General features: G+C 37.8%; 3 protein-coding genes and 1 long non-coding RNA gene across 5 annotated transcripts; 2 read left to right on the plus strand and 2 right to left on the minus strand.

The window, feature by feature from the left end:
* Positions 1-1255: 1255 nt before the first annotated feature.
* LOC107811822 (uncharacterized) lies at positions 1256-4345 on the minus strand. The gene is made up of 2 exons (XR_001653998.2): positions 4202-4345; positions 1256-1505 (listed from the first exon to the last, which is right to left on the minus strand). It is a non-coding gene; the product is annotated as an uncharacterized LOC107811822 (long non-coding RNA).
* A 6555-nt stretch (positions 4346-10900) lies between these two features.
* Positions 10901-17614, plus strand: LOC107811823 (uncharacterized). Of its 2 annotated transcripts, none has more exons than XM_016636819.2 (8): positions 10901-11138; positions 14682-15445; positions 15575-15763; positions 15899-16007; positions 16085-16143; positions 16229-16421; positions 16517-16849; positions 17323-17614. In XM_016636819.2, the coding sequence occupies exons 1-8, from the start codon at positions 11006-11008 to the stop codon at positions 17424-17426; spliced, it is 1884 nt and encodes a 627-aa protein (XP_016492305.2). In that variant the 5' UTR covers positions 10901-11005; the 3' UTR covers positions 17427-17614. The 2 variants fall into 2 exon arrangements, with proteins under 2 accessions (XP_016492305.2, XP_016492304.2); XM_016636818.2 differs by having other exon boundaries at positions 10904-11138; positions 16502-16849.
* Positions 17615-41343: 23729 nt separating this feature from the next.
* Positions 41344-41751, minus strand: LOC142178460 (uncharacterized). Its single transcript, XM_075248016.1, has one exon. It carries the CDS (start codon positions 41749-41751, stop codon positions 41344-41346), a length of 408 nt encoding a protein of 135 aa, XP_075104117.1.
* Positions 41752-62942: 21191 nt separating this feature from the next.
* Positions 62943-64148, plus strand: LOC107811821 (uncharacterized). Its single transcript, XM_016636817.2, has one exon. The coding sequence runs from the start codon at positions 63036-63038 to the stop codon at positions 63984-63986; it is 951 nt and encodes a 316-aa protein (XP_016492303.1). The 5' UTR covers positions 62943-63035; the 3' UTR covers positions 63987-64148.
* The last annotated feature ends 7941 nt before the right edge of the window (positions 64149-72089 follow it).

The following is a 72089-nucleotide window of genomic DNA, read 5'->3' on the forward strand; positions in this document are numbered from 1 at the left end:
GCAATCTGATAGGCTGAGCTAGTCCCTCAATAAACCTCCTTACCCTCTCTTTCTCTCTCGGTGGGAAGTATAATAAGAGCATGATGGACCAAGGCAATAAATCTGGTCTCGTACTGAGTGACGGTCATAGAACCCTACTGGAAACGCTCAAACTGACTCCGATAGTTCTCCCTCTGAGTGATAGGAAGAAACTTCTCCAGAAATAGCTAAGAGAACTGGTCCTAAGTCAAAGCCGGTGACCCAACTGGTTTAGCCAAACAATAATCTCTCCACCAAGTCTTGGCAGAACCTAATAGACGAAAAACAGCAAAGTCAACCCCATTGGTCTCCACTATCCCTATGTTTTGTAGAACCTCATAACAACTGTCCAAATAGTCCTGGGGATCCTCTGAAGATGTACCGCCATAGGTAGTAGTGAAGAGCTTGGTGAACATGTCTAACCTCCACAAAGCATATGCATACATAGTTGCTCCATCACCGGTCTGAGCTACAACACCCGACTGAACTACCCCAACTGGCTAAGCTACTGGAGTCTGAAACTGAGGAGCCATCTACTCTAGAGTGCGAGTAGCAGGAGTATGTGCTCCTCCCCTAGCCTGAGAGACGGCTGATGCTACAAGAAGTAAGCCTGACCAGGTGACACTCTCCATAAGGCCCACTAGACGGACCAGAGCATCTTGATGAACCCCTCTAGAACCTCAGCTGGCACTACTGGAACGGTCTGGGCTGGAACCTCATCATCAAACTCTACCTGAGGCTCCGCCGCTGGTGATGCTGCTCTGGGCTAAGTCCTGCCCCTGCCTTGGCCTCTAGCACGGCCTTGTCCTCTACCCCTCGTAGGAGCTACCATTGGGGGCTCGGGATGCTGATCAGTGGATAAAGAAGCACGTGTTCTCTCCATTTGTGAAAAAATAGAGTAGAAGTTTAATTAGCATTGAGAAGTCAAATCGCATGACAAAGAAGAATAAATGTGAAGTTATTCCTAAATTCTGTAGCCTCTAGGGGATAAGAACATATGTCTCCGAACCGATCCCTCATATTCTACCTAGCTTGTTCATGAATTGTGAGACCTAGGCAACCTAGTGCTCTGATACCAACTTGTCACGACCCGGATTTTTCACCGTCGGGATCGTGATGGCGCCTACTTGTGAAAGCTAGGCAAACCAACTACTATGAATTTTAACATGTTATCAATTAACCCAAACAGAAATAACTAATAAATAAACTTAAGCAGATATAAAATGCGGAAGTAACGTAACGGTTCAAATACTCCAATACATATCTACCCAATAATCTGGTGTCACAAATTCACGAACATCTACGAATTTCTACAAATACTAGTTTAGAAAGAAAATACAATTGTTCTCGAAATGAAAAGAGACAGTATATCTAAAACATAAGGAATGAGACTCTGGAGTTTGCGAATGCCGACAAATCTACCTCGGGTCTCCTATGGACTGAAGGCAAGCAACCCACGTTCTACTTACGAGATCCAGCACCAAAATCTGCACAGAAAGTGCAGAGTGCAGTATCAGTACAACTGACCCCATGTACTGGTAAGTGTCGAGCCTAACCTCGGCAAAGTAGTGACGAGGCTAGGATGCGACAAACATAAACTTATACAGTTAAATCATATACGAGAAGTAATAATAACAAGAATTTAATAGAATAAGACGGAAAAAGAGGGAGGGGACATGCTGAGGGGGATATCAAGTTATGACAATAATAAAGTAAAGCGACAAAGTAAATATCAAACTTGGAGCAACGGAAATGATAACACAGTAACAAGTGCATGACATCACCCTTCGTGCTTTTACTCTCGTCCTCACCATAGAAATCAACAAAAATGGCACAGCATCACCCTTCGTGCTTTTACTCTCTCGTAATCATGGCACGATATCACCCTTCGTGCTTTTACTTTCAATAATGAGGCACGACATCACCCTTCGTGCTTTTACACTCACAGAATCGGCATGACATCACCCTTCGTGCATTAACACTCACTCATAATATCATGCACGACATCACCCTTCGTGCTTTACACTATTCCTCACCCAAACAATAGAAATAATAACATTCCGGCAAGGGAATCAACAATAGAAACAATACCGTCCCGGCAAGAGAGTCAACAATATAAACAATATCATCCTAGTAAGGGAGTCAATAATAGAAACAATATTATCCCGGCAAGAGCATCAGCTATAACCAATTTAGTTTCAACAGTTACTTCACAAAATAAACCTCAACTTGAGCCAATACGCAAAAATGGTCAATTACCACGAATTTATCATAAGTCTTGTTCCATAGTGATAACCATCAATTTAAGCATGAACATTAAATAATAAAAATCATAACAATACTAGTATAAGACTCACGAGCATACTTGACACCGACGTATAGATGCTCGTCACCTCACCTATACATCGTACTCAACACTAACACATAGCAAATAAGACACAACACCTATTCCCTTAAGTTAAGGTTAGACCAAACACTTACCCCGATTTCACGGCCAAACTCAATCCCCAAATACTGCTTTTCCCTTAATTTTCACTTTCAATCCGCTTATAGCTAGCCAATATTAACTTATTAACATTAATTGAAGACAAAGAAACCAATTCAAATGAAAAATTACACATTTCCCAATATTCTTCCAAAAAGTCAAACTCGACCTCGGGCCCACTTGGTCAAAACTCGAGGTTCGAACTAAAACCCGTTCACCCACTCACCTACGACCCCAAATATACAATTAGTTTCGGAATCCGACCCCAAATCGAGGTCTAAATCTCCAAATTTGTGAAATCCACAATTCTCCTAAAATCCCTAATTTCTACCCTTAAAGAACAAGATTTAGGCCTATAAATCTAACGAGTGATGATGAAAAATGAAAGAAATGAGTTTAAGAACACATACCTATGATTTGGTGATGATATCCCTCTTCAAAAATCGCCCAAGGTTGATTTATATGGAAAAAGATATGAAATTATGACTTTTTGCCGTTTCTACTTCTGTTTTAAGGTTGATTTAAAGGCAAAATTAGCGTTTTCCTCAAATTTTCACATAAAGGCTTTCTGGATATACGCCCGGACTGCTCACGCAAATTGAGGTGAGGCAAAAGAAGTTTTTAAGGCCTCGAAACATAGATTTGACTTTAAAAGAAGAGATGACCTTTTGGGTCATCACACATATCGAGTAAAAAACTTGTCCCACATGCAACTTAAAATAATTGGTAACATACACATTGAAAATCATGTGTAAATCATGCAAGTTATGAAAACACAAATTGCAGTAAGATTATTACTCACAATACTCGTGCCGAAATACCATATATTTCACCTCATGCGATTCATACAAATTCCTCCAATCAATCTATAATTACATAATATCGATCCCATGTTAATTTTCTCATTTAGGCTAAATCCATCACTAATGTAGAATACCCAATCCTCCGAGTTTATATTTCAGCATCAATTTATCAAATGTATTTTAATTAATTAATCCACCTAACCTCGTTATTCTAATCATTATCCATCATCTCATTATTATAAGTTATTGGCTAATCCTTAGTATCTAAATATAAAACCAGTAACAGTAGAGGCAACATGGATTTCTGATGCATTCTTAAGTCCCCAAAAACTTAAATCATTATTACTACCATCATGATGCAAATCATTGGCAATCATTCCATCTTATAAACCAATATTAAGAAGTTTTACCAAAATAACTCTACATAGCAGTAACTTTTAACCCAATATTTTACTATTATTGTTACTTTATACTCCCTCCGTTCCAATTTATGTGAACCTGTTTGAATGAGCACGAAGTTTAAGAAAAAATACAGACTTTTGAAGTCTGTGGTCCTAAACAAATCAAAAAGGGGCCCAGAGTATTTGTGTGGTTATAAAAGCTTCTCATTAAGTGTAGAATTGTAAATTTAAGCTAAATTGTTTTCAAATTTAAAAAGGGGTCATTCTTTTTGGAACGGACCAAAAAGGAAATAGGTTCACATAAACTGAAACGGAGGGAGTAATCATTACCACATCACTAGCTAATTCTTACAAACATCATAATAATTATTAAACTAACATCACATGGCTCATAATTGAGCCATCACTACCCATACCCCTTTTTATTTCAAGAATTTACTTGTTTATACTTATTTTCTAAGTACAATACAATGTTGGACAAATTCAAAATTTACCTGTGAAAGCTCACGCCGATAACTTTGCCCGCCGCCGTTAATGGTCCTGAATGTTTTGTTCTTATTTTGCTCTGTTTCTTCTTCTCTCTTTTCCTTTTTTTTTTCCGCCGTTTGAAGCTTTCTGCTTCTTTTTCCCTAGAAGGGTGTCAGATAACCCTTTTAAATTTTGTATAAGTTGTAATGGGCTTCGGCCCTTTGTTTTACATTCCTTACCTTTTTTTATATTATTATTATTATTATTATTATTATTATTATTATTATTATTATTATTATTATTATTATTATTATTATTATTATTTTGTTATCAAATAACGGACAAATCTTTGTTTCCATATCAAATAGTAGTATCTGGTTTAGTTGCAAAACTGCAATACAAATAAAGAAAACCTACCCAAAAGCTCATATATAATAATATTTTGACCCACTGAACCGGACCGGACCAGAACCGGCAGCTGACCCACAGGTCAACCGGCCCGGACCAGCTCACACACGTTGAAGGAAGAATATAGTACCAGACACTATGAGGCATCTTGTCAAAATAGTCGAATTCCATATGTTTTATACTATTAGTTATAGAAATAGTCGAATTTCATATGTTTCTCAAGTTTTAATGTTAATAAAGTATAATTTTTCTTTCATTTTTATTCTAACTAGCTTCAAGTAAATGTAGTAATTTCAAGTTTGTATATATGTATAAAGTTTGAAATTTTATTATTTTATTAGCTTTTAACTTTTTTTAATTAAATTAAATTCGGCCCATTAAGGTCTAGTTAAGGGATTATTGGTTACGAGTCCGGGTTCGGGTCGAATCATTGATTAATGGGTCAAATCCGGACCATCCCCTATAAAAAAGTGAACCGGCCCGGCCCGATTAAGGACCAACAGGCCAGGAGTCAATGGGTTCGGGCCTAGGTAGGATCGACCCATTTAACAGGTCTAGTCACATCCTACTCATCATATATCCATCCAACCACTCACCGAGCCACCAGTCCCACTCATAGGGATACCGCTGGACATAGAAGTCCAAAATTATATGCTCACACAAACCTCGGCTTAGCTTTAAGTAGTGATCATTTTCCCTCTAAATGGGGGACTTCATACCACAAACCTCGGCTTAGCTTTGAAATGCGTCCCTACACCGGCACATGTAGTTTTATGGTAACGAACTTAAAATTCGAACCAATTTTGGTCATCTCCACTAGTAACTCCCAAAATATTTGAATATCAAAAATAGATTCATAGCATAATTGCCTCAAAGGATCTATTTTTATCAAACCTTGATTTTCATAGCCAATCCAATCCATTTGAACAACATCAAATGAATAACCTTTTTCATGTCAAAACATTTGGTAATTAAACATCAAACTAAAGATACAACAAGTGCTTTCTTTGTTGAAATTTTAAAAAGCAAATCTTTTTTCATGAAAACATATCGTTAACACTCAAACATTTTATACTCTTATCAACAAATAAGTTTTAATAAAACTTATAACGCTTTCCTTAAGTGCATCTTGCAAATAAGTTTTAAAACATAAGTTTTTTATTATCACATGATACTTCAAAATCAACAAACTTAGAAACACATGGTGACATCCTTCCCGCTTATTCCCACAAGTACGGATGCAGATTTATAAGTAATATCATGTATTAACAAATCATGTATTTAGGGAGAATCCCTCAAGAAGAGTAAGCCACAATCAACTTACCTTAACCTTCAAGCTCCAAAAATACTATAATGCTCCAATTGATTAAAAGGCCCAAATATCGTCCATAATTCAATATCTACCACTAGATATATCATCTACATCAAAATAATTCGAAAAGATTCATAAATATCCATTTATGCTTCACAATTTGGAAATAAGCCTTCAACCATCCCAAGTTATACAATAGGTTCACCCATTACCTATTCAATTCCATTCTTATCATTTAATACTCATTTGGAGTCATTAATGATACTACGTTAATTACCCAACATCATCAAGTCACTTTAAATTGTATTCTCCAATAAAACCCTAGGTTCAAGAACATCCATTTCAAAAACTAGTATTATATTTTATCCAAATGACGATTCTCGATTCAATTCGTTCATCTATTAAGTTATCAAGTCTATAGGAATCATTAGATACTCAAGACATATCCATTTATATCAATTCTCCACTATTCATCTTCTTATTTGCCGAAATATCATTTTCAAGATCCACCCTTAGGGTTTATACAATATCTCATTGCAACTTCAAATTAAACTCATAAATATGCTACCCATACTTCAATATATCATATAAGTAAAGCTCAAGTGAAGGGATTACCTCTTCTTAGAAGAATCTCACTTTTCCTCTTTTTGGTGTCCTTGAAGCTTCAATACTCCTATGGAATTTGATCCATGAATGATGTTAAAACTAATATTAAATGGTGTTATGTAGCCACAAATGCATCTTAAACACTTACCTTTAAGTGTATTGACGAGGGATATGCTCCTCCTTCTTTCTAGAATCAAGACCTAACTCAAAAATAAAATTTCATTCTCTCTTCCTGAAATAGCCATTTTTAAACATGTAGCTACTACCTCCTCTAGCGTAGCTACACTCACTTACTCTTTAGATACCCTTCCTTTGACAAGCTTGCTAGAATCAGCTACGCTCAAAGCAACATTGCTACGCATAGCTCACGTAGCTACGTGGCTTCTGTGCTACCTTTTAGTAAAAAGATCATAACTTCTTGTAGGAATATCCAAATGAAGAACGGTTTGAAGCATAGAAAACTAGACTCATAGGCCTTTAATTTGACAGGTCGTACACCAATAGATCTTCATATATTGGGATATATGCTCGTCCAAAATTGAATCTTGTGCAAACACATTTGAAACTTTAGCTCATCATATAATTTCCAACTTCACTTTTGCTTTGGGCTCTTCTTAGACCATAAACCATTATTAATATACCTTGTACACATATTATCATTATCAATTCATATCCTTCATATTATTAGTCATGTTCATACCCGAAATAATATAACTAGCACCCTTCAGTCTTTTTAATGATTTTAAAACACTTCGAAATTTTTCGGGATGTTACATATAATGTATGAATCATTTTATGATATTTGTATTTAAATTATAAATATTTTTTTTTACATAAAATTTTTAATATGTATCAAAATAATATTAAGAGAGAAAATTTTGATTAGAAATTTAGAGAGCAAGAAGAACACGCCAAATACAAAATATATACATATCATACACAAAATACATACAAAAGATATATTATGTAAAACTTGTACGAAAATTGTACTCCTATTTAAGTTGCATGATGTTGTAGATGTATTTAGCTGGGTAAAAATAATGTATGAAAGTTATTGATAAGTTGTATACTATATAATTAGTTGTATGAAATTTATTTTTAGTATGTATGTTGTTGTAAGCATATCAAATTTGTATTAAATTTGTACAAAATTTATTTTTAATTTGTATATTGCTAGAGTTGTTAGAATTTACATACTATAAGTTAAGCCCAAAGAAAATTATGCATTTATGCAAAATGGAAAAGAAAAGAAGATAGAAAGAATCAATATCTCTCTTCCGGGTCCACATAATGTTTCGCTGAAACAAAAACGCTTATTTAGCTCGTCCGCTTTTTCTTTTTTGGAAGTTTTACACCCTATAGAAAACCTTAGTACCCTATTTATTTTAAATAAATACCATTTTAAAATATTACATCCTATAGATACATTTTATACTTTATAGCCAAATATCTAATTATAGTTACATCCTACATTTAAGGCACCATATATGCTAAATAATATTTTTCTCTCCTTTTTAGTCTTTTCTCTCACATAATCACAGTAAAATTGACTAACCACGTTCTCTCTCTCTCTCTTATTGCATACACTTTACTCTTTCTCCCTCAACCCACGATTCATACCTCTTCTCCCACCCAAATTCTCTAGTTCTCCTCCATTATCACTCCATTACAATCACTTAGGGTAAGTTTAATTCGTTGATTTTGATAGACGAAGAGTAATTGGTTCAACTGTAGCGGCTCGATTCTGCTTGGCAGTGGTCGTCGAAGTAGGGTTCACAGCTTTTGCGTAATTCATGGCTTCGTTTGTGGGATTTGAGGGCTGGGGATTGTTTGTAGTTATTGTAGGAGGTTGGGCAGATGTGTTAGGGGGCTGACCAGCTGGAATTAATGGCTGGCCGCCGGCCGGCGAAGCCATAAGGCTGTTTCTCTCTCTAGATCACCCAAATCGCCTATTTGTATTCTGTTGTATTCGAATGTATATTTCAGTTGTATTCATATGTATTCAGTAGCATTCATTTATATATTTTAGATGTATTAAAAATTTATGCGTATTCTCTTGTATTCAGTTTTAATCAGTTGTATTTAACTATTTTATTCAACAGTAGTTAGTTGTATTCAAGTGTTTTATACAACTGTATTCAGTTGTAGTTAGTTATATTCAACTATTTTATTCAGCAGAAGTTAGTTGTATTTTGTTGCACTCAAGAGTTTTATTCAGCTGTATTTAGTTGTATTTTGTTGTATTCAAGTATTTTATTCAGATGAATTAAGTTGTATTTTGTTGTATTCAACTGTATACAGTTCTACTCAACTGTATTATTCATATGCATTTCTCTTTATTCAGCTATAATCTCTATTATGTATCTTTCAAATACAAATTAATGAGGGATCGTTTTAGTTCGTTGAGTTAAATTAGGAGAATATCATGTGATTTGATTTTCTTCCGTTTTTAACCAGTTTAACCTTCCAGATTTTGCGTAGATACGTTACTGTATTTAACGTTAATGCCGCTTGAATACAGCTAAATACATGTCAAACTTAGCTGGAATTCCAGTTTTTACGTCTATTTTTTTTGTTGTATTAATGAATACAACAGCTTAAATACATGAAATACATTGTATAAAAACATAAAAGGTATCTATAACACGTAATATAGCAAAGAGTATCTATAAATGGCTAAATAGACCTAAAAGATGGTGCTTTATGAAAAATTGAATTTATTAACTTTGTTCGGAAACTAAGGAAGACAACAGTAACATTTGTGGATTCAATATGCAAACGTTTTTGAGTGAAAAAAGCTGGCAGAGAATAGGGGAAGAGGAGAGAAAAGAAGGAAAAGGGTGTAAGTGAATCCCCTAATTTTAGACATTAATAATAAATTATATATAAATATAAACAATTCTTATTTAGGACGGGTAATATATAAAATTAGAATAATTTTAGTAAACAAATTTTAAATATTGTATAAGAACGAAAAAATCTCTTAATTTTTAAGGCAAAATTGATAGGAATGACTTTTAACCCAAGAATCTATATTTATATTTATATTCATATTATTATTATAAAAGCACGAATATTAGGAAGCTAAATGTTATGAGACAAAAATATTCTCGAAAAATTGATCGACCTTTTTACCCTTTAAAGTTAATTTTCCTTTATGTAGCAATTTAATGATGGGTATAAATATAATTTTGAGTTAGGACTAAGTAACTTTTTTCTGTTGGGACTCAATTCATTCTAAAATATACAATCTTCCTTCAACGAAACAATTTCATAATTGATTAAAATTATAATATTTAGAATTATAATAATTACTTATATGAGAAAAGTTGGTAAAGAAAAAATCTACGAGCAGGTACAAGACTTGTCATAATATATATATTACATGAGTTTACATGTAGAATTATAGAAGTTTAAAAATTTCATTTCTTGTGTAAAATTTATGTTTCTTATTTGATAAGATTATAAATTCAACTAAAAAATATTTACCAAAAACTAAACCTAATAGATGAACTTCTTTAAAGTTAAGTTAGTCAAGGACTCCTTCATACTCATTTTAATCGGACAATTTGGTTTGGCTTAATCATCTATACACTGCCGTATTTATTTTCTTTTTAAATTTTGACATGAAAATATTTTACTTCAATAAAACTTAATTATAAAAATTAAAGATCAAAACACCATGGAATGTAACTACGTTTATTTAATCCGTTATTGTTCATTTGTTACATTTATTCTTTCTTTCAATCTTCTTATTTTGTACTAATAATGATGGATATATGTGTTTATCCCCAAAATTCAACTTTCACCATAAAAAATGAAGGATATCCTCTTTAATTTGTCCAGAAATAATTGCAGTATGCTTGTGTATTGCAATGACGATAAATAAAACATATAGCCAAATAATTTCAAATGTTGGACTATATTGGTGCAATATATTTTATTACATTGACTATTATATATTGTATTTTTCAAGAGAGATATCAATATCGATAACAAGAGTTCAAATAACAACGCATTTAAAGTATCTACGGGAACAAACATCAAAAACATCATATTTAAAGAAGTATTAGGTAATATATGATTACATTTTTTATTTCTATATTATAAGTACATATATCATTCACATGACGTCGAATTATTTAAATTCAAATATTATGGAAGTGTAGTCACATTTGAAGGTTGTTACTATATTTATTTTCTTGCGCATCAACTGTTGCAGTCATATACATAGTATTCTAAGTAAAATTTAATTTTTGGTTCATTAATTTATGTAAAAATTGATTGAGAATCTATGTAAAAAAGTATGAATATCAAAAAATTTAGTGATCGAACATCAAACTTACAATTATTATAAAAAACTAGTAAACACAAAAAAGAAAGTGTGTTTTATATATTACACGTGTCTTTTGGCATAGCCACCATCCAAAGAGCTCTGTCCCAAATACTTGAATTCGTACACAGCACTCTCTCAAGAACTGGAAAATCGAAAATCGCTTCTTCAATGGCGTCGGCGAAACGTGAATCATGTGTAAGTGACGAGCCTGAAGCCAAGAAAGCAAAGGTTGAAGAAGGGCCATCACAGCTTCCAGTATCCACACCCCGTGTGGTTCTTAACCCCGCCGATTGTGACTTAGGCAAGAACATCACACTCCATTTTCTCTCTTCGTTTTTATTTTATTTTTTGTGACATTAAATTTTGAATTCTCACTTCTTTGTTCATATACTTCTCTTGTTACAAAATTTAGAACCCTGTATGGATGTATCATGTTTGTATTTTTGTTTAACTAGTTTCTATTGGTTATGCGGTACATTAATGCTAGGGTTTGGCATGGTGTGTTTGGTATAATTACATTTTTGGCTAAGTGTGGAAAGATGTTCTCCGGAATCTTTTTTGGCTGAGGTAGGATTTTTACAAGGGGCATTTTCATTTTCATTTTTTTTACCAAGGAAATTCCAAAAAAAACAAAAGGTATCACACGTGAAGAAGCTAGCTAATTCAACATCTAATATATATACATAAAAAAAAAGTAACCTTATATGTAGGCAGTGTAACCCATGGGGTTTAAAGATAGATGCCTTAGGTGTAGTACTTTTGAGTTTAAATAGGTAGGTGATCAGTGGCGGAGTCAGAAATTTCGACTAGCGGATTGAAAAATTTACAAATATGCCACATCTGGAACTTGAACTTGTACTTTTCTTATGTTAAGGGGATTCAAAGATCTGTACAGGTACACTTTTTTTTTTCTCTATTTGCATAGTGTAGTTTTCCAACGTATCCCCTTCATTGCATGTGGTTCCACCACTGTTGATAATTATGTTGGGATCAAACATATGGAGTGAGAGCGGAGACTTCAGTATAGAAAAACAACTTGCTCTCTTATCTAACACTTCGCCCATCCCAAAATATTTGTCATTTTTTCAGGAAATCAGTTTAGCTCTTCATTTTGACAAAAACTTTACGAAAAAAGAATACTAGGATGTGACACATTCGGTTAAAAGAATCTCCTTATAGCCAAGCATTTATTGAGAAAGATTAATAAGCTTAGTGGCTTCCACTACAATGTTATTGCTTCAGTTCAAATTCATATAACGTCTGAATTTTAGACTTTGATGTAGTCTTTTGCTCCATTAAACTAAGGAATTTTAATTTTTCTCTGGTGTTTTCTTTATCAAAGCAAACTTTTTAAATTATTTTTCCCCACTAACACTGATATAATACGTAATCAAATTAACACACTAAACTCTTCCAGTCTAACAATCTCATATAAAATGGGACAAAGGGAGGTACTATATATTTCAACAAAGAAAATGTTATCTATTAACTCAAACAACCTATCACCTGAGATGAATTTTGTCAGTTTAATTTTGTCATACTTGATGTTGTGCACATTTTTCGAACAAAGCTAATTTATGAGGTTTGAAGAGTGAACTTAGAAAAATAACAAGGTATGAAAAGAGAACTAGGAAAGTAACCATTCTTAATATGGCTGAGTGCAAAAAGATAAAGGGTTAAGGTGGAAGTCCGGAGGAAAAACATTAAGGATAAAAAATATATGTCCTTGGACATATTTTTAATATCTTGTGATATGCATCACTAATATTAAAAGAAGAATGTATCTAGAAAATGAGTAAAAAAAGAATGTGTTCTAATGTCAAATGTTGTATCACCTTAATGTATTGCTTATGTCAGTAAGTCATCCAACACAAGTAGTCCCCTGTTTTCAAGTATTTTTAGATGATTTAAATAGTTAAAGCTTAACTTCGGTCTTGTAAATGTCTGCAAATCAGATTTCTGTGAAAAAGTGGTCATAAGAACGGGTGAACTTTCAATTTTGTTTCATCTTGTTGACTAATTTTTGTTGGTATGACAATATCAAATTCTCTGGTGTGGGATAAACATGTTGGATTGTTTCATGGTGTCATAGTCTCCTCTTTGGTTTTCCTGTACTTGGGATTCGATAAATCCCGAATCACAAAATGTCAAAGTTGAAAGATGGAATTTTACCAAAGGTTTGACACAGGTCGCCTTTAAAGGCATGAATTCGGTTGTTTAATGTGGATAAACACTAGTGCTTGAAACTTGGAGAAGTTGTATCATGTTATTAACTTTTAAAGTGTGAGTAATCATAGTCAGTTTTCTTTTTCCTAATGGATGGGGCATATCGGCTGGCAAGGTGCTTAATGGCTGAATGGAAAGATTTCAGTAGTCTGTTTGGACTTTAAATCTGCCACGAAAAGTTACTATCTTGAACTATGTTTATGAAACACTTCCAACAGTTTTTAGTTATGTAGATCTATGCTTATGGAACTCAGCTTTGTCTTAGATAGATTCTACTCGTTGTTGACACAAGTGGCTATATTGGGTATGGGCACTGAATGGTCAGGAAATTTTTTATGAGCAATCTTTTATGGGAACATGAGAGCAGTGTTATCAAAGGGCGAAAAATGCAAAAAAGTTCTAAGGTCCGCAGGAGCTTTACGCGCAAATAAGATGTCGGCTTTAATGAAGAAAGGCGCAAATGGAGAGAAAAATACAAATATGTATGCATAGTCCAAGACTAATAATTAGAAGCATGTATAACAATATAAGGACAAAGAAATTGAAAAAAACAAATAAAATAACGATAAAGTGTAAAGAAATTGAAAAAAATAAATAAAATAACAATAAAGTGATATATCATTTGTTTTGTGTCGCCTCTTCGAGAGTACGCTTATTGGCAAGGAAAGTATGCCTTAGAGCCTTGATGACGACACTGAAGTGACAGCTAAGCGAGACAAAGTGCTCAACATGCTTTGCGCATCACTTCAGGGCTTAAGCGCACTTAAAGCGCGCCTTTGACAACACTGCATGAGAGCTGAAAAGAACACGAGTACGCTATATATATAGTGTACAAATACTACCGGAGGGGAGGGGGAGGGGGAGGGGGAGGGGGTAGGGTAAATGGACTATGCTAGCTTTATCCCAGCTTATGAAAGTTACTTTTTTAAATCTGGATATTTTGTAGCAAACATGTTGTTTATGTTGGGCATGAATATCTGGCTTGGCTGAAGGGTCTTGTCAGTTTTTTCAAAGCTTACTCTGTGTTCTTTTGAGTTAGCTGTTCCTGGAATGGTAGGCAATATTGTTTTCTGGCACTTCCTTGTGACTAATTTTTGGTACCGTCGAACAAATCTCTTATTTTGCTTGTTAGTAGGTATATGAATTGCCCATGTTTAGGTGCTTATATGTTGCTTCTGCCTAATTTTCTTGGATGGTTGTTTCCCTTAGTTATAGTGTTGTTAATATCATTAAATTTGAGAGAGGACTTGGGGATGGGAGAACTAGTACATTTAGAGAGCCGAATATTTCTAGAATTAACATAAATGTTTGCATAATTTATATTTTTTGGTGTAATAGTAGTATGTTATATAGTTTGGATCAGTGTATGGACTTTTTGAGTTTGTTAGGAGGGATCAAATGCTAGTCTGATGTATAGAATGATGTTGGGTCCTGTACTATCCTGTACCGTCTTGGTACTTCATCAATAAAATGTGACTATCAATTTTTTTTTTTAAAAAAGGTCAAGTTAGAGAGCCGATTAGCCAGTGGTCTGTTTGCTGTGACTTTGTTGGTAGGTGTTATTTATTAGTCTATTCCTCAACATATTGTGTTTGATGTGGATAATTCTTTCTTTCAGATTTCAATGTTGAAGGAAATGGATTACAAGGTTCAGCGCTTTATGAGCAAGGATTTGCTTATTGCTGGTCAGGTGCTCGAGCCAATATGGGAATCACTGGAGGAAAGTACTGCTTTGGTTGCAGAATTGTTTCAGATCAGCCCGTAGACATGGAAGATACACCACTAGATCAGCAACATCTCTGTCGTGTTGGCATCTCAAGGGGAGATGATGCAGTAGGAAACCTTGGGGAAACCCTTCACAGTTTTGGGTTTGGGGGTACTGGAAAATTTTCAAGTCATGGACAGTTTTCTGAATATGGTGAAAAATTTGGGGTTGGTGATACCATAATTTGTTGTGTTGACCTTGAGTCTAGCCCTTTGGCTTCCATAGGTTTCTCTAAAAATGGGAAGTGGCTGGGAATAGCAAAGCAATTTAATGCAGGTCCAACTGGCCTTGAAGTGGTGGATTGTCCAATGAAAAATCTACAGTGGCATTCAGCTCTTTTCCCTCATGTCTTGCTTAAAAATGTAGTTGTGCACATGCAGTTTAGCATAGACGACGGATTAGCTCCTGTGGAAGGATATAGACCATGGTCTTGTGCCATGGAAGATGGGAAAGCCATAACAGGCCCTAGCTTTCTGAATCTGTGCGATTGTGAAGTTATAATGATGGTGGGACTGCCTGCTTCCGGCAAGAGTACCTGGGCTGAGAAATGGGCGATGGAACATGCAGAAAAGCGATATCTTTTGCTTGGAACTAATTTGGCTTTGGATCTAATGAAGGTTTCATATCTTACTGCTCCTTTTTTTCTTTTAAAATAGAAGTGGTGCTGGTGTTTCTCATTTATAAAAAAATACGGAGGCTTGTCCGTCAGTTGCTACTTCCATAAAATGTAATTCATCTCCTTACAGGTTCCTGGTTTGCTGCGCAAAAATAACTATGGTGAAAGATTTGAACGTTTAATGGACCGCGCTACTGGTATATTCAACACTCTTTTGTCTAGGGCTTCCCGGATTCCTCGTAATTTCATAATTGATCAGACAAATGTCTACAAAAATGCTCGCAAGCGCAAATTGAAGCCTTTTGCAAACTATAAGAAGGTATAGAAAATTATTCTCTTGGGGAAAAGGACGCACTTTTAGGTTAGCAATAGTCTGTGCTGAGTGCTGACTACTCTCCTAATAGGCCTTTAATGAAGCATCCTCATCTCTCTGTTTGTTTTGCCTCTGAATCAGATTGCTGTTGTGATTGTTCCAACACCTGAAGAGCTCAAGCTCCGTGGTGAGAAGCGATTCAAAGAAATGGGCAAGGAGGTTCCTGCCGAAGCAGTAAATGAAATGTTAGGTACCACAGAGATTGGTTTTTGCTTGTCTTAATATTATTTCCCCTTTTCTATTGTAACCTATAATTTTACCTTGCAGTGAATTTCGTTTTACCTACGAGCAAAGATATGCCTCGAGCAGATGAGTACTTTGATGAGGTGAATGATTTCAAAAGTGCAACACTAAAACCTGTAAACCTTTGTTTTCATATTTCTCATTTATGCCTCGTTTTGCATGTCATAGGTACGATTTGAAGAACTTGGCAGAGCGGAGGCTCAGAGATGCTTGGATGAGATGAAAGCAAACGTGAATTCGAAGAGGGAAATTACCCCTTATTCTCGTGGAAGTTCTGTGCAGTCACTTAACAGCCCATCAATGCAGCGCCATTGCCAATCATACAGTGGTTCCTCATTGCTGAGTCACAGAAATTTATCAGGTCTTTTACTACTTCATCATGACGCTTAAACTTGTATTGCTTTTTTGCTTGTATTTCTTGGAATACCCATGCATATCTAGATTACCTTTTGATAGGTGGACAACCAAATAGTTCATATGCTCAGCCTCCACTGCAAGCACCTCGTGAAACCTACTTCGCGACCCCTTCCAGTTATGACCCCATGGGTGATTTTGGTTGCCATGAAAGTCGCAGTGCCTATGGCAATTCAAGGGGATATGAGATGGAAGCTCAATCAGCTATCCGTGGAGGGATTTATGAGCCTCATGCGGGTTATGGAGCTTGGAATGCAGCTGAGTTACACCGGAGCAGCATGAATGATCCCTACTTGAGGACGTCTGGTGGTCCAAGATATCTTCCACCTGACTCAAGAGGACCCGCTTTTGAATCGAGGATGCCAGCACCATATGGTAACTTAATTTCTTGTCTTTTTCTCTTCCTCCATTTTCATTTTACTTGCATTTTTATAGCTTTTCCTGATAAAAACCTTGGAATGAGAAAACTATTGGAAATGTGTAAGAGTACTTTTGGTTGTATGGCGTTTAAACTTTGCATGACTTTTTGTGACACAGTGTCGTTTACACGATTATATAAGAGGGGAGTGACAAAGTAAGACTTGGTTTGCAAATTTTCTGCTGCTATAAGACTTTGTAGTCTAATTACTATAGTCGGGTTGAATGTCGAAAACGATGTTAATCAGGAAACAAAAGGGTTAAAGAGCTGCAGTGGAAGCTTTATTGGAGAAAACTCTTCAAACTAGAATTTAGCTTGTTGGTCTGAAATTCATGTAACATATGCTCCTCACCACGTATTTCTGGCATAATTGTTCTTGTTAAAGAGAACAAAACAAGTTTCTTAATTTGTCGTTTTGTGTTTTGGTTAGGCTTTCCTCATGGGGTTCCAGCTCCAAGACCGCCATATGGAAATTTTCCTTCCGGAGCACAGGATCCTGGTGTATACGCTCCACCTCGTCCAAGATACTACTGATTGTGGAAAGTGCATGAAAGTCAAAAACACTACTATTTGATACTCACTTGTATTGTTTTACTATAGAATCAAATGGTGTTAGTATGAAGTGAGGGGCTGCTTAAGATTTTGTGAATGGTAAGATATATAGCTTGTGTACGGTGGCTAACTTTTAGTATATATAAAAACGTAGAATATTGGCATCTCAAGTTGTGTCTTTTTTTTGTTTGGTTGGGAAAAGGTCCAAATATACCCCTATATTATTTAAAATAGAGCAGATTTACCCTCGTTTGCAAGGTGACTTTTTAATACCTTTGCCGTTAATAAAATGGCTTAGATTTACCCTTTTCAGCTAATGCATGTCAATTAGCTAATTTAAAATTTATTTTTTTTTATTTTAAAAAAATGTTAAGTGTATTTAATTAAAGGGTAAAGGACAACATATATACCTGAATTATTCGATATATATTAAATATACTCTTCGTTAATTAAAATGCCTTAAGTTCAATATTCTTCCCCTTTGTTTGTACCCCCAATCCACATATCTATTTACTATGAATAGGCTGACTAAATTTAAGCGAGTTAAAATGGCCTGAATAAAAAATATGTTTGACAATTACTTGTTCAAAATTTATTCGAGTCGTGATAAATTTGATGAATTTGGATTAAATGATAGTAGGTCACAACTCAATATGTTCAATTTAAGTATGTATTTTCATTTGTTTGTTTGTCTTTTATGATTCCTTTTAGTAAATACTTGTATTTTTATTTCATACTTTAGATATAAAACCTAATTTTGCTCAACTCATTTTTCATCAATTAAATTCGTTCTTAACTTCTTCTTTTTTTCTGCATTCTTTTGGATGTGGTTGTTGCCTTTGGACGGCTAGAGCGGCTATGCATTTTCTCCTCCTTAATTATTATTGAAATAATGAATCACTATAAAGACAATAATGAGGATAACATAAAAGAGTTATAGCAGGAAAGAAAATATTACTTTAAGAAATTGTATATGTTATGTAACAAATGGATTCCCAAATAACTAAAATGAGAAGAAAGGTTAACAATTAAACACGCACACACATTTCCTCTATCTCTCTTAGCTCTCCACAAATTTTTTTTATGCTTTTATTTAACATATTATTTCAAAGAGTTCTCTTTAGACAATAATAAAAAGGAAAAAGTTTGACTGACGTCTGCTAGCTGAAAAGGGTAAATCCGATCCATTTCATTGACGACAAGTGTATAAAAAGGCACTTTGCCAACGGGGGTAAATCTGCTCTATTTCGAATATTATTAGAGTATAATGTAAAATATAACATTTGAAAAGAAAATATTATTTGGAATTTTGTTAGTATTGAGCCTATACATTGACTATTGGAAGGAACTATGAGATCAACAAGAACGTAACAAAGGTAGAGCTTTCAATTTATAATTTCTATTCTCGGCATCAACAGTAATAGCATATACTGTAATTATAAATAGTAGTATAGAGTCATCAACAGCTCCAAAGGCAAATTCCTACTTGCGCAAATACTTAAATTGTTACTCAATAATTAGATTTAAATCATTTCCAGAAGTAATGCTGGAAATTAATAAATAATTGTGAAAGTAACATTAGAAACAGAAAGAGAAAGGGATCTTTACACAAATAGCCGGTCATATTCATTATTTACTTTTTCTAGCTATATACATAGATTAGACACAATTATACATATATAATATATAAATTATGCATATATTATAATTCCACAGACTATTTTTAGTTTAATTAATTGGACGAACGGCTATTTGGGTTAATTCTTCAAATAGATAGAAATAAGGTTACTACACAAATAATTTCACGTGGATAGTTTCATCTGTTTGAAAATTTTGTTTAATTTATGAACTATTGCAGCATATAGAAGAGGAAGTATAAACATAAAATCAATTATAAATATTTTACCTTTGCATTCTATAAAATCAATCCTATAAAATATGGTATTTCAGGCTTGAATCGATCCAGGATTTTTCATATTCGAACTATTCTAACTTTCAAATTTCATTGCATCGAGTTGCTTGAAATTTATTTAATCTCATGAAGTGTTGTAGCCATATTTGTAAAGTTTTGTATTCTGAGCACAGAAAAAGGGAATGGAAAAGAAATTAAAAGGAGCCGTAAAACATTATTTGTAGTTATAGAGAAAGTGAATAATTTATGGAGTTAGATTAGGATGCCTACATTTGGGAAGATGATCGTGATTTTTTTTTCTTTCTCTTTCTTACTGTTTCTTTGTGAAATTCTTTGATAAGTTTGCAATTGTAAGTATGTAAGGTTTATATGAATAAAAATTTAAATACGGCCAGTTTCAAACGTGGGAGTCAATTTCGGACGTGGATCAAAGTAGTTTTTTTATTGATTTTTCAGGTTTAACAAATCAACAAACGTGGGACTCAATGTAGATATAAACTGAATGGAAGTTTTATGGGGCATTTGCATCTATTTGTGTCACTTTTTAACTTATGTCTGCTTTATAAAAAAAATTGCAAGCAACCCGCTTTTTCGCATAACTTCAGCATACGGGGCTGAAGTAGCAAAGACAGTCACGCAAAACTTCAGCATTCTAGTAGTCGGGCCTGAAGTTCAGCTCTAGAGCTGAAGTTTTTGTATTGTAACCGAAATTTTTGTTTTGTAAATGGCGAACTTCAGCTCTAGAGCTGAAGTTTTTGTTTGTAACTGGCGAAGTTTTTGTTTTGTAACTGGCGAACTTCAGCTCTAGAGCTGAAGTTTTTGTTTTGTAACTGGCGAACTTCAGCTCTAGAGCTGAAGTTTTTGTTTTATAACAGGACTGAAGAATGTTTGCAAAAAAACAAAAGTCCAACCAAGTAGATAATCTAGACTTCCAGATCTGACAGTTTCTACAACATTGACATGCAATCTCAGAGTAAAAAGATTAATGGTCTATCTAAAGAAAAGGGCTTAAGGGAGGCTGGGGTCACTTCAATCACTTAAATAACATGTCGTCTGGTTCAAAAACAAATTGTCAAAACTCTAACCATCAGTGCAAAATCCAAGCTTCAAAACATTCTCCGAATCTCTGCTAATAACATCTCTTTCTAACATATGAAGGTACACAATATCGAAGAAAGGAATGCAAGGAAGCACTACATGGGTAACTAAAACGAACAAAAGCTCCATCACCAACAGCTTTCTTTTGGTTCTTATGCAAATGCTTATTCCGGAGAGATATGGAGATCACTGGGAGAAGGAGAAAGAGAAAGGGGGCTGAAATTGTTTAAAAAATGGGTACAAATTAAAAGTTTTAAAAAAAAATGAATATAGATTAAATGGGGGTGACCAAATAAGGCGCCTATGCAATTTTTACAAGTTTTATTTTTTTTGAACTTGTTTTAACAAATTAAAGAAATAGCCCAACAAACGTGGGACTCAAATTTAAAGTTTAATTTTTTGAACTTGTTTTAACAAATAAAAAAGAATAACCCAACAACGTGGGACTCAGATGTTGAAGTAAACTGAATCAGCATATTTTTAAATTTTAATTTTAAATTATTGTTGAACCTCCAAATTAGTTGGAGGTTTGTCTTAAATTTTGCCACTTGGTAATTTTTGGTTGTGCAACTTCGCATTCTAAGATAGTTTGCTTCTCCTATTCTATATAGATAAATTTTGACCCTTTTTTCTTAATAATGGTATGTTTATGCCAATTACATGTTATTCGTCTATGTTGTAATTTGGATCTTGGTCTGTTAAACTCGTTTTTTCTTTCCCTTCTTCATTCCCCTTCTTTGATCTCTTGTCTGATGTCCTAAATTCCTAAACTCTCCGAAATAGACCAATCCGACCTAATTATTTTGCAGTTGGACGCAAATTTAAACACTAATTGGGTATGGAAAACTTATCAATTATTAAAAAAAAAAAAAGACATTTGAGATTTTTCTTATTTTTTATGGACAATCACTTATAATTGTTCTAAGTTCATGCACATTACTTTACTATAAAATAATAGCAAGTATTAAGATATTTCAGATTCTTTTCGTTGATATTTCGCATTCACCAACTTTAAATTAAAAAGTATATCTCTGAAGTTCACCTGTAATGTGTTAAGTTCTGCCGAAAAGAAAATCTCAATCTATTAGTTGTCTTGATTTTAAATTAAATAGACAAGTGAAATCTTTTGTCTGCGATAAGCAACTAGGGAACTAACCAAATGGGTCACTCGCCCATTCCTCTTTTTATAAAGCACGAATTCCTTCTAAGAAGTATGCCATGTGTCGTACAGACGTATAAATATTGCCTTTTTGATGCTATATTGTGCATCACTCAAAAGAAAAAATCTTCTAAATTGGCATCTTTATTTGTCGCTACATTATATAAAGACTCAATTGTTTTCTCTTCAACTACAAATTCAAACATTATTTCTCAAAGAGTTCGTGTAAACGATTGTAATTTATAGTTGTATGGGTCAAAAATCTGATTAAAGGAATTCTATTTAAAGAAGAGCATCCAAGAAGCAACCAAGTCGAAGTTACGTGTAGGAAACAATATGCCGGCAAGTGATTTAGCTACGGTCGAGTTCGAGCACTCAATTCGGTCCGAACGGCCAGTTCAACACTTAGATATTCTAGAGGAATGTTCTATGGGATATTTCAGGAACTTAGGTACTCCGGTTAAGGATCGCTGGGTAAAAAAAGTGTTTGGTATAAATATCATAAGAAAGTATGAGAAAAGGAGGGGCATATATACACACAACAACATATACATCCCACAGGAGAGAAAGATGCTCCCGAACCTTAGGCTCCTGACCGAGAAAAGAGACGAGAGCTTAGAATCTCGATATGCATCTTTAATTTTATTTATTCGAAGGGATGGAAGGCGATCTTGTTTGAGCATGGTGATTCTTTTCTTTTATGTATTCTTCATTATCACTTGATATTATTAGAGCAATTGTCTATTTCTTACATTGTGAGAGTCAATCACTGTTGTAACCAAAATTTATGTTTAGTTGTGCTTGTTCATTCCTATCATTTATCTCAGATCTGGAATTAATTATTTCTGGCTAAAATTTACCCCAAATCTTTTTATTAAATTGTTTTAACTAAAAGGGCCTAATACTTTTTAGTTAAACAACTTGGCGCCGTCTGTGGAGATTTTTCTTGCCAAAATTTTAGTTTCTTCTAGATCTAATGTCAGTCAGAGTTCAACTCCCGGCTGCCGCAGCCTCGCTCTCTCATTACAAACAACAACTTGAGAAATTTGTAGACAAGCTTTTGAAATAGCCGAACCAACCAAGGTCAAATCTTTGCATGAAATCAAAGTTATGTTTGATATCTATACGAAAGCCACATCTTGATGTAGTAATGGGTTTGGTACGAGTTGTCAAAGTAGGATTATGGACACTACGCACTGAGCACGTCCACAATCCTATTGGATATATTTACGTTAGATATTAATCTATACTTTATGCACGTTGCCCCCTCTCTTAGGAATGGACGATAGTCTATTGTGTAATTATTTAAAATAACAAGTTTACCCTTCCCATATGGAGTATAACTTATGTTTTCCTTATTTTTGTGCACCTGGGACTGGATCGGACCAGGACTCGAACTCGAGATCCCAACGAGAAAAGTAAGTTGTCAGCCCATAAGATGCCCAAACTCGACTAACGGTGAAGCTAAGCATAAGGCTGAGATCAAATCTAAAGCCAACATTCGACTACGGGGCGAAACGAGTCATTCTACAGCGCCCATTCCCCTACGCCAACCATCAGGTCAAAGTAACAAACAATTTCGTTTGGGGTTAACTTGTTATTTTTCTTTTGGATGGGAATGGGAATAGGAGCATTCTCCCAGATGCGCGAACAAGGAACAAATGCCATCAAAACAACGTACCATGAAAACATTCCGTACCATACCATCCTGCAGGCAACGGTCGAGTAAAGCTCCCCCCTCCCCAACCTCCAACAAGTTGGTGCTTAACGCCATAAAGGGAAAAACCTGTATAGACTGGGACTGGGTCACCAACCCGGAAAACATACGAATCTCTTCAACAAGCAGACAGAACACAAGTGGGTGAAACTCCTGTGTGGACTAGGACCGGGTCACTCGCCCGGAAAATATACGAATCTCTCCAGCACACAAATAGAACACAAGTGCATAAAACTCACCTATGTGCTCGCCAAAGCAACTATGCAAAAGTACAACTAGCTAAAATTCGATCTCGTCCGTCCATTAAGACGTCCTGAAGCTTGAGCAAAACATTCATCGCCCCACCTATCGACTACATCTCTAGGCCGAGCAATGAAGGAACTAGACAGACTGGGGCTCCTCGAATGTATGCACGATTTGAACATAAACATGAATTTCTCTAATGAATAAACAAAGCAGTGTGACACTCTTACACGATGCCAAACATACACAACGACGCCAACGCAAAGGAAATATATATTGTCTCACTTGAATTATTTTCCAAGTCTACATTCGACCTCGTTCGAATTAGCAGGTCAAATCTGACCTCGCTTGAATTAACAAGACAAAATTCGACCTCGCTCGAATTAGTCGGTCAAATCTGACCTCGTTCAAATTAACAAGACAAAATTCTACCTCGCTCGAAATTAGCAGGTCAAATCTGACCTCGCTTGAATTAACAAGACAAAATTCGACCTCGCTCAAAGTAGCAAGTCAAATCTGACCTCGCTCGAATTAACAAGATAAAATTCGACCTCGCTCGAATTAGCAGTCAAATCTAACCTCACTCGAATTAACAAAATAAAATTCGACCTCACTCGAATTAGCAGGCCAAATCTAACCTTGTCCGAATTAATAAGACAAAATTCGACCTCGCTCGCATTAGCAGGTCAAATCTAACCTTGCTCGAATTAACAAGTCAAAATTTGACCTCAATTGAATTAGCGGGTCAAATTTGACCTCACTCGAATTAACAAGACAAATTTCAACCTCGCTCGAATTAGCAGGTCAAATATGACCTCGCTCGAACTAACTATCAAAAGTCAGGGACTTATTATGAGAAAATCCAAGAAATTTGAAAAGAAAAAAGAAGGAAAGGCCAAAGGCATACAATCAAAGACAAACCAAATATTTTATTTAAAGAAAAAATAGCGTCTTACAAAGGACCAAAAAGGGGGCCCCACCCAACCAACTAAGTAAAAAAAAAAAACTAAGTACGGGAGGAAAGATTAAATACAAGAGCTTCCTTCTGCATTATCCCCGTCCACGCCGTAATCTCCCTCTTCGGTTGGTTCAGAAGCTTCACCTCCACCATCACCCTCTCCATCTGAATGTTCTTCATCAAAGGCAAGACCGTCCTCGGCCTCATCAACTCCATCGGCCTTGGGCGTCGCGGGATCATAATCGCAGGCAAGTCGGGCCTCACACGCTTTAGCTCGAGCCTCTTTGAAAGCAACCTTAGAGACATTACCCGCTACCAACAAGTCCTTATATATATACGGCTGGGCCTCAGCGTGAACCCACATCTCATATAAAGGGTGAGAAACGTCAACCTAGGCAGGCGCAGGATGAGTCGAAACCAACAATTGCGCATTCCCCACCTCAAGATTAGTAACTTGATCACCTAGGCTCGAGACATCCCTTTCAAGCTCGCCAATCTGCTCATCGATCCACGCCTCCCTAAGAACGGCCATCTCCATCTCAGTGGCACATTCGGACTTGAGAACGCGGATAGTACCTTCCATCGCCGCAGCCTTCGCCAAGGCCGCTACTCGGGCTCCTTCAACCCTCTCCAGCTCGGTCGCCTTCCCTTCCAATTTGGTCACCTTCTCCGCCAATTCAACACTTAAACCGGCGATCCTAATGTCACTCTACTCAAGCTCCGCCCGCAGGGCCACTACCTTCGCTTGAAGATAAACACACTCAGCTGCAACACCCTTGCCCATCTCGAGCTCTTCTTCATTAGCCCTAAGCAGCCTCTCGAGTTCGCTGCATCTGCTCATGGGCCGTATCAGGTCCTCATCCTTCCATTCCAACTCCTCCCGAAGAGACTGAGGATTGCTGCCTGTCTTGAGTCATGCATGTATCTCATGACACTTGTCACGTAATCAGTGGTATTTTGAAACCATTTTCTGAAAAACGGCAACCTGCATCTCCACGCGGCGAATACTATCCATCTCCAAAATAAAGGTTTGGAAAAAGAAAAGAGAATAGAAAGAGAAAATTAGCGAGAGTAGGAGACGTAAAATGAAGAAAGCAATAGACTCACCCTCAAAGCCATTCCGGCTATGCCTCGTGATAGGCCGGCATAACTGATCTCCTGAAAGGATTTGCTTTCAGTAGCGAAACGAAGAAGGAAAATTGAGGCACCAGGCTCACCGTGTCCTCCATCAAGTCACACTTGGGGGAAATCTCGATCACGTGGGATGAATCATCTGTCCCTGCCTTTACCCGAGTGAATCCCACCTCAAACATGCTTATGTCCTCGGGGTTAATATCTGAACTGGATTCATAGTCATCTACGACTACGTCCTTTGCCCTCTCGCTGGCCGAAGAGGGAGCACAGGCTTGTTGCGAAATCGACGGACCGCACAGAATAATAGCAATTGCCTCCGAGTTCTGCCCCTTTACCATGGTAGATTCTTCCACGCCAGGAACGGGCACCACCTCCAAGCCCAAGGGGGATACGGTCTCCTCACCTAAATTGGTATCAGCAACAGACTCAGGCACTACCAACACGGATTCGCTCCTCGAAGGCCCCCCGGTCCTGGGTACCCTATCGGCCCTTATTCTTCGCCTCTTTAATGAAGCCTCTTCGCTGTCGTCCTAAGATGACTCATCCACCAAATGAACCACGGGAAGTGGAGCCTCAGCCTGATGAGAATCCTCACGACGGCCGAGCACGGGAGGGGTCGTAGTCTGTAACACAACGGCGGTCTGAACGCTCTCACGTGCAACTGTAATCGGTGCAGCTCCGGTCGAGAGACTTTACTGATGGAAAGCAGGCACGGGATCCCTCGCCCTCCTCGTACCCCATCAACCTACCAAAGAAGGAAGCTTAAACCAAAGAGGAAAACACAGAGCAAAGGGCAAAGCAACTAAAAGCAAGATGAGAAGACTGAGCAATTGACGGTCTACACTTGAATCTCTCGCGGAACGACGACCATTTACGAATCCCCATCGTATAGGGCTAATCCTGGCTCACCCACTCACTAGTGTCAGCAACTAGCAGGGGAGGTGCCTTCTAGGCTATGAAACAGAAGGAAAAAGAACAATCAGTTCACCGAAAGGGGACAATGAGAAGCCGTTTTCTAAATTCCAATCCTCAGGAAATCCGTTAGGATTCGACACCACATGCTCCATCCTCACAAAGAAGAAGCTCTCCCAAAAGCAGCAATTGGTCTTGTCGTCCATCTTCACCACCAATCCCTTGGTCCTGCGGTGACGAAGATGTATCATAGTACCCCTGTAAAAACTAGGTACGAAGAGGTGAAGCAAGTGGCTAAGAGAAATCCCCCGGCCAGCCAGTTCTACGTACTTGGTGAGCATGAGGAAAATTTGTATATATATGGGGAGAGCTGAGCCGGGCACACCCTATAATAACGATAAAAGACTTCCGCCGGGTAAGGAAGGGGAAATGTGTAACTGATGACAAACGGGTACGCATAAAATGCACAGTACCCCGGGCGATGTACCTGCACGATGTCATTATCCGCGGGAATGAGTTTAATATGATCAGGAATCCTCCACTTGGCCTTAAGCACAACAAGTGCCGCAACGTCCATTACGGAAACAACAGGCTCAGGATCGGCGTCAGGCAAATGTTTGAAATTAATCCGGGCTTTCCCCGAACATGGAATTATCTCATCCACGGTGGGAAAATTCTCATCTTCCACAATGGTCATTCCTTCTTCATGGGAAGGCACATCCGTTTCCTATGCAACGGTACCGATGACTCTATCGGAAGTAGAAGGTGCACTAGCCATGTTTCTTCGGTTATGTAGGTAATATGAGCTAGGATAGAGGGAGTAACAATGGCAAGGAACTTCGAAAGAAGAAAGATGGAAACGTAAGAATCTGAGGAAAGAGGAAAAAGAAGCCTGGAGTCTTTTGAGTAATATGTAGAAAACTCGGCGACCCTAAATGAGGAGTTCTCTCCTCTATATATAAGAATACAAACGTTCTGAGCGGGAAAACCAAATACCGCCACGTTAATTCCAAAGCAAAGGAGGCACGGGAAACGACGTAACGTATAGGGAACATGTGCCATAATGATGCATGACAGATTGACGTCATTTCAAACTGACAGAATGGTCAGGTACGGCTCCCGAAGCACCTATGAAGGGTCACTCTTTGGCCAATGTGCTCAGATTTCTCAAAAGGTGCAAATGGCGAAGTCCGCCCACCGAGATCGCCCAAAGGCAACCCCAATAGGCGGAGGGACTAACTGTATAGGTCAAAATTTGATCAAAGGAATTATGTTTAAGGAAGAGCAACCAAGAAGCAACCAAACCGAAGTCACGTGTAGGAAGCGATATGTCGGCAAGTGATTTAGCTGCGGTCGAGGTCGAGCACTCAATTCGGTCCGAATGGCCAGTTCAACACTTAGCTATTCTATAAGAATATTCTATGGGATATTCCAGGAACTTAGATACTCTAGTTAAGGACCGCTGGGTAAGGAACGTGTTTGGTATAATTATCATAAAAAAGTGTGAGAAAAGGAAGGGCATATATACACACAACAATATATACATCTCAAGGGAGAGAAAGATGCTCCCGAATCTCAGGCTCCTGACCGAAAAAAAGCTTAGAATCTCGATATGCATTTTTAATTCTATTTATTCGAAGGGACGGAAGGCGGTCTTGTTTGAGCATGGTGATTCTTTTCCTTTATGTATTCTTCATTATTGATATTATTATAGCAATTGTCTATTTATTACATTGTGATAGTCAATCGCTGTTGTAATCAAAATTTATGTTTAGTTGTGCTTGTCCATTCCTATGATTTATCTCAGATCTGGAATTAATTATTTCTGATTAAAATTTACCCCAAATCTTTTTATTAAATTATTTTAACTAAAAAAGGCCTAATACTTTTTAGTATGTATGTATGTATGTATGTATGTATATATATATATATATATATATATATATATATATATATATATATATATATATATATATATAATTTATAAAAATGTTTAATAAATCCATATTCGGTATATATATATATATATATATATATGCTTTGTCCCTTTCTTTTTGCATCTAGTTGTAGTAGCATTTTGCATGTAAAGTAGCAAAATCTTATCTCTATAATACATCCTTTAGCAGCTAAAACTCTGGTGATTAAGAGGGACGAGAAACGCACATTTCAACTACTGAACAAATACATTTTCATTGTGATTCGACCGTGGAAAAGTGATATGCAGTGTTATTTTAATTTGTTGATTCTAAAAGGTTAATTGTTTAGTTAGGTGTAAAGACTAGTGCAATAAATTTTACCCTTAATTAACATTTCGCAAATTGGAACTTCAATAATAGTTCTGGGGAAAGGTAATAATAAATTACTTCTAGTTTTGCTAAAATGTCGAATATTTCGAACAAATTCATCATCAAAATAATTACTCCATTATTTGATATCTGAAGAAGAAGTACTCAATTAAAAAAAGGCAGCGATTTCTTCAATTAATGCCGTCCAACAGTGAATGTGATAACTGACAAAGTACATACTCCTAGCAACGTGAAACTATTACTATTGTGAATCTTATCATTGCACTTACATAGGAGTTGACAGTTAAAGATAGATAACTGAAATTCACTGTATCTTCCTTGGAAGTCAAGCGATACAATGAAGTGGTAGACCCCAATCAATTAAAAGCAATGAGCTAGTATATTAGTTACTTTAGCATTATAAATTATAAATAATAATGGAGTTGGTTTTAGAACAAGATATGTTCTTTTTCCCATAGGGACACCTTACCTATTTTATGGTTATGCAAACCACGTGCATGGCATCAAATATATTTTGAATCTGTCATTTCGATAATGATATATTTGCAAGTACACAAATTTTACATGAATTTGGTAGACCAAATTTGTATGACCCAAAAGGTCATTTTTTGTGTTAGAATCCGTTTTCGTATTCTGAGGTTTTGAAAATCTTCTTTTATCTCTTCTCGATTTGCGTACGCAGTTCGGGCGCGATACTGAAAAGCTTTTATGTGAAAATTTTAAAAAAAAAAAATTTTAGGCTTAAAAAGATAATTTTAGTTGACTTCAGTCAATATTTTGGGTAAACGGACCCGGACCCGTATTCCGACGGTCCCGGAGGGTCCGTAGTAAAATATGAACTTGGGCGTATGCCCGGAATCGAATTCCGAGGTCCCTAGCCCGAGAAATGAATTTTTGAAGAAAATTGTTAAACTAAAAATATAATGGTTTTTGGAAAATTAATAAGATTTGATCTTGTTGGTATCGGGCCCGTATTTTGGTTCTGGAGCCCGGTACAAGTCCGTTATGATATTTAGACATTATCTGTAGAATTTGGTGAAAAACGGAGGTGATTTGATGTAATTCGGACCTTTGGTTGAAACGTTAGGAATTTTGAACTATCTTGAAAATTTCATGAGTTTTGGTGTTGAATTCATAGTTCTAGATGTTATTTTGGCGGTTTGATCTCGCGAACAAGTTCATATGATGTTTTAAAACTTGTGTGCATGTATGGTTTAGATCCCCAAGGGCTCGGGTGAGTTTTGGATAGACCACGGAGTGAGTTTGGACTTAGAAAAATCTGTTGTTGATCTGGTATTTGTTGCAGGCATCTGATCTCGCAATTGCGAGATCAGGCTTCGCATTTGCGAGCTTCATAGGCTTGGCAATTGCGAGGGTTTTATCGCAATTATGAAGAAGCTTTGGGTCAGCATAGTTTGTATTTACGAACAAACCTTCGCATTTGCTAAGTCATCAGGGAGGGGTAACCTTCGCAATTGCGAACAAAGGTTCGCAATTGCGACAGTAGCAGGCATGCAGCAGGTTCACATTTGTGACGCCTGTCTCGCATTTGCGAGCTTCGCAATTGCGAAACTCTGGTCGCAATTGCAACATCTGCAACTGTTCAAAATGAAACTTGGACAAGATTTTCACATCTCTCAAATCCTAAAACCCTTGAGGCGATTCTCCCAAGACCAAATCTTCCCCAAAATCTATGGTAAAAAATTGGGGGTTTGGATAGAATTAGGTATTTTATAAATTGGGGATTTAGACCTCAATTTGAGGTCGGATTCCAAAATCAATTATATATTCGGGCTCAGGGGGTAAATGGATAATCGGATTTTGGTCCGAATTTCGAGTTTGGACCAAGCGCGCCTGAGGTCAGGTTTTTGACTTTTGGGGGGAAATGTTAGGAAACCTATGATTATGCATTGGAGTTGAGTTATTGAGCATTTATTGATGTTATTAAGTTGATTATGACTAGATACGAGTGAATTAGTGGTGGAATCGAGAGGTAAAAAATGGTAGTTGAGCTTTGAAATACCCGTTGGCTTGAGGTAAGCGTTTGGTCTAACCTTGACTTGAGGGATTAGGGATCCCCGACCTATTTGCTATGTGTAATTCCATGTGTGTGGCGTATTGGTGTGGTGACGAGTACGTCGAGCCACCGAATTATCATTTTTAGCTTGCTCCCTTCCCCGTTTCCTAATATATTGTTTCTTGTCTTAACTGCTACATGCTCATAATTGTTTCCATGTCTAATTGCTTCATATTAACTGTTGTTTCTTCTATTGATGTACAAATTGTTTCATAGCTTTATTTATTTCCTCGTTGTTTGGAGTTGGTTGTTGGAGCTTCATAATATGCTTGGTTGGTCTCGTTGAGTAGTTTTAACTGTTGAGATTCCGTAATGGCATAGACTTCCCGTTGTTATGATTTAAGATATAAAAGTTGTGGAAGATTCTAAGTTAAATTGTGAAATGCCTGTTTTTGTGTTGTGATTGGTATTGATATGTTGGGATCGAATTGCACACCGCAACAGGAGGAATAAGGGTAAAATGTGATTGTTTTGTGGGATTGGGTTACATGCCACAACAAGGAGTAATAAGGGTGGACAGGTGAGATCGGGTTGCGCGCCGCAACAAGAGGAATAAGGATGATACGTGTTGAGGAGTAATAAGGGTGGAATAGTAGGATCGGGTTGCATGCCGCAACAAGGAGTAATAAGTGTGAATATTGATACTGTTATTGTTTATATGGTGGGATCGGGATGCACGCCGCATCAGTTATTGTTTTAGTATTCATTTCTGCTGAAGTTCATTACTGAGATGTTGAAACTCCTTAAGGATTGGTTATAGCTGAGTACTAGTAGAACGACTGGTTTCCGTATTTATTCATTGCAAGTCACTGTAATATTTCATTCCGTATTTTTTCCGTTTTGGTATAAACTATTGCATGTTGTATATGTTGTGATGCCCCGTCGTAGCCTCGTCACTACTTCATCGAGGTTAGGCTCGGCACTTACCAGTACACAGAGTCGGTTGTACCGATACTGCACTTCCTGTGCAGATTTCGGAGCTAGTGGCTGATCAAAGTTCGGGGTTGCTGCCTTCCGTCCATAGGAGACCCCAAGGTAGTCCTGCAAGCGTCCGCAGGCTCTGGCGTCCCCTTCTATCTTTACTGCATTCTGTTTTTACTTTTCCTCCGAAATAGATGTATATTTTTCTTTCAAACCATTACTTGCAGTATTCGTAGACAATTTGTGAGTTGTGACACCAGTTTTTGGGTGGAATTTATTACGGTTTTGTTATTAGCATAATATATTAATCTTTTAAATTGTGATCTTCCGTATTTATTTCCGTTGATTTACTTTTGTTAAGTTTTAATTATTAAAATATAAAGAGAAAAGGTGAAATATTCTGTAACAATGGCTTGTCTAGCGAGTACAATGTTAGGCGCCATCATTGTCCGACGGTGGAAAATTTGGGTCATGACAAGCTGGTATCAGAGCACTAGGTTGCCTAGGTCTCATAATTCACGAACAAGCTTAGTAGAGTCTTAGGGATCGGTACGAAGACGTCTGTGCTTATCCCCCAGAGACTACAATGTTAGGAACAATTTCGCTTCTATTCATCTTTGTCGTGCGGTTTGATCTCTCAATACTAATTGAACTCTCTACTATGTTCTTTCGCAGATGGCAAGAACACGTACCGCTTCATCCGTTGATCAGTAGCCCGAGCCCCCAGTGGCAGCTCCTACGAGGGGCAGAGGAGGAGGCCGGGGCCATGCTAGAGGCCGAGGTAGGGGCAGGGCTAAGCCCAAAGTTCTAGCAGAAGTACCAGCGGTAGAGCCTCAGGTAGATTTTGAGGATGTGGTTCCTGCCCAGACTGTTCCAGCAGGGCCAACTCAGGTTCCAGAGGGGTTCATAGCTACCTCGGTACTTCAGGATACCTTGGTCCGTCTAATGGGACTTATGGAGAGTGTTACTCATGCTGACATACTTCCTGTAGCACCAGCCGTCTCTTGAGATGGGGGAGGAGCACAGACTCTCGCTACTCATACTCCGGAGCAGATGACCCCTCAGTTCAGACTCCAGCAGCTCAACCAGTTGGGGTAGTTCCGCTAGGTGTTGCAGCACAGACCGACGATGGATCAGTTATGTCTTCTGAGGCCATGCGGAGATTGGACAGGTTCACCAAGCTCTTCACTATTACTTATGGTGATACATCTTCAGATGATCCCCAGAACTATTTGGACAGTTGTCACGAGGTTCTACGGAAGGGGTGGTGGAGACTAATGGGGTCGACTTTGCTGTTTTTCGTCTATCAAATTCCGCCAAGAAATGGAGGAGGGATTTCTGTTTGGCTAGACCAGCTGGTTCACCTGCTTTGACTCGGGATCAGTTCTCTTAGCTATTTCTGGAGAAGTTCCTTCCTATCACTCAGAGAGAGGACTATCAGAGGCAGTTTGAGTGCCTTCAGCAGGGTTCTATGACCGTTACTTAGTACGAGATTAGATTTATTAACTTGGCCCACCATGCTCTTCTTATACTTCCCACCAAGAGAGAGAGGGTGAGGAGGTTTATTGAGGGACTTGCTCGGCCTATCAAATTGCAGATGGCTAAGGAGACAGGGAGTGAGATTTCTTTCCAGGATACAACCAATGTGGCTAGGCGAGTTGAGATGGTTCTATCACAGGGGAGTGGTCAGGGTTCTGACAAGAGGTCGCGTCATTCCGGTGGATTCAGTGGGATCTCATCTGGAGGTCGAGGTACTTTTGGTAGGGGCCATCCTCCCAAGTCGTTTCATTCAGCACTCCAGACATCCCATGAAGCTTCAGGGGGTCGTGGTCCTTATATACCTCTTTCGGGGCAGCCAACTTATAGTGCACCACCAGCTCCTATCAGGGCACCTCCTCTTCAGATTTATTATCGCGGTCAGCGGGCCTATCAGGGTTAGTCTCAGTTTCCTTAGCCGCAATACTCAGATGGATGTTTTGAGTGTGGTGAGTATGGGCAAATTCGAGGACCTGTCCGAGATTAGTGGGTCTGCAGCCACAACAGCAGGGTTCTCGTGCCATAATCCTGGCACCATCCACTCAGCCAGCTAGAGGTAGGGGTCAGAGAGCCCAAGGTAGGGTTCAACCTATTAGAGGTGGCTGTTAGAGGTGGAGACCAGGCCGCTAGAGGTGGAAGCCAGCCAGCAGGAGGCCATCCTAAAGATATAGTTCAGAGTGGTGGAGTTGTCACGCCCCAAGACCGAGGAGCGCGATCGGTGCTCAATCGAGAAAACTCGACTGAACAAGCCTGTTAGATTTCATTCTACCCAAATTCATCCTTGAATAAAGAGGAGGTGTACTCCATTAATCACTCTCTGACAATATTTCATTAACAACTTTCACTTTGGTTCCATTAGCAGTTTCAACCATAATATCCAAAATTTTACAAGTCTATAGTTTCTTTAAAAACACTTGATTTCCAAATACCAACATTTCTACTTAAATCCCCAACATCAAACACCACCCACAATCTGTCTATGGAGCATCTAAGTAAAACTGAAGATTAATATGGAAATGCCGGCAACAAGGCTCCGGCTATACCTCAAAATACAACATACATGATAAACGAATGATACAAGACCCCAAAATGAAATGGAGCTCACCAAATCAGCTGAAGAGAGGATGTACTGCTATCTGCGATCAACACTGTCTGCTACGGAACCACCTACATCCATTTCAAAGATGTAGTGCCCCGGGCAAAAAGGACGTTAGTACTGTGGAATAGTGCTAGTATGTATAACTAAACACCATCTCATTAGAAAGAACAATAATCCAAGATATAGTAATCATAAAGATCAACAACAACCTTAAACAACAACACATCATCAATTAAAAGAATCACATAGCTTTTAAATAATTTCCATAGCTTTAGGTTGGAACATTTAATACTATTACATCATTATCATAATACCACCGCTTTCATTTCGTGGAGTCTGATCACGACTCTATCGGCTAGGTTGTCTCATTTAAGACATGTATCTCATTCACAATTTCATTCTCACCTTCCGATTTCAATATCAGCACGGTACCACTATGTGTGCGGCATGGCGTCCGATCATGGACCGATCGGCTAGGCCGTCTTACCAAGACATTTTTCCATTTCCATCAATCATCTCATTTCATGTTTATTAAACATATATCAGTTCATCGACACTTGGGGACACAATTATTTCATCATGCTTGGCACTAGGACACATTTCATAACTCAAGTTCTCTTTCCCAACATTTCACATCATTTCCACCTTCAACATTAAACCTTTCAATTCAAAATAATAGGCACATACGAAAGCAATTATAAGCCGTAAGCATAAAGAGGATTTCACACATTTCGGCATAACAATATCAATTTAAACTCGACTTGAAGTCTAGGTATTTTTACCCATATTCCACATTCTAAATTGACAAAATAGTATAATGAAAATATTGAAACACACCTTGAAAATATATTCTTGCAACACAAATTCATTTGAGATATCAACCACCACATCGATCAATTTTTGGAACTTACAATATTTGTATGGATACCAATGGGGTTCAATTTCTAAGAAGAGGAGGTTTTAGCCATACATACCTCAAATTCGCCCTTAATGATACTAAAATGATCCAATACACTTAAGCAACTTCAATCTACAATAAAACATTCAATGAGACCAATATTAGTAAGAAATTCCATAACTTAAGCCATTCAGGCATATTATCAAACACCTTGTAGGTATAGATCTTTACATCTCATAACCATAGTATTAGTTCATCCAACTATCACCATTAACCAATAATTTATTCCACCATCATTTCTAACCAATTTATAACTTCCAACAGCATATGTATGACCATCCATTCACACCCAACCAACAAATCCTATCAAATAATCACCTTTCAATCTCTGCAATAATTATGTATTTATATTAGGAACTTATGGATTCCAATCACCACACCAAGAGTTCCAATACTTAATTCATACTCATATTCCCATAATATATCCATATATGTAGGATTTCTCCAACCTCGAACCGCCCAATGGGAGATCTACATCTCCTATGATATAATGCTTCGAATGGTGCCATCTAAATACTAGCATGAAAGCTATTGTTATAAGCAAACTCTATGAGGGGTAAATGATCATCCCAGCTACCTTTGAAATCAAGAACACAAGCATGCAACATATCCTCAAGCGTTTGAATGGTCCGCTCTATCTTCCCATCAGTTTGTGGATGAAGGGTTGTACTAAGATTTACTTGAGTACCCAAACCTTGCTGAAATTTCTTCCAAAAGTTTGCCGTGAATTGTGCCCCTCGATCTGAAATGATTGAGACTGGAATGCCATACAACCTGACTATTTCTTTGATATACAGTTGAGCATATTGTTCCACTGTGTTAGTAGATTTGACTGGCAAGAAGTGCGCTGATTTCATGAATCGATCCATAATTACCCAAATTGAGTCAAACTTGCGCATAGTGCGCGATAATCCTACCACAAAATCGATATTGATTATTTCCCTTTTCCACATTGGCATTTCTATGCTTTGTAATAATCCTCCAGGCCTTTGATGTTCGGCTTTCACTTGGTGACAGTTCGAACATTTTGCCACAAAGTCCGCCACATCCCTTTTCATGTTATTCCACCAATAACTTCTTTGAGATCATGATACATTTTTGTAGAACCTGGGTGTAAGGAATACCTAGAAGTGTGAGCTTCTGCCAAAATCCTTTCCCAAAGACTATCAATATTTGGAACATATAGGTGCCCTTGGCACCGCAGGGTACCATCATCAATGCCAAAAGAAAAAGCTGTGGTCTTGTGTTTATGAATTCCCTCCTTCAGCTGTACCAATAATGGATCATTATATTGCTTCTCTTTCACTTCTGCCACAAGTGATGATTCAACTCTATTCTGTACAATTACTCCTCCTTCATTAGAGTCCGCAAGACAAACCCCCAAACTAGCCAATTAGTGAACCTCTCTGGCCAACTACCTTTGATATGACTCCAAGTGAGCCAAACTTCCCATAGATTTCCGGCTAAGAGCATACGCCACAATATTGGCCTTTACCGGGTGATAGAGAATATCGATATCATAGTCCTTGAGTAACTCGAGCCATCATCTCTGTCTCAGATTCAAATCCTTTTGTTTAAAAATATATTGAAGGCTCTTGTGTTTCATAAATATATCCACGTGGACCCCATACACATAATGTCGCAAAATCTTTATACAAAACTACCGCTGCAAGTTCTAAGTCATGTGTTGAATAGGTCCTTTCTTAATTCTTGAGTTGCCTTGAAGCATAAGCGATCACCTGAAGATGTTGCATCATTAGTGGAACATCTTTATCTCATTTCTCTTACATAAGACCTCCCACGAGTCGAGTTCTACAATAATTTCCCTGATATATTACAATCTCATATGAATACTTGCAACTAACTCTTCCAAATTCTCAACAAAAGACATTACTGAATGAGTTTTTTTTCATAGGACCTTCTGTTTCAAATGAATAACACATGCTAACTCGCGCACATACCCTAATAACATCGACCTGCACGGCATTGCATCAAATGTAAGGTAACATTGTGCTCCGACTTTTCTTAGCTCACTTCTTCTCCCCTTATGTGCCTTATAGAATTTAAGAAACCGCACTACTTCCCCTATGAATATTCTCACGATCCCTCTTTGCGGTTAAACATCGCCCAAAACGTATATCAACACCCTTTATATATATACAATTTTGGAAGAGTCATCGGCCCGAGTAGGGCATTCTCTGAAACTTGAGATCCTCCTAAATTCTTCAACAACGACTTTTGGTTTTACTCTTAAGTGTTAGACTTAGTTCACCTGGTTCCATCCTCAATGAGCAACTCACCTCATTCCCCGTATTGTAGCTACCAATAGAGTTCCCTGATATTGCGGCTTAAGAGTTACCATATTAAACATGTATGGCCCGTAATATGTGTTCATCCTCTTTCAATCTATTTTGAACCTTTCATTTTCCCTTTAGGTAGATTGTGTTGTTTTTCCCTTTTTGATCGCCCTTTGGCCTGGACAATATGCTGGTACCATCTTTTCTTTCTAACTGGAGCATTCATTCCCATTCTATTTTGCTCATAGTGTATAATTGATAGCCTTATTGTGTTACACACTTGTCTACCTCCCGTGAACTTAAAATATCATTGTGCCTGGTTTAATGAGTTTATCATACCACAACTTCACCACCAATAGTCTCACTTTTCAGTGTATGTAGACATGAACTATCTCTAGATCCTTTAGTTGATATTCGGTGTCACCCAATTCGGTTGCATTACGGTTAGTCTTTTATAACTTTTATTAACACTTATGCTCTAAGCGAGTTCACCATTTTTAATACAAGATATTTTATGATAACCGTGACCATCTCAATTTATAGGTTTTCTCCCCATTTCTTCTCACCATCTCACTTAACACTTCTTTGCTTGTAAGATTTTTTTAGAGGCTCTCCATCAAGCCCAAATACCCTCTTGGGTTATTATAACATCACATTTATTTCTCCCACTCGTTCCGCCTTTCTTAAAGTCTTGGAACTTTTGTTAAATCGCAAATCTATGATTAACCCATTCTAAAAACTCGCAACCTTCCACATTTGACCTATAGTACTTCCTTAGGTTCCCTTGTTCCTGACCCTCTAAAAAGTATAAAATCCCTTTACAAACATACTCTTAGTTTCTAGGATCGTTGACCCTATCATTCACATTGCCATGTATGAAGAATTTACCTCCCTTAACCTTCCACCTTCTTGGGGGTACTAGCGATCTATCATTAGCATATCCTTTCAGATAATCACGTTATCCATTATCACTTTTTTAGACTACGTATGTCTTCAACAAAATATTCAAACATCATAGCTACATGGTCTTACTCTTGTTTCATTGTATTTAAGTGGCCTCACTATGGCCCTGTCACACCCCAATCTTAGGAGGTGTGGCTGGCACCCGATGGTCGAAGGCCCGAGTGAACCAACCATGAGATATGATCTGAAATATAATAACCTGCAGACATAAGAGCCCAAAACGACATATATATATATATATATATATATATATATATATATATATATATATATATATATATATTTATATATATATATAGGCCAACAAGGCTGCAACAACAGTATAACAGCTATCCAGAAGGCCGATAGGGCCATACAAAATAAATATACATGCAATGACCGCTAGTCTGCAAGCCTCTAAGAGTGTAAGACAATCTCAACATGTCAGGACAAGGCCCCCGACATGCCCAAAACTACACATATACATCTGTAACAGTACCTATGGACTAAAAGTCAGCAACTCCAAAGAAGTGGAGTGTGAAAGCCAACGTTGATCCTGGGGGTCCTACTAAGGAGGCACGCCGCTCTGCCTATCTGAACTTGTAGGCATGAACACAATGCATAAAAAGGCGTCAGTACGAAATATGTACTGAATATGTAGGGCGACAAGTGTAACATGAAAAATGTACCTAACAAGAGAAGAGACATAGAGACAATTTGAATTCTGAAACAATTCAACATGGATATAAATGTATGCTCGTGACACCGTCGTTCACTATCGCTACTTATAATATATCACATTATATAATAATAAATTCCTCTGTGGGGCTATAATATCCATAACATACCCAGCCATAATAAAGGCTCGGTAGAATCGTACCCGGCCACGTGAAGCTCGGTAATCCCAACTGATCAGTGGTTACACAATATGTGTCATACCCGGCCGTCTATAATGCGGCTCGGTAATGAAAGTAAATATATACATATATTAAATCATGAATTATATAAGTGCAATGCAAAACTAACCATAAAAGACGTATTCTAAGAAGAGTCGAAGTGGCCTATCATCATTATTCCCCGACTATCATGGTTGTCGCTAAAATATTTAATTTTCAACTATAAGCCAACAAGTACTATGAAAATGAGAGTTATGTATTATGAGTACCTTTGAAGTAAGTGTTACTTATTCATGATTTATATGAACGTCAAAATGAGAACGAGTAAAAAGGCTCTAGTTCTTTTTAAACAAGGAACTAGGAAACCGAGAATTCATAGATATTCTCTGAAGTAAGCAATCTATGAGAAAGGATCAGGTCTAAGCATCTTTATAAGTTGAAGGTGAAATAACTCGAATCCGACGAAATAACTCGATAAACATTTATTCGAATTCTAGTCATGCCGAAAAGTATAGCGAAAGCCCTACATACCTTGTCGATGGAGTTATATACGGTTTCCGAGACCTCGAAAGCCTTAGAAATGATTTCATACATAATAAAAACCATTCAATATCAAATTCAAGCTCATATCTTATATAATTCTTCATTTAGACATTTACGCGAACAACTTGCGGCCATGAATTTATAGACTCTTTTGTAGTTTAATTTCCCCCCAACACACCACCAAATTTTTACTTTACTACATCTTCTCATCGAAACGATTCCATCCATGTCTTCATAGATACAAACAACACAATAAAACCATATAGAACAACCCCAACAATCAAGTCATATTAAGAGAGGTTTCTTAAAAAAAAAATCAAAAACATTTCTATAGAGGTTTCAACTATTTCTTAGGAATTCTTATGGTAGAAGTTTACAAAGATCAAAGAGGAATTTAAATCTTACCTTGTATGACCAGAATTACTTTAAATTAGAGATTACTTCAAGGCGGAGTCTTCTTATGAAAAGTGAAACACCGAAGAATTCACGATTCCGAAGCTACCATGGTGTTCTCTATCTTGAGGATGACTAAATTGTTGTTATGATTGGCTAGATGGATGGAAGGAGCTTGAGAGGAAATCCTTAGGTTTTAGGTTATGTTTTGGAGAGGATAAAATGCAGGGGTTCTGTTTTAAATTGACTTAAATAAAATAAATTTTAACTAAAACCGACTAAGCACACTGTTCTCGTAACAATGTGCACCCCTGTACGAAAAATGTTAATATCTCTCTACTCCGAAGTCGTATTAAGTATCGGTTTGTTTCATTGGAAATTAGATTCATAGACCTTCGATTAGGTAGGTAGAACATACCATAAATCTTAGTATATTTAGAGAAAAGCGCATCGACATTTTATCCAAATTTCAGTGAAATTTAAAACCCGTAACTTGCGGCGATCTTTGTTGAATTTTTAATCACAACTCGAATGACTTCCAATCTTAACGTATAACTATCGCATCATTTAAATATCTCATAGAAATTATCTTCCTATCGAATTAGCCCCTTATATCATGATAACGCCGAATACATAAAAATTTTCGCCAGAGTTTGCCATCAGCCCAAACATACATATCCAAGGCCACACAGGGCTACACATCATCATAATAATATCAACTTGGCCCCCACACGACTGTTTACTTATACAATAATAATAATAATAAGACGTTTAGCCATAACTTAATTACCTCAACTGTCACTCAAGCATATCACCTGAAGACTCAAATAAATGAGGGTATCTGGACTTCATGTCTTCCTCGGCCTCCCATGTCATTTCCTCTATATTATTGTTCCTCCAAAGTACTTTTACTGAGGCTACCTCTTTAGTCCGTAGCTTACGGATTTGACGGTCAAGAATGGCAACAGGTATTTCTTCATATGACAAGTCCTCGGTAACTTGAATATCCTCAATAGGGCTGATGCAAGAAGGATCACCTAAAAATTTGCGAAGCATGGAAACGTGAAATACTGGATGGATTGCATCTAATTCCTGTGGCAAGTCAAGTTTGTAGGCTACTCGCTCAATTCTTTGAACAATCTGATATGGCCCGATATATCTAGGGCTAAGTTTTCCCTTCTTGCCAAATCTTATTACACCCTTCATAGGCGACACTTTCAAGAATACCTAGTCTCCCACAGCAAATTCCATGTCTCGACGTCGGTTATCTGAATATGATTTCTATCGACTTTGAGCTGTACGCAGCCTTTCCTGGATCAACTTTATCTTTTCTACAGTTTGCTGTACCAATTCGGGTCCTAGCAACTTTGTCTCGCCAACATCAAACCAGCCAATATGAGATCTGCATTTTCTCCCATATAGTGCCTCATAGGGTGCCATCTGAATACTGGCGTGATAACTGTTGATGTAGGCAAACTCAATAAGCGGTAAATGATCTTCCCAACTTCCCTTAAAGTCTAAGACACAAGCTCGCAACATATCTTCGAGCGTCTGAATAGTGCGCTCGGCTTGTCTGTTAGTCTACGGATGAAATGTTATACTAAGGTTAACAAGAGTACCCAAACCTTCTTGAAAAGATCTCCAGAAATTAGGTGTAAATTGGGAACCTCTGTCAGATATAATAGAAAGCGGAACTCCATGTAGCCGAACTATTTCCTTGATATACAGTCTGGCATAGTCTTCAGCTGAATAGGTGGTCCTAACTAGGAGAAAGTGAGCTGATTTCGTCTGCCTATCCACAATGACCCAAATAGAATCGAACTTTCGGCGAGAATTGGGCAATCATGTAATGAAATCCATATTAATCGATTCCCATTTCCAAGCTGGAATCTCAATATTTTGAAGTAGCCCTCCAGGTTTCTGGTGTTCAGCTTTAACCTGCTGGCAGTTGGGACACTGAGCCACAAATGTGGCTATATCTTTCTTCATGTCGTTCCACCAGTATAGCTGACGAAGATCATGATACATTTTGGTTGAACCAGGATAAACTGAGTACCGAGACTGATGCATCTCTGTCATAATTTGCTTACGAACTCCCCAACATTAGGTACACACTATCGACCCTTATATTTTAGAATTCCATCATCAGATTGCTCGAACAACTACTTCTTCTAAAAAGGGATGCTCTCATTAATCTTGACTAGCTCTGGATACTCAAATTGACACATTTCTACCTCAGCTAACAGTGATGACCCCGCAATATTTCGGACTACTACACCCTGGTCACCTGTATCATGTAGCCGCACACTCAGGTCAGCCAATCGATATATCTCCTTAGTCATTTCTAATTTCCCAGCTTCTACATGTTTCAAGTTGCCCATGGATTTGCGACTCAACGCATCAGCTACCACATTCACTTTGCCCGGATGGTACAAAATATCCACATCATAGTCCTTCAGCAATTCAAGCCATATCCTTTGTCTCAAGTTCAACTTTTTCTACTTAAATATATATTGTAAAATTTTGTGATCTGTATAGATATCTACATGAACATCATAAATATAATGATGCCATATTTCAAGGCAAATATAACGGCTGCTAACTCAATATCATGAGTTGGATAATTGTGTTCGTGCTTCCGCAACTGCCTCGAAGCATATGCAATAACTTTGCCATGCTGCATTAGAACACATCCCAATCCAACCCCAGATGCATCACAATATACCATAACCTTCAGATCCATCAGGAGGTGCTAGAACAGGTGCTGATGTTAAGCGTTTCTTCAACTCATGAAAGCTCATTTCACATGCATCAGACCATTGGAACTTAATGGCTTTGTGTGTCAATTTTGTCATGGGAGCAGCAATAGAAGAGAAGTTCTCCACAAATCTCTGATAATAACCAGCTAAGCCCAAGAAACTACGAACTTCTGTAGGAGTTGTGGGTCTAGGCCAATTTTGTATTGCTTCAATTTTCTGACCATCTACCTTAATACCTTCATCGGAAACGATATGCCCAAGAAAAGCCACTGAATTCAACCAAAATTCATATTTGGATAATTTAGCATATAATTTCTGATTTTTCAAAGTCTGCAACACCACACGCAAATGATCCTCATGTTCTGCTTCTGATCGAAAATATACTTGAATATCATCAATGAAAACAATTACAAATATATCTAGAAATGGCTTGAAAACCCTATTCATTAAATCCATGAAAGCTGCTGGCGCATTAGTAAGACCTAAAGACATCACAAGGAATTCATAATGGCCATATCTAGTCCGGAAAACCGTTTTCGGAATATCTCTCTCCTTAACTCGCAATTGGTGATAGCCCGGATCGAAGGTCAATATTTGAGAAATACTTGGCACCTTGCTACTGATCAAACAAATCATCAATTCTAGGTAAGGAGTACTTGTTCTTGATATTCACTTTGTTGAGCTACAATAGTCAATACACATTCTTAACGAACCGTCCTTCTTACAAACAAACAGCACTGGTGCACCCTAGGGAGAAGTACTGGGCATGATAAAGCCCTTATTTAGAAGATCCTTCAACCGGGCATTCAATTCTTTTAACTCAGCAGGAGCCATTCTGTATGGAAGAATAGATATTGGCTGAGTATCTGGAAGCACATCAATAGCAAAGTCGATTTCACTTTCGGGAGGAAGACTAGGAAATACATCAGGAAATTCATTCACGATGGGAACCGATTGAAGGGTTGGAGATTTCACCTCCATATCATGCACTCATACCAAATGATAGATGTACCCCTTCAAAATCATCCTTCGATCGTTAAGGTAAGAAATAAACTTCCCCTTAGGCGTTGCAGCATCACCTTTCCATTCAATAATATGCTCACTTGGAAAATTAAAACGAACAACCTTTGTCCAACAATCTACATTGGCATAACAAGAAGCCAACAATCCATACCCATAATGATATCAAAATCAATCATTTCTAGCTCATGCAAATCAGCTAACGTATGGCGGTCATGAATCTTCACGTCACAGCTTCGATATACCTGTCTAACTACAACAGACTCACCCATTGGTGTAGATACCTCAAATAACTTATGCAACAATTCAGGCTCTCTATCCTATTTACTAGCAACGAAGTGGGAGATATACGACAATGTAGAACCGGGATCTATCAAGGCATACATATCGATAGAAAAGACGAACAGTATACCTGTAACCACGTCCGGAGATGACTCTAAATCCTGACGACTCGATAAAGCATACATGCGATTCTGCTGACCTCCTAAACCAGAAGCTCCAAATCTTCCCCTACCCCTGCCAGCTGATGTCTACGTACTCTTCCTAGGAGGACGTATCGAAGAAGAAGCCCTTGCAGATGCCGTCGGCTGAGCCATACCCCCTCCACCTATCATCGGACAATGTCTTATAATATGACCTGGTTGTCCACATGCATAACATGCATCAGAACCCTGGCGACATGTTCCAAAATGATTTTAGCCACATCGATCACATCTGGGAAACTGAGGCCTTATCTGACTGAACTCGCCTCTAAATTGTGGACCTGGGGTTCGTGAACTCTCACCTAGACCAGAATAAGTGGTCCGATCATGTCACTGTCCCTGAAACTGTGGTGTTGCACTGGCTACCGGATAAGATGGACGCCTAGGAAACTATGTCCTAAATCCACCTCGAAACTCTTTTGTGTTACCTGCAAACCGCGCCCTCTTCTGCTGGACTCTATCATGCTCTTGATTGGCTTGTTGTTGCCTCTTACAATCCTCTAGACCCTGTGCATATGCTTGAATACGGGTAATATCCATTCCTTGGTTTAGAGAAGCTGTAGTGCACTCATTTATCAAGTGTTCCCCCAAACCACTAACAAACTGGTGTACCCGATCACTTATATCAGCAACAATCATAGGAGCATACCTAGCCAAAGAGTTGAACTGCATGCTATATTCCCGAACGCTCATATTACCTTGTTCTAAGTGTAAGAACCTATCTCGTTAGGCTCTTCGAAGCTCAATTGGCAAATATTGCTATAAAAATGCCTCAGAGAACTCCTTCCATATCACTGGTGGCACATTAGGCCCCCGAGTCTGCTTCCAAGACTCATACCATGTCACAGCAATATCACGTAGTCTATAAGAAGTAAACTCCACTGACTCAACATCTGTGGCATGTATAATTTGTAAGGTCCGTTGCATAAGATCCAGAAAATCCTGTAGGTTAGCATTAGGATCAACCCCTGTAAATATTGGAGGATCCAAGCTGATAAAGTCTCGAACTCTCGCACTCACAGACCTATCAACAATACCGAGGGTTTGGTGTTGGGCCTGGGAGGCCACTATTCGAGTCAAAAATTGTACAACACTCCATATGTCTAGGCCCTGATCAGGAACAACTGGGAGAGGGACTGGAGGTACGTTAGCTCCTCTACGCCCTTCCGGGGGTGGTGGGGATGCTGCCCCGGAAGCCTGAGAATCAGCCTCATTCTGTGGCTCATGTTGATCTACATTAGCAGGTGGCACCTGACTTGTGCCCTCTCCCGCCTCCTCATCCAACCTCTGAAAAAATTTCATAGCCACTTGTCGTCTCGTAGTATTAGGCATCACTGAGAAGGTAAACAAAAAGAGAATTAGGAATGAACACTTATGATTAGGCTCTATTGCACGATCTAGATAAAGAAGAAAGTAATAATCCTAAATGCCCAATAGCCTCATGTTTATAAGTGTGGTGCACAACGCACCATAAACAAGACTCAACTATACACGGCTTGCAGACTCCCTAGGACTGACCTGCTCTGATACCAAGTTTGTCACACCCCAATCTTAGAAGGTGTCGCTGGCAGCCGATGCCCGAAGGCCTGAGTGAACCAACCATGAGATATGAGAAGAGCCCAAACTAACATATATATAAACAGCTATCCAGAAGGCCGATAGGGCCATACAAAATAAATATACATGCAATGACCGCTAGTCTGCAAGCCTCTAAGAGTGTAAGACAATCTCAACGGGCCAGGACAAGGCCCCAGACATGCCCAAAACTACACATATACATTTGTAACAGTACATATGGACTAAAAGTCAGCAACTCCAAAAACGTGGAGTGCGAAACCCAATGCTGATCCTGGGGGTCCTACTAAGGAGGCACGCCGCTCTATCTATCCGAACCTGTGGGCATAAACACAGCGCATAAAAAGGCGTCAGTACGAAATATGTACTGAATATGTAGGGCGACAAGTGTAACATGAAAAATGTAATTAACAAGAGAAGAGATATAGAGACAAATTGAATTCTGAAACTAGCCTCGATAGGAAACTAAAATTCAACATGGATATAAATGTATGCTCGTGGAATCGTCGCTCACTATCGCTACTTATAATATATATCACATTATATAATAATAAATCCCTCTGTGGGGCTATAATATCCATAACATACCCGACCATAATAAAGACTCGGTAGAATTGTACCCGACCACGTGAAGCTCGGTAATCCCAACTGATAAGTGGTTACACAATAGGTGTCATACCCGGCCGTCTATAGTGCATCTCGGTAATGAAAGTAAATACATACATATATTAAATCATGAATTATATAAGTGCAATGCAAAACTAACCTTAAAAGACGTATTCTAAGAAGAGTCGAAGTGGCCTATCATCATTATTCCCAGACTAACATGGTTGTCCCTTAAATATTTAATTTTCAACTACGAGCCAACAAGTACTAAGAACATGAGAGTTATGTATTATGAATACCTTTGAAGTAAGTGTTCCTTATTCATGATTTATATGAATGTCGAAATGAGAACGAGTAAAAAGGCTCTAGTTCTTTTTAAACAAGGAACAAGGAAAACCGAGAATTCATAGATATTCTCTGAAGTAAGCACTCTATGAGAAAGGATCAGGTCTAAGCATCTTTATAAGTTGAAGGTGAAATAACTCGAATCCGACGAAACAATTCGATAAACATTTATTCGAATTCTAGTCATGCCGAAAAGTATAGCGAAAGCCCTACATACCTTGTCGATGGAGTTATATACTGTTTTCGAGACCTCGAAAGCCTTAGGAATGATTTCCTACATAATACAAACCATTCAAAATCAAATTCAAGCTCATAGCTTATATAATTCTTCATTTAGACATTTACGCGAACAACTTGTGGCCATAAATTTGTAGACTCTTTTCTAGATTAATTCCCCCCCCCCCCAACACACAACTAAATTTTTACTTTACTACATCTCCTCATCGACACGATTCCATACATGTCTTCACAGATCCAAACAACACAATAAAACCATATAGACCAACCCCAATAATCAAGTCATAATAAGAGATATTTCTTTAAAAAAATCAAGAACATTTCTATAGAGATTTCAACTATTTCTTAGGAATTATTACGGTAGAAATTTACAAAAATCAAAGAGGAAGTTAAATCATACCTTGTGTGATCAGAATTACTTTAAATTCGAGATTACTTCAAGGCAGAGTCTTCCTACGAAAAGTGAAACACCGAAGAATTCACGATTCCGAAGCTACCATGGTGTTCTCTATCTTGAGAATGACTAAATTGTTGTCATGATTGGCTAGGTGGATGGGAGGAGTTTGAGAGGAAATCCCTAGGTTTTATGTTCTGTTTCGGAGAGGATAAAATGCAGGGGTTCTGTTTTAAATTGACTTAAATAAAATAAATTTTTACTAAAACCGACTAAGCACACTATTCCCGTAACAGTGTGCACCCCTGTACGGAAATATTAATATCTCTCTACTCCGAAGTTATATTAATGAACGGTTTGTTGTATTGGAAACTAGACTCATAGACTTCGATTCGGTGGGTAGAACACACCATAACTCCTAGTATATTAAGAGAAAATCTCATCAACATTTTATCCAAATTTCAGTGAAATTTAAAACTCGTAACTTGCGGCGATCTTTGTCGAATTTTTAATCACAACTCGAATGACTTCCAATATTAACGTATAACTATCGCATCATTTAAATATCTCATAGAAATTATCTTCCTATCGAATTATCCCCTTTACAACATGATAACGCCGAATACACAAGGTGTAACAGGCCCTTCCTCCCCCACTTGGGGAGAATGTCCCGGATTTTGACACAAGTCTTGAATTTAGCAACTTCAGGGACATATGCCTCATGTCTCTATCCCTCACATATATGTTCGACTATTAGGGAGATTTAAGTCACCATAGTATTAACCTCATAAGTTCTCTGCTCTTATTCAGCTACACGGGCTTGGGATTCGAATTCCTCATGTCAATATCCTTTAGGAGTGTAATATCACTTCGTACACTTTTGGATTTTTATAAAGTTCGTTGTACATGGGTTTTCTCATCGTGGGTTCAATCGACTTTCCTTTCATAACTTCTCGTCTCCCGTAAGAGACCTACATGTTTTTAATTACTCTCCTAGTCATGCCTTACATATATCACTTGCTTATACAACAATTTTTTTTACACCTTAGGATCATTTACATACCTCTCACACTACCCACATGTGCTATTCAAACTTACATATCACTTATCAATTCAATATTTTTTTGGAGGCGGTAATTATTTTTAACACTTTTCTCGAATAAAATATGCTTCTGGTACTATGTACGTATCTCATATGTTCGTACCATTCGTTCAACATGATGCATGTGCCATCTCCTTAATATTCAGGCCTTTGCCCATTGGTCATGCCATATGACAACATTACTTGAAATACACGAAAGAGCGTTTAAACTTATCTCGAATCTCAACGCACAAGTTAGAAGACAATCTTATAGTCAAGCTTTATTGCACGATATGGAGTGTTGAAGAAGGGTAACATTCCTAAATGCCCATGTAGCCTCCAACTTATAGATGTGGTCGACAACACACCGATAAGAAGGACTCTACTAGACACGGCTCCGAGACATCCTAGGACACTTTAAAACCTTAGGCTCTGATACCAAGTTTGTCACGCCCCAAGACCGAGGAGAGCGACTGGCGCTCAATCGAGAAAACCCGACTGAACAAGCCTGTTAGATTTCATTCTACCCAAATTCATCCTTGAACAAAAAGGAGATGTACTCCATTAATCACTCTCTGAAAATATTTCATTAACAACTTTCACTTTGGTTCCATTAGCAGTTTCAACCATAATATCCAAAATTTTACAAGTCTATAGTTTCTTTAAAAACACTTGATTTCCAAATACCAACATTTCTACTTAAATCCCCAACATCAAACACCACCCACAATCTGTCTACGGAGCCTCTAAGTAAAACTGAAGATTAATATGGAAATACCGGCAACAAGGCTCCGATTATACCTCAAAATACAACGTACATGATAAACGAATGATACAGGACCCCGAAATAAAATGGGGCTCACCAAATCAGCTGAAGAGAGGATGCACCGTTATCTACGATCAACACTGTCTACTACGGAACCACCTATATCCATTTAAAAATGTAGCGCCCCCGGCAAAAGGGACGTCAGTACTATGGAATAGTACTAGTATGTATAACTAAACACTATCTCATTAGAAAGAACAACAACCTAAGAATATAGTAATCATAAAGATCAACAAAAGCCTTAAACAACAACACATCATCAATTAAAGAAATCATATAACTTTCAAATAATTTCCATAGCTTTAGGTTGGAACATTTAATACTGTTACATCATTATCCATAATACCACCGCTTTCATTTCGCGGAGTCCGATCACGACCCGGTCGGCTAGGTTGTCTCATTTAAGACATGTATCTCATTCACAATTTCATTCTCACCTTTCGGTTTCAATATCATCACAGTACCACCATGTGTGCGGCATGGCGTCCGATCACGGCCCGATCGGCTAGGCCGTCTTACCAAGATATTTTTCCATTTCCATCAATCATCTTATTTTATGTTTATTTCATATATATCAGTTCATCGACACTTGGGGTGACAATTATTTCATCATGCTTGACACTAGGCCACATTTCATAACTCAAGTTTTCTTTCCCAACATTTCACATCATTTCCACCTTCAACATTAAACCTTTCAATTCAAAATAATAGGCACATACGAAAGCAATTATAAGCCGTAAGCATAAAGAGGATTTCACACATTTCGGCATAACAATATCAATTTAAACTCGACTTGAAGTCTAGGCATTTAAACCCATATTCCACATTCTTCACACAATCTCAATTGACAAAATAACATAATGGAAACATTGAAACGCACCTTGCAAATATATTCTTGCAACACAAATTCATTTGAGGTATCAACCACCACATCGATCAATTTTTGGAACTTACAACATTTGCATGGATACCAAGGGGGTTCAATTTCTAAGAAGAGGGTTTTTAGCCATACATACCTCAAATTCGCCCCTTAATGATACTACAATGATCCAATACACTTAAGTAACTTCAATCTACAATACAACATTCAATGGGACCAATATTAGTAAGAAATTCCATAACTTAAGCCATTTAGGCATATTATCAAACACCTTGTGGGTATAGATCTTTACATCTCATAACCATAGTATTAGTTCATCCAACTATCACCATTAACCAATAATTTATTCCACTATCATTTCTAACCAATTTATAACTTCCAACAACATATGTATGACCATCCATTCACACCCAACCAACAAATCCTATCAAATAATCACATTTCAATCTCTACAATAATTATGTATTTATATTAGGAACTTATGGCTTCCAATCACCACACCAAGAGTTCCAATACTTAATTCATACTCATATTCCCATAATATATCCATATATGTAAGTCTAAAGGTGTAGGATTTACCTTTTGGATGAAATCTTGCAAAACCATCCTTTGAGTTCTTGAAGGAATTTCTTGAAGATCTATGTTTTTTATGAGTAGATTTCATCAATACTAGTGTAGGAATGATGGAATTTCACACCAAGTTAATGGAGATTGCTTACCTTGAAGATGGGAGGGAGTTGAAGGTATTGAGAGGGTGAAGGAAGACCCCAAAGTTCGTCGAAGATGAATGTGTAAAAATAAACCCCGAAATGAGTATATAATGTTTCGGGTGCCACAGGTGGCGCTGATTCCAGTATATCAAAAATTCCCGGTGCCACGGCTAGCACCCGGCGCTACCCAAGATGCTGGCAATGGAAGGGACACAAACACGGTCATAACTTTTTGTATACACCTCCAAATGACGAACGGTTTGATGCGTTGGAAACTAGACTCAATGTGCTTTAATTTGATAGATTATACATCATAACTCCTTATATACATGTATATATACTCGTCCAAAGTTAGGTCTTGTGCGTACTCATTTGGAATTTTTAGTCTATCATGTAATTTCCTACTTGGCTTAGACTTAGGCCTCTCTTTAGACCTCAAATCACTTATAATATGACTTATACACTTATTATCATATCCAATTGATATCTATCATATAATTCATCCTTGTTTTCAAACAAAATAAAATAATTATCCTACCTTGGCACCATGAAGTTTTAAATTACTTATCAAAACTTTCCGGGGCTTTACAACGCCCCAGTCCCGATGTTATGCTTTACCATCCAGACCTAAGGCTGAGTCCTACGATGCTATTATCATAGGCACTGTTTCGGTTTGTAGTAGATATACTTCAGTTCTATTTGATCCAGGGTCTACATACTCCTATGTGTCTTCTTATTTTGCTTTATATTTGGTTGTGCCTCGTGATTCTTTAAGTGCTCTCGTGTATGTGTCCACACCGGTAGGGGATTCTATTGTTGTAGATTGTGTCTATCATTCATGTATGGTTGTTATTAGAGGTCTTGAGACTAGTGTAGATCTCCTGCTTCTCGATATGGTGGATTTCGATGTCATTTTTGGGATAGATTGGCTGTCACCTTATCATGTTATATTGGATTGTCACGCCAAGAACGTGACCTTAGATTTGCCGGGGTTGCCTCGATTGGAGTGGAGGGGGGACTCATGGTCATTCTACCAGCAGGGTTATCTTTTATATGAAGGCTCGGCGTATGGTCGAGAAGGGGTGTTTGGCTTATTTGGCTTATGTTCGTGATTCCAGTGCTGAGGTTCCTTCTATGAATTCTGTGCCAGTTAATCGGGAGTTTCCCGAGGTGTTTCCTGCATACCTGCCAAAGATGCCACTCGAAAGGGATATTGACTTTTGCATCGATTTGGCTCCGTGCACTCAACACATTTCTATTCTTCTGTACCGTATGGCCCTGCCAGAGTTGAAAGAACTAAAGGAGTAGTTGCAAGATCTGCTTTATAAGGGCTTTATTAGATCTAGTATCTCGCCTTGGGGTGCGCCAGTGTTGTTTGTTAAGAAGAAGGATGGATCGATGAGGATATGTATAGATTATCGGCAGTTGAACAAAGTCACCATCAAGAACAATTATCCATTGCCGAGGATTGATGATTTGTTTGATCATTTTCAGGGTGCCAAATTGTTTTTGAAGATTGGTTTGAGATCTGGCTACCATTAGTTGAGGATTAGGGCATACGATGTCCCTAAGATAACTTTTCAGACTCGATATGGGCATTATAAGTTCCTAGTAATGTCATTTGGGTTGACAAATGCCCCAACAACTTTTATTGATTTGATGAACCGAGTGTTCAGGCCTTATCTGGATTCCTTTATGATTATTTTCATTGATGATATCTTGATCTACTCTCGCAGCCGAGAGGAGCATGAGCAGCATTTTTGAGTCGTTCTCTAGACTCTGAGAGATAGTCAAATATATGCTAAGTTTTCGAAATATGAGTTTTGGTTGAGTTCAGTTGCATTCTTGGGTCACATTGTATCAGCCGAGGGTATTCAGGTGGATCTTAAAAAGATTGAGGCATTCAAGGACTAGCCTAGACCCACATCAGCTTCAGAGATCCGAAGTTTTTTAGGTTTGGCAGGTTATTACCATCGGTTTATGGAGGGATTTTCATCTATAGCAGCCCCGATGACCAGGTTGACCCAGAAGGGTGCGCAGTTCAGGTGGTCAGGCGAGTGTGAGGTGAGCCTTCAGAAGCTCAAGACAGCTTTGACTATGACGTCGGTGTTGGTATTGCCCACAGGTTCAGTGCAATATACAATATATTGTGACGCATCTCGTATTGGACTTGGTATGATGTTGATGCAGAATGGCAAGGTTATTGCATATGTTTCGCGATAGTTGAATATTCATGATAAGAATTTTCCAGTTCATGGCTTGGAGCTAACAACCATTGTCCACGCACTGAAGATTTGAAGGCATTATTTATATGGCATGTCGTGTGAGGTGTTCACGGATCATAAGAGTTTGCAGTATTTGTTCAAGCAGAAGGAGCTAAATTTAACGTAGAGAAGGTGGTTGGATCTATTGAAATACTATGATATCACCATCTTGTATAATCTCGAGAAGGCCAATGTGGTGACTGATGCTTTGAGTAGGAAGTCAGCTAGTATGGACAGTCTTGCGTATATTTTGGTTGGTGAGAGACCCTAGCTTTAGATGTTCAGGGTTTGGCCAATCAGTTCGTGAGGTTGGATGTTTCTAACCCCAGTCGTATTCTAGCTTGTACAGTCGCTTGGTCTTCATTATTTGAGCGTATAAGGGATCGGTAGTATGATGACTCTCATTTGCTTGTCCTTAGGGACACGGTACGACACGGTGGTGCCAAGTAGGTTACAGTTGGAGATGATAGGATTTTGAGGATACAGGGTCGTGTTTGTGTTCCTAATATGGATGGACTTCGTGAGTTGATTCTAGAGGAGGCCCATAGTTCCCGATATTCTATTCACCCGGGCGCCGCTAAAATGTATCAGGGCTTGCGGCAGTATTATTAGTGGAGGAGGATAAAGAAGGATATTGTGGCATATGTAGCTCGGTGTTTGAATTGTCAGCAGGTAAAGTACGAGCATCAGAGACCTGGTGGTTTGCTTCAACAGATTGAGATTCCTGAGTGGAAGGGGGATCATATCACTATGAATTTCATTGTTGGACTCCCACGGACTAAGAGGAAGTTCGATGCAGTATGAGTTATTATGGATAGATTGACTAAGTCAGCCTATTTCATTATTGTGGCAGTTTCTTATAATTCGGAGAGGTTGACAGAGATTTACATCCGTAAGATTGTTCGTCTCCATGGTGTGCCCATCTCTATCATTTCTGATCGGGGTACACAGTTTACCTCGCATTTTTTGAGGGAAGTACAATGCGAGTTGGGTACACAGGTTGAGTTGAGCATAGAATTTCATCCTCAGACGGACGGACAGTCCGAGCGTACTATTTAGATTTTGGAGGATATGCTCCGAGCATGTATTATTGACTTTGGAGGTTCTTAGGATCATTTCTTGTCGTTAACAGAGTTTGCGTACAACAACAATTATCAGTTGAGCATACAGATGGCTCCCTACGAGGCATTAGATGGTAGATGGTGTCGATCGCCAGTTGGGTGGTTTGAGCCGGAGGAGGCTCGATTGCTGGGTACAGACTTAGTGCAGGATGCCTTAGAAAAGGTTAAGATCATTCAGGATAGACTTTGTACAGCTCAATCCAGGCAAAAGAGTTATGCTGATCGTAAGGTTCGTGATGTGGCATTCATGGTCGGAGAGCGAGTGTTGCTTCGGGTGTCACCCATGAAGGGCGTGATGAGTTTTGGAAAGAAGGCAAGCTAAGCTCTAGGTTCATCGGACCTTTTGAGATACTTCGGAGAGTGGGTGAGGTGGCGTATGAGCTTGCATTGCCACCAAGTTTATCAGTAGTGCATCTAGTATTTCATGTGTCCATGCTTCGGAAGTATCATGGCGATCCATCTCATGTGTTAGACTTTGGCACTATCCAGTTGAACAAGGATTTGACCGACGAGGAGGAGCTAGACCGACAGGTTCGTCAGTTGAGATCAAAGAGTTATCCTTCGATTCGTGTGTAGTGGAGAGGTCAGCCTGTTGAGGCAGCTACTTGGGAGTCCGAGTCCGATATGCGGAGCCTATATCCCCATCTTTTCACCGACTCAGGTACTTTTCTATGTCCGTTCGAGGACGAACGGTTGTTTTATAGGTGAAGAATGTGATAACCCAAAAGGTCATCTTTTGTTTAGAATTCGTTTTTGTGTTCTGAGGCCTTGAAAATCTCCTTTTATCTTTCCTCGATTTGCATGCGCAGTTCGGGCGCGATACCAAAAATCTTTTGTGTGAAAAAATAAAAATAATTGGCTTAAAAAGATGCTTTTAGTTGACTTGTGTCAATATTTTGGATAAACGAACCTGGACCCGTGGGACTTGGGCGCATGCCCGGAATTGAATACAAGGTCCCTAGCCCGAGAAATGAATTTTTGAAAAAAATTGTTAAACTGAAAATATAATGGTTTTTGGAAAATTAATAAGGTTTGATCTTGTTGGTATCAGGCTCGTATTTTGGTTCCGGAGCCCAGTATAGGTTCGTTACTATATTTAGACATTATCTGTGGAACTTGGTTAAAAATGGAGGTGATTTGATGTAATTCAGACCTTTGGTTGAAAAGTTAGGAATTTTGAACTATCTTAAAAATTTCATGAGTTTTGGTGTTGAATTCATAGTTGTAGATGTTATTTTGGTGATTTAATCGCGCGAGCAAGTTCATATGATGTTTTAAGACTTGTGTGCATGTTTGGTTTAGAGCTCCGAGGGCTCGGATGAGTTTTAAATAGGCCATGGAGTGAGTTTGGACTTAGAAAAATTTGTTGTTGATATCGTATTTGTTGTAGGCAATTGCGATATCAGGCTTCGCATTGAGCTTCACAGGCTTGGCAATTGTGAGGGTTTTATCGCAATTGCGAAGAAGCCCTGAGCCAGCATGTTCGCATTTGCGAACAAACCTTCGCATTTGCTAAGTCATCCGGGAGGAGTAACCTTCGCAATTGCGACCAAAGGTTCGCAATTGCGACAGTAGCAGGCATGCAGCAGGTTCGCATTTGCGACGCCTGTCTCGCATTTGCGAGCTTCGCAATTGCAAAGCTCTAGTCGCAATTGCCACATCTACAACTGTTCAAAATGAAACTTGGACGGGATTTTCACCCATTTTTCACATATCTCAAATCCTAAAACCCTATAGGCGAATCTCCCAAGACCAAATCTTCCCCAAACCTTTGGTAAGTGATTCTAATCCACTTTCTTTCACTTTCCTATCACATTTCATGAATTTCCAACCAAAAATTTAAGATTTCTATGGTAAAAAATTGGGGGTTTGAGTAGAATTAGGAATTTTTATAAATTGGGGATTTAGACCTCAATTTGAGGTTGGATTCCAAAACCAATTGTATATTCGGGCTCGGGGGGGGGGGGGGTGAATGGGTAATCGGGTTTTGGTCCGAATTTCGAGTTTGGACCAAGCGCGCCTGAGGTCGGGTTTTTGACTTTTTGGGGGGAAATGTTAGGAAACCTATGATTATGCATTGGAGTTGAGTTATTGAGCATTTATTGATGTTATTAAGTTGATTATGACTAGATACGAGTGAATTGGTGGTGGAATCGAGAGGTAAAAAATTGGTGGTTGAGCTTTGAAATACCCGTTGGCTTGAGGTAAGTGTTTGGTCTAACCTTGACTTGAGGGATTAGGGATCCCCGACCTATTTGCTATGTGTAATTCCATGTGTGTGGCGTATAGGTGTGGTGACTAGTACCTATGCGCCACCAAATTATCATTTTTAACTTGTTCCCTTCCCTGTTTCCTAATATATTGTTTCTTGTCTTAATTGCTACTTGCTCATAATTGTTTCCATGTCCAATTGCTTCATACTAACTGTTATTTCTTCTATTGATGTACAAATTATTTTATAGCTTCATTTTATTTCCTTGTTGTTTGGAGTTGATTGTTGGAGCTTCATAATATGCTTGGTTGGTCTCGCTGAGTAGTTTTAATTGTTGAGATTCCGTTATGGCATAGACTTCCTGTTGTTATGATTTAAGATAAAAAAGTTGTGAAAGGTTATAAGTTAAATTGTGAAACGCCTGTTTTTATGTTGTGATTGGTATTGATATGTTGGGATCGGGTTGCATGCCGCAACATGAGAAATAAGGGTAAAATGTGATTGTCTGGTTGGATCGGGTTGCACGCCGCAACAAGGAGTAATAAGGGTGGACAGGTGGGATCGCGTTGCGCGCCGCAACAAGAGGAATAAGGGTGATATGTGTTGAGGAGTAATAAGGGTGGAATGGTGGGATCGGGTTGCACGCCGCAACAAAGAGTAATAAGAGTGAATATTGATAATGTTATTGTTTATATAGTGGGATCGGGATGCACGCCGCATCAGTTATTGTTTTAGTATTCATTTCTGCTGAAGTTCATTACTGAGATGACAAAACTCCGTAAGGATTGGTTATAGCTTAGTACTGGTAGAACGACTAGTTTCCGTATTCTTTTGATGCAAGTCACTGTTATATTTCATTCCGTATTTTTTTTGTTTTGGTATAAACTGTTGTCGATTGTATATGTTGTGATGCCCCACCGTAGCTTCGTCACTACTTTGTCGAGGTTAGGCTCAGCACTTACGAGTACATGGGGTCGGTTGTACTGATACTGCACTCTGCACTTTCTGTGCAGATTTCGGAGCTAGTGGCTGATCAGAGTTCGAGGTTGCTGCCTTCAGTCCACAGGAGACCCCAAGGTAGTCACGCAGGGGTCCGCAGGCCCTGGCGTCCCCTTCTATCTTTACTGCATTCTGTTTTTACTTTTCCACCGAAACAAATGTATATATTTTTTTTCAAACCATTACTTGTAGTATTCGTAGACAGTTCGTGAGTTGTGACACCAGTTTCTGAATGGAATTTATTACGGTTTCGTTATTAGCATAAAGATAATCTTTTAAATTGTGATTTTTCGTATTTATTTCCGCTGATTTACTTTTGTTAAGTTTTAATTATTAAAAGATAAAGGAAAAAGGAGAAATATTCTGTAACGTTGACTTGTCTAGCGAGTACAATGTTAGACGCCATCACGGTCCGACGGTGGAAAATTCAGGTCGTGATAAAATTGTTGGGATTTGCGTGTACTTGCTTGCTTAAGTCTGACTAATTGGGCTCTAATCTGCATCGAGTTTAACTTTTTATCAATTGGTATTATAATATTCTTTAATAATTTTTAAACCTAAAAACATGCATACTAGCAAATAACCTATCATAACCGATAAAAATATATTGATGATGTAAAAATTCTTTAACTAATGGAGCATATAAGTCTGTCTAAATTACTTGTTGCTACTATTAGAGCGATGTTGGCTGAGGTACGTAGTGAGATGTCCTATTTAGGAATTTTGTATGTGCGTGTATGTTTTAATTAAACTGCAGCTAGTACCTTCACTATTAATTAAGATAAAAAGGGCTTAAAATATTGAAATATATTTTCAATATTGAAGTATTGATCTCTTATATAGTTCTATTTTCTTTTAAGCAACTAAAAATTTTAAACAATTAAATTAGTTTTTTTTTTCATAAATCAAAGTGTATGATCATTATTGGGCTGGTAATTATTTAAAGACAATAATTGGCTATCAAATTTTGTCCTGCAACTAGAAGAAGATCGCTTTTGGGCCAGTGTGGTTTGTCTGAATGTAGAGCAGGCTGTTTTTACAGCCTTTGATAAGTAAATAGCTAGTACTTCAAAAGACATTCAAGCCTCAACAAAGGTATCATGCCTATGATCTCGTTAATTTTTATTTCAATTTACTTATAATGGTAAAAAAATATTTACAAGCTTGAGCTTGATTAGCTAACAGCTAGCCTAATTGTTATAGGATCATTGCATTAATTGGTCACATTCCATGTTCCTTAAAGAGAAACGACAATATGGTACGAACCAAACATGGTGTTAAATCACTCTTTAAGTTGGTTTCATTAGCAGTTGCTAACTTGATAACTAAGCTTCCTACATTGGAGGACAACTTTGACTATCCAGATCACAGCAATGTGAAGTGAAATTCTGATGTGACAAATTAAAGTGAAAGAAATTAAGATGACCATTTATTACAGTAGGATAGCAACTTCTTCAAGAATAGAAGACAGAGGCTCCAAAATCAGAATAATGCTTAAGTTAGTAACGGATTCGAGATATCAAATACACCAATAAGTAAAATAGCTTTAACGTAAATGATTGAATGTAGAAAATGCATAACTAATTAAAAAAATGAGTTTACATAATATGAACCTAATTAATTATTTGAATTGCTAAATGTGTTTATATAGAAAGATTTTGGTTGATATATATAGTCTACTTTGGGATAGTAACCGTAACAACCCAGCCTACTACTGATATTATCCGTTCTGGGCCTAAGATCGCACAGTTTTAAAACGCGTCACTATGATCTAAGTCTTGTTAACTTATATACCCAACATCCTCTTATGCAGAGGCGGACCCAGAGTTTGAGCACGACGGGGGCACCATTATATGCTAATTACTAGCGATAAAATTTGGCTGGCAACTCTTTGAAAACTCAATGATTATGATGACTTATCATCCAAGTACAAATAAAAAGAAATTCTAAAGAAATAGAAATCATAGAACAAAGAGAGAGATTTTTTCGCAAAATAGGTGCTACAGAAGGGGAAGATATTTGATTTAAGATTGTTTCAAACTTTAAAATTTCTAGCTTTTTCTCAATTAAAAAAAGGGTCTATGATCAAAAGGGTGTTCAAACTTCAAAAATTATATATAAAAAAACTTACTAAACAAATCAAGATTAATGGTGTGCTAATAATTAAAAAACTGAAGAAAAAACCTCAAACTCTTAATTAGTTGTCATTGCTGAGTCAGAATTGACGAATATCCGTTACTTTGTCAAAGTGATTGTTGAAGAAAGTTGTGGAAGAAGGATTTGCAATTTTCTACTTCTGAAGCACAATAAATTGGATTTGAGGCTTTTAATTTAAGGGAGGGATTTGTAAAGGAATAAAATTAAGTAAGTTGACTATTATATATTAAAACTAAACTAGGATTTGCATTTTTCTACTTCTGAAGAGCGATAAATTGTAATTTGAGACTTTTAATTTTAAGGAAAGGATTTGAAAAAGAATAAAATTAAGTAAGTTGACTGTCATATATTAAAACTAAATTAGGATTAGCATTTTTCTACTTCTGAAGCGCGATAAATTGCAATTTGAGGCTTTTAATTTTAAGGGAAAGATTTGAAAAATAATAAAATTAAGTAAGTTGACTATCATATATTAAAACTAAACTATAATTGACAAAAAAAGATAAAAGTAAAAAAGTGAAGCAAGAGAAAGTGGTGAACATGGGTTTTGAACCCACGACTTCCGGCAAAGCTGGAAACTTAAGCGCCCCCTCAAAACCATCCCTCTAGTTCATGTATTTTTGTCTAAGTGCACACGAAAAATATTTAAGGGGTCTCAGCTGTATGCAAAGATATATATATATATACAGGGGTTTTGTCAAGGCTAATCGGGTCCCCTTGACCCATCAACCATCAACGTAGGTCCGCCTCTGCTTTTATATTTTGCCGATGTCGGACTCTGTCTAAAGTTTGGGGTGTTACATACACCCCTCCTTATGGACTCAACATCATCGCTGAGGTTTGCCCCCACTGCATGAGATTTGCCTAGAGTCAACACTGAGATTTGTTCTGCCTAACCGGGAGTTGCCTAAATTCAATTGAACTCTGACCCACCATCGGCAAGGTTGACACAAGAGTAACTCTGATACCATCTGTAACACCCGCTAGTGATATTGTCCGCTCTGGGTCTAAAACGCGTCACTAAAATCTAAGGCTTGTTAACTTATATACCCAACATCCCTCTTGTGTTTTGCCAATGTGAGATTCTATCTAAAATCTGGGATGTTATCATCATAGTCATGATAACAACTTATTAAACGTTAGGAGAGGTCGACCCTTGAGAATACTTGCCGGGCTATTATGGTGTATTTACACCTAATTCCCAAATGTTACATGCATTATTACACGATGAGAGAAATGATTTAACATGTACAAATAGTTTTGTACGTGACATTTGACAATGACTTTTTAAGAATTGAATTATCACGCATAATCAAATCATTCCTTCCATGGCTTTTCCATAATCATATATTGCCATTTTAGGAAGAAAACTAATCCCAAATCCTAATCTTGATGGGCTTTTAGACGAAATCATTTTATAATTAAGAACACGAAGAGGTGTTTTTCCTAGTATTACTGTTATATTAAAGGATTTTAATATAAGCCAACGTGTTATGAGCTCTTTTTTTTAAAAAAAAAATTATGGTGGTTTCCCCTCGTCATTTTTATTTACTCATTAGCCGTTAGATCACACTCATATGAATTCAATTACATCCTAAAATATGAATGCTTATACAAAGTTATCATTGGCAATGTAGAAAGCAAGAAAGAAACATCTCTAATTTCCATATTTTCTGGAGATGAACAAATAGAAGGGGAGATGTATCAGGAATTTATTGGTTGCACATTTGGAAAGTAATATAGTAGCTGGAAATAGACTAATAGTAACAAAGAACAATTGAACTTTCCAAAACCATGATGAAACATTGAATAAGTGATCTCTATCCCAACAACGATACTTGTCATCTCAAATCAATTTGCATGACAATGAAAGGTACTACCCAACTCTAATTAGATATTCCATGCCTAACTCTTTTCCCCACGCCCCACAGACAGCACTTCACTTTACAAAGTCCCATACTCTTCACTCCTTTTCTTGAAAATCAAACCATCCCCACTCCCACAATCCCACTAACCCCTTCCCCACAAAGCTTACTTCTCCTTTTTCCTTTTTATATATCACTTACGTGTAGGGCACGTGATGGAGTCTTGGAACAATAATAAAGTTGTATTCGTGTGATCCGTAGGTTACGAGTTTAGCCATGAAATCAGTTATTAATATTAGGGTAGGTTGCCTATACTACGTCTTCGTAAGATGCAATTTTTTTTTGAACTTTATATGAATGCGAGATGTTTTGTGTATTGGGCTGTTCTTACGGGCAAGCCACATGTTTCTTTGTGCTACCTAAGGGAACTCTTAATTTGGACTCAAATATTACCTTCACTTCATTTGTATTAATCACACAAATCCATTTCAAAATTAGTGTCACATTAGAGAACTAAGGAAGCAATTAATTTCTTTTTTCCCCAATTTATCATTGCTCAGAACAAATTATCTAAAAATTCCCAATAGTTATTGTATTATTTTGAAAAAGGATAAAGAATAATTTAGCCAAACAATTCTTACAATTAAAGCTATAAAATAATTTTCTTTAATGAATGTGTTTAAATCTTAAATGACATTTTAAATGGACCGGAGAAAATATATATTAAAACTAAATAAACACTTCTTCTTACAAAAATATAGTCCAATAGAATAGTATTTCTCACTCACTTTTTGTTTTTTTGATTTGAAATATATTAATGACTTCAACTTCTAAATCCGGCTTTGACTGTATATAGAAACACATATATATAAGCATTGCATACATAAGCGCTCATTCAATCACTCCAATGGAACTTCCACTCTTTCTTGTTCTCTTCTTATGTTGATTTCCTCTTAAATGGAGGAAAAGAAAAAGTCAAGACAATTAAATCCTCCCTCCATATTCAATATCTCACTTTCCATGGAAGAAAATTCAACCAAAATAAATGCTATTCCCACTGAACAACCACTACACAACCCTATGGCATCCCATTCTCTAATGTCCACCATTGTCACTCTCTACGCTCTCATTCTCCTCTACTTCCCCACCACCACTGCTTTTTCTCCAGTCCTCATCTCCACTTCACTTTTATTACTTTCCCTTCTCAAACTCGGTGCAGCTCAAAGAGCTAAAAAACCCGAATCCAAGGACCCATCATTACAAGTTTCGCGTGATTTTGCTTACCATGATGATTGCACCAGCTGTGAAAAGGATTGTGTGTTTGACCCGGAACCTAAACCCAACCGGGATCCGGACCCAATACGGTTTCATGACAACTGCTTCGTCGAATCAAATGTAGGCTCCAACTGTGAAAAGGATTCGGTGTTTGACCCGGAGCCTAAACCCGACCGGGATTCCGACTGCTTCGTCGAATCCTCTATGGACGCCGTTTGTGGAAAGGATTCGGTGTATGACCCGGAACCGAGACCGTTTTGCGGTGACAGCTTTGTGGAGTGGAATGTGAGGGCGCCATTGGAGGTTATATACGAAGCGTACGAAGGAGAAGAAGAGGAATGTACAGAGGAGAAGAGAGAGGAAGAGTTAAGGGTTATTCAGAGGTACGCGTCGTTGTCACTATATTACCCGGAAACGGATACGGATAGTTCGTCTGACGGGGATTCGCCGGTCATCGGAAACTGGGACTCGCGGGAGAATTTGTATTTCCGGTGGGACGAGGAGGAAGATAGAGAAGAGTTGATAGAGATTGAATTGGATTTTTGCAGGAGAAATAGCGAAGTTGAGGAAGAGAATTTGATCGAAATTGATCTTACTCCGGCGAATTTGCCGGTAGGGTTATTTTGTAATTAACTAATTTAACGATACTAAAGAGGCATTTTTTGGGGTTTCCTATTTTGGGAAAAAGACTAAAAAGAGTTTAGTGTGGTTTTACGTCGTTAAGCGTGTATTAAGCCCTTAATACAATGATTTGTTGATGTGTTAAATGACCAAAGCCCTTAATATTTTATTTTACTTTGAATGTGTGAGCTCAAATTTTCTCTCTTTTCTTGTTCAATTGATCAACATATGCAATCCAATCTCCAATTAAAACCTTTGAATGATCTTATTCATCTGAAATTGCGTAAAACTTTTTTTTTTCTTCTCTTTTTTCTTATCTTTTAGCTGTTAGAATGTGTAGTTGGACTTTGCATAAAGTGAAGGCATGTGATTTTTTCAAAAGTTGTAACTTTAAAGTTAGTTCATGAGATTTTTGATTGAAAGGGATTTGACTAGAAAAAGCCACTTTACTTCAATATTCATTTTTCGTTGTCCATTTTGTGGATAGGAATTGAGTTGCGTAAAGACTTTTTTAAAGTTGATTGGCTTTGTACCTATTCTTCGAAATTTTGCATAAGCAAGATGATCATTAAAATCAAATTGAACAATTTCTTTAGTTGGAACATCTGACATTTGACATTAGACTCTTGTCATATTTGGAGCTTTAACTTCAAAAGGTAATAATCATATCTGAACTATAGACTTGTCAATAAAATGTACTCATAGTCAAATATTTGATGCCAATAACAAAGATACATTAAACTATGAATAGTTTTTTGTGTAGAAAATAAAAGTGATATTGTTAAACTTCATATTATATCTAAAGTTTTGTTTTCCGTATGTCAACCATCGAGACCTAAACTCATATAATCAGGTGGCTATTTTTATTACTCCATACTTATCTAACGTTGATAGATTAAACACTCCTATCGCTAACTAATGGCATTTGGTTTCTCTCTAGTTCCCATAATGATTGGCACTTGTTCCCCCTCTTATGATCATATTTAATATCACAATTCGATTATATTATAGATCTATTTTTGTTCAAGGTATTATCCTGTTATAATTCTCAGTAGCAACTAGCGAATTGTCACGATTCCGTGCATTTCGGGTGAAATTCAAAAATAGGTAGATTTACAAGTGGTAATTGAAAAATAGCCACAGTTTCAAAAGTAATTAAATTTTTATCATTTTTCATGTAAAGATAAATCTAAACGAAAACACTATTCAAAATCCGGAAAATATTTCAGCATAATATACTAGAGTTCCAGTATAATATTCTGGTTCCAGTATAATATACTACACTTCCAGTATAATACACTGGAGTTTCAGTATAATATACTGGTCCAACATATTATACTGGAAGTTCATATACAGGTGCTCCAATCTCCAGTATATTATGCTGAAACTTTCAGCGTTGCAGCAAAATAATGGCTATTTTTTAATGACTTTGCAAATGGTGGCTATTTTTTAATTATCAGTCCGAAAACTGACTAGCTCGTGCTATTTTTACGTGCATTCCTTGTGGGCTAACTTGTGTTGTCCCGCCCAAGTAAGAGCTTCCTTATTCAATTGGGTTGGGTTGACACGTTTGGACAGTATCAAATTTGAATCAAACTAAGCTTCCGTTTGAACATAGATTTTGGTACTTTTTTTCACAAAAAAATTTAAAAACATTATTTGTTTATGAAACTTGATCAATTTTTTGAAGAACAATCTTCAAGTTCCTAAATTAGTTTGAGAAAGTTTTTTGGTGAAATTTTTTCTTCCACTCACAAAACTTCACTTTTTTTTTTCAAGTAAAATTTATGTCCAAATACAATTTCAACTTCCAAAAATTATTTTTCAACACAACTTCAAAAACTCTTTTTTTTTAAGTTTCAACTTTATGTCCAAACGATTAGACAACTCTCCCTAATCTTCCTGCACCAAGAAACATAAGATTTCACCTATTTTTGATGTGTTATTCATATTCAACTTTGTCAACAAACTGTTTGGTATTTCTTAAATTCTTGCCTAGTAAGACACTATGACATAAACGAATTAAACAAATTAAAAGGAAAAGCGTGTCATGCGGAATAAAATTGAAACAACCTAATGGGTACCGAATGAATTGCTCTCGTGTTCTGTAAATTAGCGGCCTATGTTCTTTTGGAAAATGGTGAAACGTTTTGTCAAATCTAATTTTGAATTAAGTTCCTATGTTTAATACTTTTACATACAACATTATGTCAAAATTTCAAAACTAAGTCATGCAAATATTTTAAGGCTTTATTTAATAACCTCCAAAACAAGATTTAATCTAATTCACTTTTTAGATTTTGAGTTTTGTCCGCGGTAAAATAAGCAACACAATGTGTGACCAAAAAGTATGAAATCTTTAGTTAAACCTGTATGGGTCAAAATCCGGCTTAGGAAATCAGGCGTGGTAAGGTCGTGAAGTGAGGACTGTGTTTCGATTTGGGTGACTAAGCCGAGGTCGACTGAAGCCCAACAACGAGCAATTGTTGAGCAAGCCGTTGAAGCCGAGGTCGAGTAGCGAAGAGTAGGAACAACATCTAGTGTGGTCTCAGGACTAGTGATAGGAATATTCTCTTGAATATTCCCTTTGTTGTACTTTTTAGGGTTTTTAGAGAACATCTCATATAAATAGAAAAGGAGAGAGAGGAAAAAAGGGACGTGAGATTGATTCCGAGAAAAACTATTGTAAGAAGTTGACTCTTGAGAGAAAAAACAAAATATACCTTTTCATAGTGATTGATTTTATCGATTATTCTTTCTTTCCACTCACACGATCCAAGAAAACATTGTTCATTTTCTTACTCACTGCCATATTTCGTTGTTAGGAGGAAGAATCTTCCACATCATTCGATATTTGGGTAAATTTTGTTCTCCCTATTTACATTTATTGCCACTTTCCATATTTATTGCTCATCATTTATTCTTCATTTATTCTCCAAAGTGTGAATTTAATAATTTAATAACCGATTCCGGTCATTAAATAGACGATATCATTCAAACGCTTAGCTATATCTAAGAATTATTATGCTTGACCAGGATTCACCTTTCACTTCAGTTATCTTTTAATTAGTTTAACAAAGAGTGATATACATTTTGGTAAAATAATTTGGCGTCGTCTGTGGGGACTTTCTAGTCAAAATCGTAGTCTTTCTATATCTACAAAAACACACCAATAGCAAAATACATGACTTTCTTTCCCCTACTTGTGTAATCTAACATGGTAGGAAATGGAGAAGAAAGACTAAAAGTAGTGGCAGACCTTACTACTAATCTCCTAAACACCATCAATGAAACTCACAGAGAGGACGAGGAGAACGTGACACCAAGCGCCTCACCTAGGCGAAGTGATTCATCCCCCCCTCATGGTAGCGTTATCGCTTCTTATGGAAAGAGAGCCTCTACGTACACTATGAAGAAGCACCACCAGCGGTAAAAAAACCTACTGGAAGCATGGCTAACGAATACACTGAACAATATACTCGACAAACCCACTCTGAGGGTGAGTAGAGAGGGGGTGCGAGTTGACATCGCCACAACAACCAATGAGCAACACACCCAGCCTCCCTCGACAGGAATCACTCCCTCTGTTAATGATGCAGGTAACGATGCTTCCATCCTTAGAAAAATGGAGGAGATGGAGAACGAGAATAAAGCACTCCGCGACCAAATGAGAGAGCATCAAGAAAGGGTAGATAAGATACCGGGTGCCCCAAAACTCCTACCAAAACGGGACGCCGGCCTGTTTGTGGAACAACCGTATAGCGACGAGGCCGCATCACATGCTATACCCAAAACATTAAAGATGCCACTGTACCTGAAGATATACGAAGGTACAACGAACCCTGAGGATCACATCATCAACTATGCCACTGCAGTGAAAGGCAACGACCCTGCTAAAGAGCAGGTTCCATCTATATTGCTGAAAAGGTTTGGTGAAATACTAACTAAGGGAGAATTAACATGGTACTCACAACTGCCCGCACGATCTGTACCGATATTTGAAGAAATAGCCAACAAGTTTGTCACTGCCCATGCAGGGGCCAAGAAAGCGAAAGCCAGGGTGAATGGCATATTCGACATCAGACAGTCACCTGGCGAAGGGCTTAGAGACTTTCTCGCCCGATTCAACAGAGTGAGAATTAATATTATAACTTAGATATTAAACAATCTTGAACATTCGTAGCTTGCTTCAGGCACGACTTAGTCTATTATCGTGATTATGTATACGTTCGCGTAACATAATTATGATTTTCTTCTAAAAATAAATCGAGGTATGCGTTCGCACAACTTCGACCAAACTTTCGTAATATTAATAAAGCGTGATTAATTGTGGACACGTACGCGTGACATGATTCTTGATGTGCCAAACGAAATGGGTACACGTACATGTGTCTCGTTTTAAAATATTTTCAAAATTACAAATAATCAAGCAACTAAAAGGTTAAAGGGATCAATGCACATAGGTCCTAAAATAAGTAGTTAAACAATTTAGGCCAAGTACAAATTGCCAAACGACCGTGCTAGAACCACGGAACCCGGGAATGCCTAACACCTTCTCCTAGGTTAACAAAATTTCTTATCTAGAATTTTTGGTTCGCAAACTTTTAAATAAATTCGAAAATTTCCTCGATTTGGGATTTAAAAATAAACCGGTAACTTGGGACACCAAAAATAAATTATTCCAAGTGGCGACTCTGAAAAAATTAAATAAATAATCTCATTTCAAATAATGTCACTTTAATTGAAAAAACTCCCTTATATACCCCCTCGGGCGGTAAAAAGGAGGTGTGACAGCTCTGGTGACTCTGCTGGGGATCTAAGAACTCAGAACTTCTGGTTCAGGGTTCAACAATTCGAGCTTGTTAATGTGATTTTTATTTGGTTTTATTTATTGTTGATATTACTGTATTTTGTGTACCTAATGTGCTAATTGCCGCTTGTTTACCGCTTTGATATTACTTGAATTGTATTAAACTGTCTCCCTACGCCTCCCTTCTGAGTCTTCTAAAAGACGGTGCACACGTTCGCGTGGACCACTTTTTCTATTAGAAGTTATACCAAAGTGTACGAGACTGGGCCAGCAACAAGGCCGGGTAGACTTTCGTGCTCCCGGTACGTTGCCCCCACTTTGGCTCGAGTTGTTCGCTCGGGTAAGCCAGGTTTAGAACACAACCCCAAGTTTAAACTTAGAATAACGTAACCTCATGCCGGATCCCTAGTAGGAACGTTTATTTGCATCACGTACATTTGACCTTGGGGACTCAACACATGAGTTGAGTCCGTCTAGGATAGGTGTACCCAAAACAACAGACCATCCTGATGCATCCTACGTTCTATGTGAACATTTATTTGTTTCGGCTTGCATGTTGACCGGCTAGAAAAAGAAAATCAAGAGAAAAACTAAGAGTAAGGTAGGATAGAGAATTCACCCGATTTTGAAAATCCCGGTATTTGAAAATGCCTCGAAACTCTGCCAAAATTTTTGAAAAAAAAAGAAGAAGAAAGGAAAATGTATTTCAAAAAAAATGAAAGTGAGTCAATATCATGTTTTTTCCCAATTATGTCAAAATTGATCGAACTACGCAGGTCTGATTCTCACCGGATGTGGGATACGTAGGCAACTTACATAAGGTTCGGCCTCATTTTTTTTGCAAAAAATAATCAAATAAAATGTAGTTTAGGGCTTTGGTCAAAAGAACAAGCCAACCCAGCTTCGGTTATGTCTTAAGTCGTTCTTGCCGGGATAGCCTTAGATTATCTTTCAATTGTCGAAGGGCCATTTGCATGAAGAACGGAAAAGTCTGTCAATAAGGTGTCCTTTTTCCATAAATTACTTTCCCCCGGCCTCAAAATTTATTTGGAATTGTGAAGGGGCCACGTTTACAAAAACGACCACTTTTGCTAAAATTGCATAGGGGGGTCATTTTTCGTTGATTTTTTCTTTTTAGAAATTGAAAACTTGTTTCACAAAAGAGTCCACCGGAGTCAACCGTAACCTTAACCATCCACAGGTACAAATGAATACTATCTAGAACCCGTTACAATTGGTCATAGAACAGGCTCAACTGCAGCTTCGTATATGGTGGATGATTTAGATAAAGATGGTCAAGATTTGGTAAAAGAGCAGTTGGGTGCCCTTATAGTCATTATGGAAATCAAACCCCGGGAGGATCTAATCAAGGATTTGGTAACTTTTTGGGATCCTGTCCACAACGTTTTCCGTTTCTCGAATTTTGAACTCACCCCTACTCTGGAGGAAATAGCCGGATATATTGACTTTGGCTGGGACTTGAGGAAACAACAACTTATATTACCAAGGGCTCCCTCTGCGCACAAATTCTTTGATCTCCTGAATATAAGTAAGATAATGAAGAAAGCTCATGTAAACAGAGGATATTGTTCTTTCTACTTCTTGTACTTCAGGTTTGGGCATTCAACTGGGTTTGAATGCACGAAAAGGGATTAAACAACAAACAAGATAAAAGTGTCTGGCAAATTCATTGTCGGTTCGCTTTCATAGTGGCATTTTTGGGAATTATGGTCTTTTCGAATGCAGAAGGGATAATAGATATCCGTATGACCAAAATTGCAAAAATTCTCACTACTAAAAAAGATCATACACTTGCTCTGTTAGTGATGGCAGACATTTATCGAGCATTAGCATTGTGTAAGTCCAGGGCTCAATTCTTTGAAGGTTGTGACATTCTTCTGCAAATGTGGTTGATCGAGCATCTCCGCTGTCACCCCAAATTCATGAGTTATGGTTCGAGCGGGGACAACTTCATTAAGAGTTATAAGCAAAGGGTGGAAGACTACAATTCTCCAGAAGGGTTTGAAGCTTGGGGCTCCACATAAGAACTCTAAAGGCAAGTCAGATCGAATGGAGCTTAGGATGGCTTCCGGTAACGAAAGTCATACACATGACGGCTACAAAAGGCTACCTAAGGTTGATGGGTCTAAGAAGTGTCCAACCATATGTACCACAAAGAGTTTTAAGGTAATTGGGAAGATATCAAGTGGTACCCAAAGATGCAGATTTAAGTACCCAAGTCATTGAGCTATACCCAGAAGCAACACTACCTGAGGCTTTAGTCCAACAAGATTGGAATTGTTGTCGATATCTGAAAAGTGACACCCAGGTACTAGATCTTGCGAGAGAAGAAGTGGATCCAGATTATGCTGCGTGGTTTGAGAGAAGGTCTTGTGCGAATAATGAGCCAGAGCCCGAAAGGCTTGCCAAAAGACCTCATGCTCAGGCTTTTGATGATAAAGTTCGGGAAAGGTTGGCCTAGGGAAAAAAGGAGAAAAAATATCAAGCCACCATTTACACTTTGGAAGAAAACTTGAGAAATGTCGTATTCAATAATGATATGCAAGAACAAGAAGCTGAAGGTGAAAGGAGAAGGTTGGCCCAAGAAAATGAAGCTCTCCGAGCCCAAATCCGGAAGATGAAAATAGCAACTGAAAACCCGATCAGAAGCGGAAAAGATGAAAAACGCATCCACAGCCTTAGGCGAAAAGTATGTGACTATGGGGATGATTTGCAAAAAACTGAGGCTGAGCTAGCAAAGTCCCGATCAAAGTTTGCCAGAAATGCAGAAGAACGGGCAAGTTTCGTTCGACAGTTGAAGGAAAGATATGACAGAGGAGTCATGGGCTGGAAAAAGAAGCTTAGTATCCTTGAGGGTGAAATGACTAAGAAAGCCAAGAACTTCAAAGCCGAAAGAGAGCACTGCTACACTTTAATGGCACAACTAGAGGAAGACTTGTCGCATTTGCAAGAGCAAAATCATACGGCTACCCAAGTTTTGGAGGCCAGATCTCAGCAAATTGGACGGTTGTTACAAGAGAAGGGCATCATCAGGGAAAGGGTTAGAAGAATTGCTGACTATATTGTGATGCAGTGCAACGAATGCGAGGACATGACCAGGTCCATGTTCTTCGCCACAGTAATAATTTTTGTTCGCCAGATAATGGACGACCTCAATCACCTCCAAGAAGATATGGCACGCAGGCCCGCAGAAAGACCGAGTGGTGTCCCTCGGGCCCCTAGGGCAGGATTGGAGGCACTTATGTACTCCTGATTTTTCTTTTCGAGTCCGTATTTCCATTTCC

This window comes from Nicotiana tabacum, chromosome 3, assembly GCF_000715075.1.
Source record: "Nicotiana tabacum cultivar K326 chromosome 3, ASM71507v2, whole genome shotgun sequence".
NCBI classification, from domain to species: Eukaryota; Viridiplantae; Streptophyta; class Magnoliopsida; order Solanales; family Solanaceae; genus Nicotiana; species Nicotiana tabacum.

Excerpts from the sequence above, each read along its gene's own strand:
- LOC142178460 (XM_075248016.1), bottom strand. The coding sequence starts at position 41,751 with ATGAAGGGTGTAATAAGATTTGGCAAGAAGGGAAAACTTAGCCCTAGA.
- LOC107811821 (XM_016636817.2), top strand. The coding sequence starts at position 63,036 with ATGGAGGAAAAGAAAAAGTCAAGACAATTAAATCCTCCCTCCATATTC.
- LOC107811823 (XM_016636818.2), top strand. The coding sequence starts at position 11,006 with ATGGCGTCGGCGAAACGTGAATCATGTGTAAGTGACGAGCCTGAAGCC. Across the intron at positions 11,139-14,681 it reads CCCCGCCGATTGTGACTTAG|ATTTCAATGTTGAAGGAAAT; the intron begins GCAAGAACATCA and ends TCTTTCTTTCAG. Across the intron at positions 16,144-16,228 it reads CAGATGAGTACTTTGATGAG|GTACGATTTGAAGAACTTGG; the intron begins GTGAATGATTTC and ends TGCATGTCATAG.